Source organism: Ipomoea nil, unplaced genomic scaffold (assembly GCF_001879475.1).
Source record: "Ipomoea nil cultivar Tokyo-kokei standard unplaced genomic scaffold, Asagao_1.1 scaffold0317, whole genome shotgun sequence".
NCBI lineage: Eukaryota > Viridiplantae > Streptophyta > Magnoliopsida > Solanales > Convolvulaceae > Ipomoea > Ipomoea nil.
The window spans coordinates 3,726,925-3,786,063 of NW_017616745.1; the positions used below are offsets into that span (position 1 = coordinate 3,726,925).

The following is a 59,139-nucleotide window of genomic DNA, read 5'->3' on the forward strand; positions in this document are numbered from 1 at the left end:
GTATAAATTACCAAGCAAGAATTATAGAGTTAGAAATATTGGGTGCGCAATGGATGGAGTCAGAAATTCTGTTGAGGGGGCGAAGAAGTAGAGATAGATTCAGAAATTTTTTCCTATAAAGGCCAAACATTAAAACAAAAGAAATAAATTTTAAAAATTAAATAAATTACCTAAGAAATATAGTTGTAAATATTGTTGAATATGAGCAAAAAAAAACACATCAAAACTTTAGAAAAATATTCATAACAAAATATGAAACATAATTAAATTGATAAAACAATTTGAATAGAAAACACATTATAAATTACACATCTCATTATTAATATAAAAGAATGTTATATATATATATATATATATATATATATATATATATATATATATATATATATATATATATATATATATATATATATACAAATCTAATAAGAGCGAATAATGTTAGGCCCTTAACTGGAACAAAAAAAAAATGTCGGTACTAATTGTTTCTTAAAATGAATGGTTCATATTATTTTGATTTTAGTATCTTTTAATGATTTTCCTTATTTACTCTCTATATATTATTTTCTTTCCTTAAATAACCCTAAATTCCGTTAGTTTAAACTTTAGTAACGGAATATTCCGTTAACTATTTATTATTCTAATCTTAATATACTCTTAATTTATATAAGGTCTTAGGTTCGAATCTCATCCCAAGTATAGTTGGCATAATTGTTAAACATATATTATGAATATGTTAAAATGTATTAAAATATATATAATATAAAATTTAACATAAACTTTGGTCAAATAATTAACTCGACTAAATAAATAGCATTCAAAGTTGAGTATCAAATATTATAAATTAAGAACTACTTTAAAATCATTTGATTTTCTTAAATTTTTTATTAAAAAAAAAAACAAATTCAGTGACAAAGTTGCAAACATTTATTATCTTGCAATTATATACTTTAAATTACCGATTTAAATAAACAAATTCAACATTTATTTACCTATGCATGAACATCTCCTATATAATATTGCATTGATATATTAATATTTATTTAAAAATTAAAAATAATTATTGGGCATTATCCCATTCGCGCAAAGTGCGTAAAAAAACTAGTATATATATATATATATATATATATATATATATATATATATATATATATATATATATATATATATGTGTGTGTGTGTGTGTGTGTGTGTGTGTGTGTGTGTGTGTGTGTGTGTGTGTGTGTGTGTGTGTGTGTGTGTGTGTGTGTGTGTGTTAAATATTAAAAAAACTATTAAAACGTGATTGTGTTGAAGCCATAAGAAATGAGTAAAAAAATTGTAAAACTATATTGATGTCAAAGGATTCAAACCTCTGACCTTTATAATTTTGTTTGATTCACATTGCAATTATGTGCGGTGAATTTTTAGCGATAAAAAATTAAAATAATTCTTAAATTGTCATCACCTTAATCTTTTTGAATGTTACTGGCTCTATTACATTGTAGTATCTGTTCATATACTTTCTCAACCTACCGAAACACAAAGAATCAATAGGCTTGAACTCACAACCTTCCAAATGAAAATTCAACCCGGATACCATTAAACCACATAGTCCTGGTATTGTCATCACGTTAATCTATTATTTTAAAAATCGATGACTAATACGGAGTATTAGTATGCATTTTTCAGTGTTCTTATGTAATCATAAATTACTAGGGAGTATTATTTTTCTCTTGACTCAACCAACCCCTACCCCCCTTGGACACTCGTGTGCTTGTGAACAGTAATATTTTCTGATAAAATCTCTACTCTCTGGGCAATAAAAGATGTGGTCACAGCATTCAATGGAACTGGATCAACGCACACACTAAACTATTGCAAGGCATGAGACACCAATGCAAATATATCAATCCTGATTGGGAAATGGCTGTTAGCTGATTTGATAGTAGTTAGCTGTTAGATGATTGAGTAAATTAGATGGTATAACTAGTTGATAACATTACTTGATTGTAGAAAGGTATTTGATAAATTAGTTGTTAGCTGATAGCTATTTGGTATAATTTCTTTTCTAAAAAAGCTAATTGAAAAAAATTACTGTTGGTAGCTTTTTAAATTTTAACATTTTGGAATTACAAAAAGCTAATTAACCAAACATATATATTAATTTTTTAACCAAATCAAACAATTAATTATAGTCAAATAAATCAAAATTGACCGATAGGTAAAAATAATAATAACAAGCAATCATTACTCGATGGTGTATGTTAAATAAATTTTATTATTATGTAATGGTTCGTAAATTACATAGAAAAGTTAAATCACAGTATAAACATAGTGTTTTGAGTTGCTTGAACAAGGTTCTATGACTTCTATGCCCACATTCTTTTATAAAAATTTGACATTTAATTTTGGCTTATTTGACCACTACTAACCGTTTGATTTGATTAAATAATCAATATAAGTGTTTATCTAATTAGCTTTTTTAACAGTTTATTACTCTAAAATACTAAAATTCAAAAAGCTGTTCAACACAACTTTTTCGGTTAGCTATTTTTGAGAAAGTATTTTGCATGTAATCAACTAACAGTTAATTTACCAAAATACTTTTCTACAATCAGCTAATGCTATCAACTAATTAAATTCACTAATTCAATCAATTGACAACTATCAACTAAAAGCTATTTACCAAAACACTGCATAGCGATTATCTCCGACTCATTTACAATTCTATCATCACCTATATTTAAGTCTAAAATTTTGGAGTGGGGGAGGAGATTGATGAGAGCATTGGGAGGGAGGCCAAAGAGTGGGGGTGAAGAAGTGAAAGGGATATGAGGACGATACTTGTACTTGGTAGATGCAGTAGGGTAAATACTGCTTTTTTCCATCATATCCACATTAAATTTCTCACATATATATGTACCAACAATGTTGTTTTTATATGTATTCAATTTATTTATTTATTTTTAATAATGTTATTTCTTGCTCTTAATTTTACATATATATATGTACCAACAATGTTGTTTTTATATGTATTCAATTTATTTATTTATTTTTAATAATGTTATTTTTTGCTCTTAATTTTACCTCATCATGTTTACCTATAAAATATGTTTTATTCATTAGCTATCATGAATTGGACAATAACATCTAACATTAGGGCAGTAATTGGGAAAAGAAACTAAGGTTCGAACCTCAGCAGCGGCAGTATGATGATTATGTTCAAAGTAGACAGATCCCTTGTGCGCACCGACATTTGGCTCTGTCTGCTGAGCTATTAAGTCACCACTTACATCATCCCAAATGCTCTATCTGGCCGGAGTGTGGGGGGCCTTCGGGGGCAAATCCCTTGTGCGCACCGACATTTGACTCTGTTTGCTGAGTCATTAAGTCACCCTGACTTACATCCTCCCACATGCTCTGTCGGGTCGGAGTATGGGGGCCTTTGGGGTTGGGATTCAACCTTTTGGAAGAAGAAAAATAATCTATTGGGGTAACCCCAACCAGGTTATTCAGCCTATTAACTTGATAACCACAATGTTTCACGTTAGGTTCCCAGTTGGAGTAAACTATTGACCTTATTAGTTTAATTTGAACTGCAACTTAGACTGGTTTAGTTTATTGTTTTACCAGTTAGGATCACAATAAGGCAGGATTTACTCACTGTACGCCCTGGCTATGCTATAAATATGAGAGAGAAGAAACAGAAGCCATCCAACCTAACTAACCCATTGCACCTAATTAAGTTTGAATGAAGTTAGCCATTTTAAAGGAGTGTATACCCCAGCTTGATGTTGAATGGTGATAGGGAGATTTTTGTTTACAACATAAATAACAAAGTCAGTCGTGGGTTCCACGTTGTCCTCTCCCATTCTTCCTCAACCATCCAATATGCCCTTCATTCTGATCATTTTCTTGCAAAAAAAGTTGTGCTTTTCTACCTCCATCATTTATAAACCACGAGCTAGCCTAAAATTGTGGAACAATATATAGTGCAAGTTTCGAAGAATAATATATATGTTGTTTATGCATGGTTTTTGACCGTTCAATTATCACCTTAGAATTTTAGTAGATGCTGTCAGATTATTTGTTTAGACTTTTAGTCGAAGTAGATTATATCATTTTAATTTAGTATAATCAATCCTACGCAGAAAGTCATATGTCCAGATCTCTGCATCACCTGATAAAAAGAGACTAAAATTTACTTGTTGCTTGAAGTCCGTCCATGGGAGGAGGTGTTGAGCCATGCATATAATATATAAATAAGTACGCTTCAGGTATTAGTTGGAGCTCGCACATATGAGATGATGTTAAGAAATATAATTTAATAAATATAAATTTACAGTTTAACTATTAATTTAACTTTTTAATTGAGATTGAATAAATCTTTCATTATATCCCTTCCGAGATGTGTTCCCCATATCAAGAAATATCATTTAGTTATTACACTAGAAAATTTTCCCAAGTAATCAAATATATACTTAGTTGAGTTTGCAAGTTAAGTTCATATCATATTTAGTCCTCTTGATTTTGTTTTGTTTTGTTTGTTTTTTTTTTTTTTTTTTTTTTTTTTTTTTTTTTTTTTAAAATTTAGCCATCTATCATATAATTTGTTTCTCTATTGTAATTTTTTGTTTGAAACATTGTTTCTCTATTGTTAATTTTATGAAAAGTATGTAAATTTTGAATACCATGACCCTATTTGATAAATGGTTGTTAGCTGATAGTTGATAGCAGTTAGCTGATTAGGTTAATTATAGGGTATAACTAGTTGATAACATTAGCTGATTGTTGAAAAATATTTGGTAAATTAGTTGTTAGTTGATGGATGTTTGGTATAAGTTAGTTATTAGGAGCAGCTTTTTTGAATTTTTGAATTTTGAAATTAATTTTTTTAACCAAGTAAAACAATTAATAGTGGTTAAATAAGTCAAAATTGACGGATAAACTAATATTTACCAAACAGGGCTCATATCTTATAAGAGTTCTACTACATAGACTCTCAAATCATACTTCTTAAATTTTACTCCCTGAAATTACTGATAGACTACTTTTTTTTTATGTGCGTCTCAATACAAGTATCTACATCAAGATTTTGTGTGCGAGAGAAAATTAAAAGTACAAAATAGAGAACATGTATATTTTCCATATTATAACAATCAACAATTACTACTCTGGCGTGTAGATTCTGACATTTAATCTTCATTATTGATTGGGTTGGGGTTTGCAATTATTCTCAGTGAATTTACAAATATACCCATAGAGTTAACAATAAGGAGGCAATTTACGATGATTAATTTTACTAAAATCAAGAAACTCAATGCCTTAATGTAGCCAAGTTATCGCTAAAAAGTTAAGCACTGCAATTAAAAACTAAACTTGGGCTATATTTTACGGAGCTTATTTAGGAATTTATAACTTATTTTAAGTTACTAATAAACTATAAGTTTTATTTAATAATGTTCTTAAAATAAGCTAGTAGTTTAAAATAAGAGCTTATTTTAAAAAGCTATTACCTTAAATAGCGTTTAAAAAATAAGTCAGTAGTTTTCTAACTTTTTTTTTTTTTTTATCTGTATACTCATCATTTAAGATAGATGACATCATTAACCCTCTCAATTAAAACCCTTTTGGCATTTTCTCTTTTCCTATATTTTTATTTATCTTTCCACAACTCTTTAAAATTTTAACTCTAATCGTCCATTCAGAAATAAATGACATCAATTACAATTCAAAATTAAAATTTTTTTTTAATTTAATATATATCTCAAATATATTATAAAAATAATTTTTTTTATAAATTAAATATATCTCATATATTTAATAATATAAAAATAATATAATAATCACATAATTTAAATTTTATGAAAACATCTTTTTTAATATTTTTACATTTATCAATTTATCAAAAAGTTAATTTTACCAAACACTTTTAAGCATAATTAGCTAGTTAACAACTCTTTAATTTTCAACTTATAACTTATAGTTTTTCAGCTTTCAACTACCTTTTTCAGCTATGTTTACCAAATATAGCATTGGTATTAACTCTTTTCAAGATAATTAAATAATGAGAAACTGAAATAATAGTCTAATGAGTTAATTCTCAAAATGGTCCTCCGACTATGACATTATCTCAAATTGGTTCCTTGACTTTTAATTGCACCTAAGTGGTCCTCTGACTATTGAATTTTAAGCCAAAATGGTCTTCCGTTAATTTTAGTGTTAAGTGGGTGTTAAAATGATGGGTAAAGCGGGTAATTTAGGGTTTTCATTATAATCAAAGGACTACTTTGTGTGCAATTAAAAAGTCAAAGGACCAATATGAGAAAATGTCATAGTCGGATGATTATTTTAGAAATTTGTACTCATTTTGATTAAAAGAGGTTGATCTTGTACTTATTTTCATTTTCTAAATAAACTATCTTTTTACTTTAATTGTTAGCTAGAAAATTATTATTTTTTAAAAAATAACTTAGAATAATAATTTTGATTATTAGCCTAGTACTTATATATAGTTGTACAAACTGACATTAATTTTGGATTAACTCTTTATTATTCAGTAATGCTTGACATTATGTATTTGGATTTTGACTTTCCATGATCATAAATAGGCATACATGATACATATAATGACAAAACTATTGTAAAAAATTACAACCAAATGGACAACAGACATAAACCATTACTTATTAAAAAAAAAGGACAATTGTTAAATTCAAATGGATAAGAAAGATAATAATAAAAAAATCATTGTCTATTACAAAAATACAATATGGGTTAGAACAAAAAATGTTGGTCAGTGGAGGCGAGAAAAAAAAAACTTCAAAACGTGATAAAAGAATATTTATAATAAAATATGAAATTGTTAGAATAAATTGTATATCATCGCTATTAATATTATATTCATAAATACTTTTTAATTTAATTAGGTCAATTCTAAGTATTTTATATTAATTTAAATACGATAATACACAATTGAAATTTTTAGATTATATTAACTAGATAGTTCATAAAAATGAATTATATATATATATATATATATATATTAACTAGATAGTTCAAATTGGTCCTCTGACTTTTAATTGCACCCAAAGTAGTCCTCTGACTATAGTAAAACACTGAATTACCAATTTTATCTCTCATGTAATCACTCACTTAACAGTTAACACCAAAACTAACAGAGGTTCATTTTGACTTAAAATTCAATAGTTTGAGGACCACTTTGAGTGCAATTAAAAGTCAAGAAACCAATTTGAAAAAAGATCATAGTTGGATAACCATTTTAGGAATTAACTCTAGTCTAATCGTGTAAATATAGTGTCTGAAAGCTTTGAAAAATAAAACCACTACAATCTCGGTTGCCTTCGCACCGGAGAAGGCAATGGTTGCCTTCTCCGGTGGGAAGACAATTGAGTTGCCTCTTCGCTCCTCCGTTGATTCACTGGCGATCGTAGAATTTTCGCTGATTACTTTATTGTCAGAAATATCGTTGGTGTTGATCGGAACTCTAATGACCTGTGATAGCAGGTTATCGATTTTTATTGCACCAGAATGCAATATTGAAGAATTTAATTTTTATTTTTTTTTAAGTTTAAGAGTCTAATTGACTTTTTAGCATGGTTGCAAAAATCGCGCCCCGTCGCCGCCGCGAGGAAGGCCGGAATCGGCGTTGAATTTAATTTAATTTAATTTATTTATTTATTTATTTATTTTTTTTGCGTTGTAAAATGGGAAAAGTTCGGGAAGGCATAACTTTTGACTTGGTTGTCCGTTTTGGACAATTTTTTTTTTCAAATCGCGTATTTTTTTTTTTTTTTTAAAATGCTTCTTTTGCTCTTAATTTTAATTTTTTATGTATTTAGATAGTTTAAACAATCTTTTGAACACTTTTACAACCACTTACGTAAATAGTTTGTAAGAAATAACTATGGAAGCCTTATGTTTTATTACTAAATTTTAAAAATTTTGAATTTTGAATTTTATTTTTAATTAAAAAATAAAAATAAAAAATCGGCGCTAATCGACTCATAGGGGGCGCCTAACCTTTTTTGCAACATTACTTTTTAGGTAAATGGGAGTTTATTTGTCCATTTTTCCAAATAAATATAATTTCACTGCTTATTCCTACTCGTCTTCCATTCTTTAATCTCAACTACTGTAATGAAGTGAATGTATTGGCTTAAATGACATGACGAGAAAATGAATCCCAAATTGACATGAAATGCAAATGTAATTCCCTTGCATTCAATCATTTCTTCTTAGTATATATACATTTCCTCCCCCTCCAATCGAGCTCTACGTTTATAGCTACCATTTCCTGCCGGAGCTATAGAATACACAACATTCTAATTAAATTTCCTTATTTGGTCACCGGAAAATCAAGAACTCCGGTAGCACATACTGTTATGAATATATAATATACCTTCGTCGTTCTTCGCCGGAAAATAAAGATTTGTTAAACGCGACATGTATAGCGGTGAACGGTGACGAAAATGGCTAAGGGTAGAAAGCTGACTGCTAGTTGGAGCGAGAGGCTGTTAGGTAGTTACAGTTACAGTAACAGTGACAGCCATGGAAGGATCGCCGGCTGCGAATCGGAGCTCGGAGAAGACGACGTGTGGTCGACGGTTGATGGGATGGCGAACGATCGGCGGCGCGGGGTGGATAGTAGTGAAAGTGGAGAGTGGAGCCCACGCGCCGGTTCCGAGAGTGGCGGAAGCTTTGATAATTTCAGGAGCCGCCGCCACCGCCCGCGGGTCCCACGTACGGAGCATCACCGCCTCGATGACGGCTCATCTTTGACTTTTGAAGATTTAGGTGAAACGACGCCGTCTGGGGTCGTTCATCAGTTTCGCGGACAACATGACGGCGTAACGGCGGCGCCGACAAATGTACGACATCTTTCCACTTCAGTCCCGGTGAACATTCCCAATTGGTCAAACTTCAACCGAGTTGACTCGGTTGAGTCCTTTTATGATTCTGATTCTCATACCCATAATCGCGACTTTGAAATGGTCCCACCACACGAATATTTGGCACGTGAGTATGGAAGAACATCCGCAAATTCAATGTGCGAGGGCGCAGGTAGAACGCTTAAGGGCCGAGACATGAGTCGAGTACGAGATGCTGTTTGGAGCCAGACAGGATTTAATGGATAATATGGTGATTGATGATATTTGTTGGATGTTATTATAAGGAATGGAATTTGATTATATTGTTGCTAGTATATTATATTCTTTTTGTTGGGCAAATGGTACACTTACTCAATGAGTCAACCCGGTCGTAGTTCAGCACATACAAACATTATTATAATTATTAAAGCCTCCCATTGTTTAGGTATGCAGTTTGATTGCAAATTGTACTACGTTGGACTTTACAAAAAAAAAAAAAAAAGAAAAGAATAATCATTTATATGTTGAAGTAACATATATACTTTAGAGGCAAAAGAGCTATATATTGATATCAAGAGAAAAAAGTTGATTCTCAAAATGTCCTACGACGATGGTCTTTTTATAAATTGATTCATTGACTTTTAATTGTATTTAAAGTGGTCCTTTGACTATTGAACTTTAAGCCAAAATGGTCTTCTGTTAGATTTGGTGTTATGTAGGTGTTAAAATGAAGGGTAAAAAGGACATTTTATATTGTTTGTTGTTTAGAGCTTTGACCTGCTGATTACTTCTCCAAATTAGTGAAAAGATTTTTCCCAACGGAAAATCGCAATTAGCTAGGTTTATATTCTTTAATTTGGGGATAATCTTTTAACTAATTTGGGGAAGTAATCGGCAGGTCAAAGCTCTAAACAACAAACAATATAAAATGTCCTTTTTACCCTTCATTTAAACACACACTTAACACCAAATTTAACGGAGGACTATTTTGACTTAAAATTCAATAGTCGGAGGACCACTTTGGGTGCAATTAGAAGTCAAAGAACCAATTTGAGAATTATCTCCAAGTGAAATCAACCGCCACTACATGAGAATGTATTTGAGATAATTGTATAATAGTCAGCAAACCACACATGAGAGGTATTGCACTAAGAGACAATACCATTGATGTCCCTCATGCCCCGATCCGATAGAGTTGAATCATAGTAACTCAGCTGGACATAGAGGCTAATGCTGCACTAAGAGACTATACCACGGATGCCCCCATGCCACGGCCTGACAGAGCTGAATCATGGTACCCAGCTGGACACAGAGGCTACTGATGCACTAAGAGACTATACCATAGATGCCCCCATGCCCCGGCCCGACAGAGCTGAATCATGGTACCCAGCTGGACACAGAGGCTACTGATGCACTAAGAGATTATACCACGGATGCCCCCCATGCCCAGCCTGACAGAGCTGAATCATGGTAACCCATCTGGACATAGAGGCTACTGTGTACAATGAGCCCGACTTTACCACGGCCCGACAAAGCTGAATCATGGTAACAGATGGACACACCACGAATGCCCCCCATGCCTGGCCCGACAGAGCCCCCGTCACTTTGAGAGGTTGTTCATTTGCTTACTGCGCACAATGAGCCCCCCTCACTTTGAAAGATTGCTTTCACACTGCTGCTGGTGAGACTCAATCCCAGGTCATTGTTCTCAAACTTCACCACTGTGACCAACTGAGTTGTACATGCGGACTAACACCTAATCTTTAGGTACAAGAGTAATATTCCACCTACCCAACCATCACTTTTGGGTCATTTTATTATTTTGTTTTTGTTTTTGTTTTTTTTGTTTTTTTTTTTTTTTGTTTTTCATTTGAAATCTCTACTAGCATTGTATGCTTTAATTGATCTGGAACAAAAGTTGAGTCACGGTTTCCATAACTCTTTTTTTTTTCTTTTTTTTTTTGGTTAATTAGTTAAAATAACTTAGAAAAAGAAAAATAAAATTAATATTCTATGCCCGAATTCATACTTTGTGTATATCTACTCAAGTAAACATCCTAGTAAACCAAATATATTAATACAGCATCAATGTACTAATTCAAAGGTTAATAATAAAACGGATAACATTATATGAACTCTCATTTTATACTTCACACTCAATTTTGTGATGCAGACACTTCTTTTAAGACTTGCATGATAAAAATATTTTTTATCATTATTTTTCATATCATGAAGTAATATAAGTGTGAATGAAGGCTATAAGCCATTACCCTTTACTAATGTAAATTTTTTATGTTATTTTTTTATTTTATTTTATACATTAAACTATAAAAGTTGTATTATATAATATTTTAGTAAAAAATTACATCTACCATTATAACTTCCGGTATCTTTTTCAATTATTGTTACCATGCACAAGTATCCACCATATATATATATATATATATATATATATATATATATATATATATATATATATATATATATATATATATATATTATCTTTTTCAATGGTATAATATATAGACATTATATAAACGATACTACTATATAAGTCAGTTCTTAAAACATAAATATCAAATTTATAAAATAGTTTACATTATTATTATTATAAAATAATATAAGTATATATGTAAAATTTAAATAAATTTAAGATTTTAATATAAATTATTAATATTGAATATCTATTTTTACGTATCGCGTAAAAAAATAGTTACATGTAATAAAACTTAACTAATTATATATATATATATATATATATATATATATATATATATATATATATATATATATAATTTTTGGCTACCTTTACAGGGAAAAGGACCTAAGTCCATTGATTATTTGAATATGCTCACAGGTGTTTTTGAGCCACTTGTTCTTTGTACTCACTCCATCCACAAATGCTCTTTGGATATTTTAATGGGTCCACGGACCACGGTGTATTCTCTAGGACAAAATTTGCTTATATCTAACATCTTAATCAATAACGACTTTTATTGGGCGATTTTTTCCCTCAATTTTTGAATTACATTCGTTGATTTGGAAGAGAGAAATAAGAGGATAGAGAATTTGCAAGCTCTATTGCTTAAAAAGTCGGCATGACTATATATATATAGTATCATGTGCTATGAGTTTGACTGAAAAAATATTGACAATTTAATAATTAAATTTATAACCTTTAGAAATGAAATTATGCTATACTCAACCGATCATGAATTTATGGACAATTAAACTATATAAACTACCAGGACTATGTGGTCCAATGGTACCCGGGTTGGACTTCCATTTGGAAGGTTGTAAGTTCGAGCCTCAGTGGAGGCGTTATTAGCTCTTTGTGTTTCAGTAGGTTGAGAAAGTATATGAACAGATACTACAGTGTAATAGAGCTAGTAGCATTCAAAAAAAAACTATATAAACTTGTGAATATATTTCAGGGTTTTATTCTTGTGGTCATGGAGGAACCAATCAAATCCATCAATTTATTTGATTGAAATTGGGTGATGTAGTTAATAATGTCAGCGTTCAATTGTCTTTGTTGTTGGCCTGGGGGTTTGAGGCATTCAATGACCTCCTCTAGTCTCGCTTTCAATTTCATTTTCATGAGAAAGGAAAGGGTAATCTCGGAAAATAATATTTTATGAAGGATCCGATGAAGGTCATAATCTTTTCAACTTGTAGATATTCAAATGAAACTTAACTCATATGAACTAAAAAAAATTTTAAGTGATAATGAGTGGTGAATCAGGTTATGTTTTAAAAGTAAACCCGATGTAGATTTTATATATAAATGTTGCAGATGTGTATGGCATTTAATAATTAATAGTAAAATAAGTAGTAATTGTTGGAAAAATAGCTTAAAATGGCATATTGAGTGGCTATTTTGTGGTACAATATCAGTGGGGTTCACTTTCAATTTGGATCGGGTCAAGTGGATTCGGGTTCTTCATAGTGAGACGAAGAGATTCATATATTGTATGCTCAAAACGAATAATGGGTAAATGAGATATTGATTCTTAAATTAGACCCATTTGAGTTGGAAAATGAAGGGAAAAAATGCAGCTTTTGTCCCACATTAGTTTGGGAAGTGGATTTGCACCACTATTTATACAAGAGCTCTTTGAAAGTTTATTAAATTGTGTAGTACAAAGGCTTTCTTATGTGCATAGGGGGTGCAAATCAAATTCTAAAATAAAATAAGATTGAAAAGGTTGTTTTAATTCAGTTGTTATGGAATTAATTTTTTGAATTAAACTCAAGTTAATGGGTTGGTGTTACAAGAGTTAGACGGAGGCAGCAACTTTTACACAAGAAAGAAATCATAATGGGTTGCTGTTACAAGAGTTAGACGGAGGCAGCAACTTTTACACAAGAAAGAAATCATAGTTTCAACTCCAAAATCTCTGCTTGTACTCCTTTCTTTAGCCTACTATGTTATAAGTCTTGCTCTTGTTCGCCGGGTTCAAAGTTTGGGTGCTTAAATGTTGAACCTTAGCACGTTTTATCATGGGAAATCTAGGCTATAACGCTCCTAGCACTTGTGGGAGGAAGCAAATAAGGTTTTAAGGAAAGAATGATTCGCTTGACTCGTGCTAACAACCTACACCAAACACAAGCCATATCTCTTCACCCTTTCCTTCCCGATTTTTCCATAAAATAATAATCTTTTCGTAGGATTATTATTGGGTTTTTACTAACAAAATATCCAACTGTAATAAGTTTAGGAGAACTACAACTCACACTATGTTTTTTTTTAATTAGCTTTAAATAGATAAGTTGTTTGACAAACTTGAATAATATAGCCATTATATTTGATTTTTTTTTTTTTTTTTTGAAAGCAACCATCAAAGGCATATATTAGAGATAAGCAGAAATAGAGTCTGGATGACTAGTCTCCCAGTACAAAGCAGAGGACTGACTAAAAGTCGTAGAAGCTAAAGTATGAGGTAGTAAATTGAACAATCTAAGTATAAAACTAACTAAACAACAATCAAACAAATAATTAATAAAGCTATTATATTTGAATATTTTTATTTAAATATATATAATAATTATTAATTTTTTGAAATTATTTAATAAGATAAAAAATATTAATTGGTACCTACTTCTGGCAGGATGGGATGGGTCGAAAACATCCCATTTCACTAGGGATGGCAGTGTGCCCCGTTCCCGTCGGGGATCCTAGGATAAAAAATTTTGGGGATCGGGGACGGGGACGGGGATACCCCTCCCCGCCCCGCCCCGTCCCCAAAAATTTTTAAAATAAAATTACACAAACACACACACACACACACACATATATATATATATATATATATATATATATATATATATATATATATATATATTGTTGGTGTATGTTTGTGATACTGTAATTACTGTGTGTATTATTGTTGCTTTGAAAGTGAATCATATGACTTGTGGATTGAATGGATTCATATAATTGTTGATGTTTGTGATATATCATTACTGTGTCATACATGCATTACTATTGATCTGAAAAATTAATGATGAATCATATACTTATAGATTTCATTTTTTTTTTTTTAAATTGTACTAGTTTTTGATAGTTTGACTATGGAGTTGACCTGGGATGGAGATTCCCCGTCCCCGTCAAATTCTCCGTGGAGATGGGGATGAGAAATTTTTTCAACTCCCCGTCGGGGACGTGGACGGGGATGGGGTCGGGGTAGCGATGACAGGGAGTATACTCCCCGCCCCACCCCGTTGCCATCCCTACCTTTCACCCCACAATAAAAGGTCGGGAGTCAGAAGTGGGTGGGTATATTACGACCACAGATAGGTCTACAAATGATAAGAAACCTTTCAAGTGACAGCAAACTCCAAATTCACACTTCGAACGTGTGAGAACTCCAAGAAATAACTAAGAAGAATACAATATCAATATATTTCTCTGTGGTTTCGATAATTGACATACAATTGACCTATTTATAATATATTACTAACACCTATAATAATTAAGCTACTAAAATTGTACAAACTATACAATGTAATGATTTATTCTAATATACATAATTTTTTTCTACTAATATGTAATAAATTTTCTTCTAATTACACATCCTAATTAATTGTTTCCTTTTAGGTTCTCCACTAATTAAGACACCAATTATTATTATTTTTTTTTTATGTGTATCACTCTCCAACTAACCCTTCAAAAAACACATTGACCTCAAGGTGTAAAGAGTGACAAAAATAGAACAATGCTTGTACGTGGTGGAAGTTTATGCCACCCTAGCTGGTGGTTGATTTGTAGAAAAAAATGATTCAAAAGATTTTTGAGTGTGATCATGGCTTCTGGTTGGTCAACTCTCTTGACCTGTATTGTCTTGGAATACTTCCATGACATATATAATGACAGATGATCTTGTGAATGTGTTACATGCTCATCTAGTATGAGTCCCACGTCTAAACCATTCTTACTCTTATGTTGGAACGTTCAATGCGATGCTTTAGGTACCCAACTTCATGTTATTGACCTTTATTTAGAGTAAATGCGAGAAGTTTTTTATACAATGTCTGATACACTGATACACTAGAAACTTGATGCAACTTAGGAAATCAAACGGTACACTCCTCGAAATAAATTGGATCAAAAGAAAACTTGACTTGCTTAAGAAAATCCATCCATTGAACGCAACAACCATTACTTTTCATCCAATGGAACCATTTTGAGGCTTTGCCATGAACCATAAATGAAACACAAAAAAAGATGTTGTTCATGAGACACATTATGATATTCAAAAAATTCTTGTGACTAGAAAATCCAAGCACAGGGGTTCTTGCCATCTGTAAGTGTAAAATAATTTACACTATATTGGCTATTTTATTTATTGGCCTTACTAGAATTAATTAAATTAAATTAATGTTGTTAGGTTTATTTCTTTTATGAACCATGTGTGTATAAAATTAGTGGCTAGCATGCATTGGTTAATGATGAAGCATTCAAAGAATAAGATATGTGGTTGGGACTTATTCGAACAAATGAAAGCAAGAAAGATGGCTACGATTGTGGATCAAAAAAGGAACTCATGAAGGATTATAAAAAGCTGCTGTCCGAATGAAGAAGTTGCCAAGCTGATTATTACAAATTTGAGAGAGCTATCCTGATTTACTAAGATATTGATTTTTAATGTGATTTATTATTTAATTCCTAAGAGTATTTAATCTGTACTACATGATCAGTACGTGGTACTGCTGAAACAACTTGTGAAGATTGTTCGGGTATTCGTGTGTCAGTCTTGGATAGGTGTTAGAAAGAGTGGTAGTGGTAAAGGCTGGAGGCCGTATTCATTTACCTCTTGTAATACTCCTTTTGGTGAACATCTATAGTGGATTGGACAGACGTGGGTTGTCCCGCAGACGTAGGAGAAGGAGCTCCGAACTGCGTAACAATTACTTTGTGTTTTTAATTACTTTATGCTTTCTGCAGTTATTATTTATACTTGCTTAAACGAGTTTAAATTAATTAACTTAATTGGTGCATATCTTAATTAACAAGTAAAATCACATAGCTTTTATTTTACAAGTGTCACGGTGCAATTTCACCATCAAATTTTGGAAGATCAATCTTCAAAAAAGAATTGATGCCCAACAATAGGGGATTAGACTACTCAATTCCCATTGATGGTGAAGCATTATTATAGAGCGGAAAATGGACATGGGTATGTGATTTGTGTGGTGCTAAGACTTGTGACGTGTTTGAAGAGAATCAACGGTTTGTGTTAAAGTATGTATAGAATGCTGAAGAGCTTTCAAAGCTTGAAGGTGATGATGGTTCTGGTCATGAAGTTCTTGGCGGATTTTGGACAAGGATTCTATCCATAGTTGAGAAGTTAAAAGAACTAGTGGGGTGTTATAATGACCATGGAAAATGGAGATCAATGAAAGTTTTTTAAAAAAAAATTGTTTGTCGTTTTTTTTTTTTTTTTTACATACTTTTTTCTCTATTGATTTTTTTTTTCCTTTTTTTATATGCAAAGAAAATCAAAGGGATTAAACAATGAAAGAAACTTAAATGCTTTTGGGATTTTTGTTTGGTTTGTTTGTTCGATTTTTTTTTTTCTTTTTTCAAGGGATGTGACAAAAAATAAAAAGATATGGCATACTCTTATCATTGGAATCAACGAAAGCATTAGTTGTTATAGACCCATTAAGACTTTGGTTTAAAAATTGGGCCCAAATAATATTGTCTGACTTAAACCCATGATAGGCCCAATATTTGAAAAGATAACCTCAGTTTCAATTAATTACATGGCTGTTAGTAAATTTGAATTGTGGGCTTACTATTGGGCCAAATTATTCTGCAAATTATTGTGTGGACCATAACAAAAAGGCAAATTCTTGTGTGAACTATGATCCACATAGTTATGTGGATAATGTAATATACATTTTTAATATATTAAAAATATATTATTTGATAATATATAAAAAAAATTATGTACTTTCAAATAATGTACTTTACGTATACAAATAATATACTTTTAGTATATTACAAATATATATTTTATTTATGGTTCACACAAATATATGGACCATGGTCCATAGAATAATGATTGAGTTAATACCCAAAATCGTCCTCGACTATAGTGGTTTTTCTCAATTTCGTCCTAAACGACTTTGGTGACCTAATATCGTCCCAGACTTTTGTGTTTCGCTCAATTTAGTCCTCCATTTGTTATTCCGTCAAATTGGTGTTAAATAAAGGAACAATTAAGTAATGTCAATATTGATCTCTCTTTACTTTTAACTTGTGAAGTGCGAAACTCCTCTTTCTTGTACGAATTACACCCAGAATTACTCCCGGACCTGCAAATCAAATTTTATATTAGCAGTTTTAGGAGTAATTCTGGGAATAATTCGTAAAAAAAAAAAAGGGATTTCGCAGTTCACATGTCTATGAGTAAAGAGATGTCAATATTAAAATTACTGAATTGTCTATTTATTTAACACCAAATGGACAGAATAACAAATGAGGGACTAAATTGAGCAAAAACACAAAAGTCTGGGACTAAATTGAGTGAAACACAAAAGTCTGGGACGATATTAGGTCACCAAAGTCGTTTAGGACGAAATTGAGAAAAACCACTATATTTAGGACAATTTTGGGTATTAACTCAATAATGATTTGTTAATTTTATGCTATGGTTTCCATCGTCAGGGTCCTTTTCAATTTTAGTGAGATTGACAACAACCACAGCCACATGACCACATCGATACATGAACGTAAGAAGATAGCAGAAAAGGAATACAAAATGGTTGGATGAGAGTGGTCATGTTGGGGAATTAAAATATATATATATATATATATATATATAGATAGAAAAGTGCTCATATGTGGTCATGTCATTAGGTGTGGTCATGTGGTCGTATCTGTGTCGTTGAATCAGTTTAATCTAACGGCAGTGGTAATTTTAAGGATTTTCGCGCGTTTTGGTAAGTGGGGGTGTTATGGTAATTACAGTGACCATTTATAGCGGGCGGGTTCCAGAATACACCAACAGTGTTGACAACATACACCAATAGTGTAATAAAACACACCACAGTGAAACACACCAATGGTGTATTCTCGTGTTATGGTAATTACAATGGCCATTTATAGCGGTCGGGTTCCAGAATACACCAACAGTGTTGACAACATGCACCAATAGTGTAATAAAACACACAATAAAATCTTGATTAATATTTCGGTGTTTTATGACGAGTTTACCCTTACAGTTCGCTGGGTAGGAGAATGTGCGCGAAAATACTAAAAAAATCTTGATTAATATGATTCATTGGATCTATCTAATCTAATGGCCTATAATTGACCATATGACCACACCTAACAACATGGCTACATGTGATCACTCCTCTATATATATATATATATATATATATATATATATATATATATATATATATATATATATATATATATATATATATATATATATATATATATATATATATATATATATATATATATATATATTGTGCTCAACCAGAAAATCTATAGTCAATATTTAAGGGTGCATATTGATAAATTTTGTTTTTTTGTGTAAATAATTTGTAAATTATATAAGAGAGATAAATTGTACATAGAAAACAATGTGCGGGCAATGTGCTCGACCAAGAGGGTGTTGATAATTAATTTTATTTTAGATCACTCATTATGGAGCATAGGAATTTAAAATATAAAAGAGATTTTGCCATTCGGACTAGCTAGATTACTTTACCTAAAGTTACTACTTCAGCGGCATTAAAAAAAAAGGAGATTTTGCTAATTCCATCTCAGTCGAACTTATTGTACACGATTTTACTAGCATGGTTTGTTAGTTATTACACATAATCAAAATTTACACAGTACATACACTCGGATAGCGGTTATTGATTTTTCTTGTCACTCAAAAAAGGATAACACCTCATTCATATGAATATTTCGGAGAATAAAAAGACTTACCAAATAATGTAATGGGAATTTTTTTAAAAAATGCTATGTCATATGCAGTCTATTACTCTATTTCATGAACCAAACATTCTTAAGTGTGGACTCTAATTATATTTTCTAATGTGATATTAGACAGTTCATTATATAAGAAAGTGTAGTATCTTTTCTTAACATAACTCCGTATTAGACAACTTACCAAATCTAAAAACATAATAAGTGTGAATGAAAGTTATACCCCTGATTTATGTCCGTTTTCTCCGTTAAGTTTTTTTGTACATTATTCTATAAAGGTTGTACATTAAAATATTTTGGACAAACATACCCCTACCGTTATAACTTCCGTTATCATTTCCACTATTGTTACCATGCACATGCATCCACCATATATTTTCTTATCTTCTTCATTAATAATAATATATACACATTAAATATTTGAGTTATATGTTAATTATTACATAAATATAAATCTCAAATTTATAAAAATGATTTACATTATTATTATTATTGTTATTTAGAATAATTTAAATATCTAAAATCTAAATAAATTTAAATTCTAATATAATGTATTAATATTGGGCACTTATTTTATGCGCATCGCGCATAAAAAATACTAGTGTAAAATGATATTTTGTATGCACATAACTCTCACATTGAAAATAAATCATCATAATTCTTTTGCCTGTTGTATTTATTGTTGTTGTATTGTTATCATTTTATATTCATACAATTAGATATTTGTTCGCACAGGCTTAACTCATTGGTTCAGTAGGTAGTACTTGGGAGAATAGAGCAAAGTTTGAAACTCGACAGCGGTAGTGTGGAGATTATGCCCAAAGTCGACAGATCCATTGTGTGCACCGACATTTGACTATGTCCACTGAGTTACTGAGTTATCGTAATTTACATCATCCCAAATAATCTTAAGTCGGGGTTTGGGGGTATGTAGTTGGGTTAATTGGAAGTGATGGCTAGCAATGAAATTCTTTTTCTACTACTACTGGCATGGGATAAACAATTAGTGCAATGGTCATAACTTTTTAATTTTACCCCCAATGTTAATGATTCACATAGGGAAAAATTATTAATGGTAGATTACAATTAGAAATGGTTCAATACTTATGGGCTAAATTTGATAAATTTAAAAGTCAATGACTAAAATTTGAAATGAGTAATAGTCAGAGAACCTAATCCCAAATTAAATATAATATATATTACATGCAAGAAATAGTTACAAATAATTCAAAACTTATTTGATTTGTGTTTTGAGGGGAAGTTAATAAATTTCAAATTTTATCCTTCAATCACCGTTAATTTTAACATAAACTTAAGGTGAGAGGCTAAAACAACTACTAAACGAACAATTAAGGGACTAAATGAAGTAATAGATATAATTAAAGGTCTAAGTTTACTAGCTAGTTTATCATTTTAGCATAATTGATGGACTAAAACGACCAATTTGCATTATTATTATTATTGTTATTGTTGTTTTTATTTATTTATTTTTTGGATAAAGAGAAAACCTACTCCCGTATAATAGCGTGGAAACCACACAGAAGCTAAGAAGTAAGCCACACCAGGGCCCGTTCTTATAAATGAATGAGTCTTTACCAAAAGCAGATGGAATAAATTACAATTACCATAATTTTTCAGACATATTATGGAATAAATTACAATGGAAAAGCAACAAGCAAGATTCAAACCATGGATCTCTCTACATGAGACACTTTGGGAATGCATTTCTACTATCTCTGCAAGCAAAATCCTTTGTGATTAAGTGCAATTTTATTTATTTTTTAATTGGTAACTAGTAAATTAAATTAAATTTTGAGCCTCTAAAATTTGGGGCTCTGTGCTGTTGGGCTGCTTGCACAATCCAAAATCCGAGCCTGGCCACACTATAAAGATTGTGTGTGTTCTTACCAAAAAAGAAATATAAAATTAAAGATCGTGGGTGACAGATTAGATCATGAAAATGTTGATAAGAGTCAAACTTGTGACATTTTGATATGAAAATTATGATGTACCACTAATAAGGTTGCTACCAATTGGGGTAATGTTACATGTGTAATACTACATAGTACACATACTCTAAATTTTCTATATGCTTACTGGTTTTTTTTATTCATTAAAAATAAATTATCGTTTTTATTATTTCATTTTTCTCCTTTCAATAAAATTACGAAACTTTGACAAAATTTTACTCCATGAGAGTATATATCATTTTCCATGTTTACCTCGTTGTTGTTTTCATCATCAAAGGTTGCATTATTGCTAAGTTGATAACTGCTACCTTGTTGTTTTCTTGCTCAGTATCTATTCTGACATCACGCCTACAACATTCACTGTCAAATAACTAACTTACAATTTCCAATGTCTTGTTGATGATTATGATAGTTTTGTTGGAATCAGATCCACTATAAATCGGATATATAGGTACAAAACGGAGATAGTATATATAAAGCTTGATATATTAGCTCAAAACGGGGTAGTATGTATAAAGCCTGATATATTAGCCCAAAACGGTGGCCGAAAGAATACATAAATAATAAATACTCTGCTAAAAATCGAACCCTAGTGTGTCAGTAAAAAAGAAGAGACTTAGGCCAATAACCTATAAGAGGTTTGAGCGGTGAATCAAGGGATGCCTTTCAACTTTTTAAGGGAAGAGAAATGTGCATATTTATATCTTTTTTTGAAAACGGTGCGTATTTATATTGTTGAAGGACTCATAGATTATTCACAAATGGACGACATCGGACAACCTCCATTCTTGGTCACACACGTGTCCCCTACTACTTTGCATCCCGCGCAAGCTCATGGATAAGTGGAGCTTCTTGCCCTTTAATACATAAGATCTTGAGTTGCTTGGGTGGTTAATGCTTATGTTGGTTGCTAAGTGGGAGGTTGTGGGTTCAATACCCCTTAGTAGGCCAACACCATGGACACCCCGCTTGGTGATTGAGCCAATATTTTTCAATAAAATAAAATGACCCTGAGGTCCCATATTCTCATCAGATTCAAAATAATAATTTTTGTAAGGTAGTAGAATAATGTAAAATTAAATATTTAATAATTTAATTATTTTTGAAATATATTTTATCTAAGGATGTAAATAAATTAAAATTGATTTTTTCGAATATATAATGTTATATAGTCTTAATTAACAACTCCCGAATATTATTACTTTCTACCAACATGCCTCGGTTTAATTATGTGAAAGAAATTATAATCGCATCGTGCATATTGCGCTAGTATCTACATCTTGCAGAATGAGACTAATACAGTCAAACTTCAATTAGCCCTAGATATGATATAGACACATGAGTTTAAACTCTTGACCCCATCTTTAAGTGACTCCAAACCTTTCTAGGATTTGAATCACTATGATAGAACTATCCTCTAACGAGAGCTCAATTGCGTCTCGATTGGAAGAATGCAACAAAAAATACAAACTAAAAAAATCACTAATAGCATATATGGTTCATGTGAAAATAATTTATGCGAGAATTTTTTTTCTTCAAATTTGAAGAAAAATATATTTTACTTTTTCCCCCTGAGTTATATACCTATAGCATTTTTCCCCCTAAATTATTGAAGTGGTTGTTTTTTTCCCTGAAATGTTAAATGGACATATTTACCCTTAAACTAAATATTTAATTTATTTTTTTCTCCAATAAATTATGACCATAATTTGGTTCAAACTAAACAAACACTATAGCAACCAAACCGAAATATTCCAATTACAATTTAGAATCGAAATTCGATATTTAGAGTTTATTAAAATCGTGAACCGGAACGGACGGTTCATGTTCCGAACTGAAAAAATAAAATACATTTATTGTTGAATTTAGACTATTTTAAAATAAAGACGGTTCAAAACCGCGAATCAGATCCGGAACCGCCGGTTCACGGTTCAAGATTCAATTTTTTTGATACATAATTTTAATAAATTGACATTTAAATATTGGGTTCTAGATCTGAATTATAACCGTAAACTATTAATTGTCGATTGCTTTAGTATCCGGTTCAATTCAAATCGAACCGTGGTCATCCCTACGTATACGCAATAATTTGTTGGAGTAGTAAAATAAATAAAATGTTTACTTTAAGGGTATAAATGTCAATTTAATATATCAGGGGGGAAAAAGCACTACTTTTAGAATAATTGAGGAGGCTAATGTGCTTACCTAAATAATTGAGGGAGAAAAAGTGCTATAAGTATATAACTCATGGGTAAAAAGTGTCATTTTCCCTTTATTTTATTTTATACCTTTCGAGAGAAAAGTTATCAAACGAATTTCTAGATTACCCTCATATATCTTTATTATGTAAAGATATTTGTATCTTTATACTAATTATTTCCAACAAACCAAACAATAAAATCGACGTTCCAAGTATTTTTTTCATAAAATTTAATTCAGTTGATTTTTAATTATTTTCCACGAGCCAAACTGGTTGTAAGTGCTCAAAAATGTAATTTTAATTTATTTCTAATTTTCAATTTATGACGCAAATATTGCAACTTGCATACCAAATTAAACGTTACCTACCTCGTTTAATTTGTTAATGTCTTTATTTATCTGTTTTTTTATGTCCTTTTTTTGTGTGGTTGTGGCATCATCATAGAAAGTGGTTTAGTATTCTTTCTTGAATTCATGGAGGAGATGAACGCACATCGACGAGCTGCATGCATCTCACCAGAATTGCCAGCAACATAACAGATTAATTCTGTCATCATATCATGTCATTCAATATTCTATCCATGGATCAAAACTCGATATATTCCTTTTTAAAATTATTTAATGAGACTTCATTTAAAAAATTAAGAAAGAGTTAATTCTAAAAATAACTCACTAACCCGCATGGGCAGCTTAGTTAGTTGAAGTTTGGGAACAATGACATGGGATCTAGTTTCACTAGCGACAGTGTGGGATCAACCTCTCAAAATGAGGGGCTCCTTGTGCGGAGTAAGCAAAGATCTAGCCTCTTTGTTCAGCTGAGTTACCATGATTTACATCCTCACATATGCTCTGAAGGACCGGGCGTGGGACCCTTGGGGTTGAGGATTCAACCTTTTGGGAACAATAATTGACTGACTATAGACATTTATCAACTTTAATCATCGGTCTTCAATTGGACCATAAAAATTATATCTTAACTATTGACATTTCTCTATTTTTTTCATCATTAACTTTCAATTTGAACATAAATAGTCACTTAACGATTGATTTTGTTCTAAATTTAGTCATCCAGATAAATATTCATTTAGTAAATATTACATTTAAGGGTAATAAAGTAAAAAATTTAGTTCTTCGATCACATTCCCACTAATAATAACCCAATGTATTAACTTTATGAACTCAATTTGTCCATCCCAACAATTTTTACATTATTACGCTTAAATTTAATGTTTACTAAATAAATATTTAACTGGAAAACCAAATTTGAAACAAAATCGATAGTTAAAGGACTATTTATGATCAAATTAAAAGTCAATGATGAAAATTGATAAATATTAATAGTTAATGGACCATTTATGGTCTAATTAAAAATCGATAATAAAAATTATATTGATAAAATGTTAATAGTCAATGGACGATTCTTGGAATTAAGTCATTAAGAAACAATGATGTAATTTATGTGTGATTGATCCATATAAGGTTCTACTTGAATATGGAGTTTAAGAATTAAGGTTTTTTTTTTTTTTTTTTTTAAATGGGATAGATGAATACGGGGTGATGTGATAATATGATCTCGATCACACCCGTTTCATAAAACAATTGTGCATCGATGCTTAAGTTTGATGATTCTCTAATCTATTGGACTGTCTTTTGGAATGAGCTTTTTTTCGTTAGGGTTGAATACCTATCATTGGTGCTCTTGTAGGGAGAGTAGTGTGTGGCAAGAAAGGGTTACCTACATGACAGAAACTCAATACGGAGAGACGACGAGGTCATAAGTGAAAGTTGTAAGTGAGAGCCGTTTGCTTATATGATGTTGTTGTAGATTGGTAGCAGAGGGGGTGACCTAATAAAGAATTATCTGGTGCTTGATAATGTGATAATAAGGTAAAATAAGATTGTAGATCTGAGTATGAGATGTCTAAAGTGGGTCGTTGTGAACTTAAACTTTTCAACGGTCGATAGTAATACGATCCATATCAATTGATTTTGCAAGCTAGAAATGATAAAGTAATATTTAAACTTAAGAAGTTTCATACCATACAAATTTATAAGTGTAGATAATATTCTTTTGACATGAGATTCAAAATGGAGAATGAAGGTTGGAGCAATGTGCACATGTACTTTTGGTAAATGAATAATTTTCATTTCAATAGTCATTGGTTTGCAGTGGGTCATATAGCTAGGCTTATACTATACAATCATACCCAATTTGACAATTTGCTTTTTTTACACAATGGTTCAAGTGCTCCAACATAGCTTTTTAAAACTATTATTTATTCAAAAGCATCTCTATCACTCTAAATTTAGCTTTGGAAAATTAATGAAAGAAATAATATTTATTTACATGCATGTAGTATATATTTACTATTCATTGGTCTCAACTTGTTAAAGCAAGTAGAGTGAACAACACATCTAGGAGACTTGAACTCATGACCTCTCATATGAGAAAAGTCACTACATGTCATCTGAGCACAAGGTGCTTGGCTCTTATTTTTTTGAACATTTTAAATTTTAAAAAATATTTTAAATTTACACGTCCTTTTTGTATATTTAACAGTACTTTAGATGTAGTTTTTAAATATATCAATTTTATGCATTAACACTGAATTAAATATTACAAAAAATTAAATTCTAGATAACTTTAGTCAAACTTTATTAAGAACAACCCCATCAATGAATTTTAGGATGATTTTTTCCGAACAAAAAATTAGCATGTAATTTTTCAACAAATGAGAAGGGAGTTTCATAACTTTTTTTTTTTTTTTGCAATTACAAAATTTTTGTGAGCCCCATTAAAAAGAATTTAAAGTAAAAGAGACAATGTAGATGTGTGTCTGGTGCACTTGCTGCTCTCAGCTGCACACAACAGCTGAGAGTGTGAGAGAAGATTTTTTTATTTTTTTTTTCTTTTTGTCAGAATTTTTTTCTTTTTTTTTTCCTTAATTTTTCTCTTCTCTCTTTTCTCTCTTTCCTTCATGTCACTGCAAAAATCAAGCAAAAAAAAAACAAACCATTTAAGTTGCTCAGCCAAACTAAAAACATAATATGAGTTGAAGGGTAATACATTGAACAAACCTTAATCTTAATTATATTTTTTTTTTTGATAAAGGGATTAATTCAATAAATCAGAAACAAGAATCGGAACTACAAACGGGGGGATTGGCAAGCCTTACCCCCTGGACCCGACCCGACAATCTTAGTGCATTAAAAATAAAAAGTCGTAAAAGCATTCATGCATGCACGTACAATAAATAATGTTATTTGTCTCTTATTACACATTATTGGATGCAATACACTTTCTACTCTTTCAATGATGATTTGCAAATCAATATGACCTCTTAAAACCCACGTTATTTTAATTGACAATTATACTGTGGACGAGTGTCCACTTTGCATGACGAACCCGCGTATACAAAAATAAAATTGTAGGTATATATATAGAAAAAAATAAGTACATAAAAATGACATAAATAGTAGTGAATCTATTATTTACATTAGACACTAGTGAATTTATACGCATACAATAGTGAATTTATATATCCATAGTAGAAATTTATATATATACCTATAGTAATAACTTTTATGAATCAAATTTATATATCTAAAATTATGAGTTTATGTACATTGTGATTTATTTTTAAAATTTAAAAAAAAATCAATATAGTTATCATTTAAATTTAAAAAATTCATTTAGAACTTTTAGTAAATATTTAGGAGATATTTATCCAACTTATTTATTTATTGTTTGTAGCCCAAAAGCTACTTTCTCAATAGTTATTGCGTGAACTATAATCCTCATAGCTGTGGGCCACAGTCCAAAAATGGCGTCATTTAGCGTAAATTTTATTTTTCACGCGACTACTGTAATAGGCAAATTATGCCGTGCATCCGTGTGCACCATGCATGGTGCACACGGATGCAAAAACGACGTCGTTTTGACTAAAAACGCACATCCCACTTTTAAAAAAATCAGTTTTGATTCCCAAGTTCCACCCAGAGGCACAGAAGTTGGCCCAAAGGGAATCGTCACTTGTAAGAATTGAACCAGGTTATCCTAGAATTCTTCCTCATAAAGAGAACTCATTTGCCACTTGAGCTACCCTATTGGTTATTGCATTATTATTATTATTCGTTCATTACCCATTTTTTCCGAGTTACCCAATTTTATGCAGGCCTATGTAGTTTGCAAAAAAACCATCACTTTTGAAAGATTCAATTCAGGGTCAAATAACTTCTGTAAAAAGTAAAAACCCAAAATTTTATCTCAGCCTGAAAACATAAAGATATATATAGGAAGAGTGCGATACCCATTTCATTTAAGCTCCTAATAAAAACAAGAGAGAAAAAAAAATGAGTGGGGCTTCCATAGACGACGACACCATTAAGGAGCTTAATGAACCGCTATTGGAACCCAAACGACAACCTGCGGCGGGTGAACAGATAAGCTCGGAGCTAGAAGACACACTCTCCGACACCAGCTTGTCGAACCTACGGCGGCTGCAAAAGGCCACCGCCATTGAACTGAGGAATCTCTTCCGCCTTGCGGCGCCGGCCATCATCGTTTACTTGCTCAACAATGTTACCTCCATGTCCACGCAGATCTTCTGCGGCCATCTTGGAAATCTCCAGCTTGCTGCTGCTTCCCTTGGGAATGATGGTATTCAGCTCATGGCCTATGGAGTTATGGTAATCTTCTTCTTCTTTTCCATATACACTACATACCCTCCTAAAATGATAGCATACACAATATCAAGGCTAACTAACTAGTATATATGTTCAATAGGGCAACTACTTATTGTTATCTTCCCAGTGTGATAGTATTAGATACAATCATATACATATACAGAGTATATACGGACTATGATATTATTTGATTATATTGGATACTATTAAAGTACGTATTAGTGTTGATAGTATTAGATCTAATCATATATGATATTATTAGTATCAATTTTGCTAGTATTTAGTACAATAAAGTATATATATATATATATATATATATATATATATATATATATATATATATATATATACACGGAGTAACTTCAGTTATATTGGTCGTACAGTTGGCTTTGTAAAATCAATGTTCTAAGTTAGACTCCTTGTGGGAATTGTCTATTGGCCTTCTTGGTTTGAGCTGGTCACTATGATAACCTAAGTTGGTTTACCTCTTTGTTGTCTAGGGTTACAAGGCAGACAACCTAGGTTGGTTTAGGGTTAATAGCTGAAATGGACAAAAATTGAGAGGAGTGGAGAAAATAGGCATTTTTTAAAATTTGTACATGTTTAGGAAAAACTCCATTGGAACTTGGGTTTAAGGTCCAAAAAAAGCAAGTCCCAATGGTGTTTTTTAAATTAATGAAAAAAAATTCATAAAAGTATACAAGTTTTAAAAATTGTCTATTTTTGGTCGACTTCTCTTTTGTCCATTTCAGTCAGTAAGCCGGCTGGTTTCTAGGGTTACAAGGCAGATTTCAATACTATTATCGCCACCAGTATTGATCGACATTGTAGACTTTCCCGAACATTTGATTATCATTTAGGAGTAGATAGATGGGAGTGGGTAATTGAAAGAGATTTGTGGATGATTAACATATATGTGCATTTCATGAGCAGCTTGGAATGGGAAGTGCAGTGGAGACACTATGTGGGCAAGCCTATGGAGCACACAAGTATGAAATGCTAGGAATCTATCTCCAAAGATCCACCATCCTCCTCATGTTGACAGGGCTGCCCCTCATGGTGGTCTACCTCTTCTCCAAACAGATCCTCCTCTTACTAGGAGAATCCAAGAGTGTTGCCTCTGCATCTGCCCTCTTCGTCGACGGCCTAATCCCTCAAATCTTCGCCTACGCCGCCAACTTCCCCATCCAGAAATTCTTGCAGTCTCAGAGCATTGTGAACCCCAGTGCATACATCTCAGGGGCCACATTGATTCTTCACATTTTGCTCACATGGGTGGTTTTGTATGTGTTGCAGTGGGGGCTTCTGGGAGGGGCTCTGGTTCTGAGCCTGTCTTGGTGGGTCATTGTGGGGGCACAGTTTGTGTATATATTGTGCAGCGAGAAGTGCAGGAGGACTTGGAGGGGTTTCAGCTGGCTGGCGTTTTCTGGGCTCTGGGATTTCTTCAAGCTGTCCCTTGCATCTGCTGTGATGCTGTGTTTGGAGACCTGGTACTACCAGATTATGGTTCTGGTGGCTGGTTTGCTCCCTGATCCTGAAGTGGCATTGGATTCCCTGGCTGTTTGGTAAGTCCCCACAATAGATATCACCTGATAGCTTAGTTGGTCATTGAGTGGTAGATTGTAAGCACGCAGGATCGAGTCCTGGCAGCTGTAGTGTGAGAATTACATTCAATGTGGTAGATTCTTTATAGGTATAAGCAATGTTGCAGAAGTCGCTAGTCGGGCGCCCGAGGGGCGCCTCCTAGGCAGTCGAGTAAATGGGGTATATCGTCTTTACTTTCTCCATTCTGGGTTGGGAGTTGTTAGACTATTATAATCCCACAAACTATTCACCTACATATGTTATAGATGGTTATTAGTTGAATACATGGCTGGAGAAATATAGAAGAAGAGCAAACGAGCAGGCAAAAAATACCACTAGTCCGAGTTGGGCGCCAACTCAGTCTAATTAGGCGCTAACTAGGCAGAGTTAGGTACCCAACTCAGTGCCTAAGACGCTTAGTCAGCTTAGGCTGATTTTTACAACAGTGGGTATAAAGAATTGGTCCTTCCACCTAATGGGGTGCTCTTTTATATTAAATTAAATGATAATTTCTTGTTCACTACTAGAAAGTAGAAATTGATAACTGAACAACATATATATTTATGTAATTATGTTTTATATATTATATACTCAAATAATAGCAAACTAAATGTACATAACATCATCCATTTATGAATTGGCCCCAAAAAGTTGTCATATATACAATTAGTGAAGTAATTTTTGGTACATTTTGCAGTTCGACAATTCTTGGATGGGTGTTCATGATTTCTGTGGGTTTCAATGCGGCAGCAAGGTTAGTATTCTATATCGGAAAACTCAATCGTATATAGATAAAAAAGGGTCAAAAGAGATGAGTGAGTGTAACATAATTTTCGTATTAAAATGTTATAAAATCGAGTCTTGTCAATATCTTTGTTGTTAAGCTTGTCACTCAAGACTTAATCAATATACAATTTCAAATATTGATAGTAAATTTCTTTCATCATTAAAAATAAAAGGACATTAATTAACAATAGAATAAAATGAATAAATAATATTACAGTAGTTTTTGTCTTGATTGAATCATTGGTGACCAACATGTAGTCATACGTACGATAATTGTTAGTATACTCAGCAACGGGTAGTGTGTGGATTATGTCTGAAGTAAGCGAATTTCTTGTATCTATTGATATTTGACCCTATTTGTTAAGTTACTGTGTTACTGTGGGGTTTACATTTCACATGTTTTATCGAGTCAAAGTGTGTGACTCTTAAAGTTGAAAATTTAACTTTTCGGAGAAGATAATATTATTATATTAATAACAATATTTTAAAAATTCTCGTTCTTTGTGTATAAAGTGGTGGAGATTGATGAAATAGATTCCTATATTCTGAGTTTTTTTTTTTTTTTTTTTTATATACAAAAAGATAAAAATGCTTTTCACCCTAATTTCAAGATTAGCTCGTATTTTTTTACCATACAAAATGGTTAGAAATTGAAGGCTTTTAATTAATACGGAATACATAGTTTTTGACATTTGCAAATATGCTTAAAGCTAAGTGATCACTATCATCAATCTCTAAACTAGGTTGTTGAAAAAGTTAGCTTTAAACATATTTGGTAAGTTTAAGGTTAATGATAGATGAATCCCACACTATCTAAGGCTTATTCAAAATCCTTAAAGCAAATTAACAGTCAATCAGATACTCACATTTATTACAAGTAATTTCTATGTATACGTGTTTGTCTCTCAGTAAATATGTCGTGGAACATAACATTGCTACTTCTTACTTAAAAATTTAGGAATCTCACTAATAACATTTTAAGTTTTTGTAATTGTTTAACAGTGTGAGGGTGAGCAATGAGCTAGGGGCAGGGCATCCCAAGTCGGCTTCATTTTCAGTAATAGTGGTGACAATAAGTTCCTTCATTGTCGCGGTTGTGATCGGAATAGTCGTCATACTCCTCCGCCACCGGCTGAGCTATGCCTTCACCGGTGGCGAAACCATCGCCAATGCAGTCTCAGATCTTGCACCTCTCTTGACTGTCTCCATTCTTCTAAACGGCATTCAACCCGTCTTGTCAGGTAACAATATAATATAATAGTATAATATAATATTATATTATTATAATAATATAATATAATAATGCATTTAAGTACTATACACTCACATACATATACTCATATAGTACAATTTAATTAATTTATTATTATTATTTTTATTTTTATTTTTTTTAGTTACGGTCTTGCTGCCAAAAATCTAAAACATTAAATATAACGCTATGGCCTATTCCAATAGCTATATTGTGGACCATGTACGGTGAATCTTTCTTCGGTGGTGTCTTTTTTTTTTTTTTAATAATTACTTCTGGTCTCTTGGCTTAATACTCATCTTATTAAATTAAGTTTCTGATTTTAAAATTTTTTATTTGTAGTGCATCACAATTTAATTTATTCTACATTTGGTCTATTGTTCAATTTATCGATCAACCTAAGTCGGGAGAAAAAAAGACAAAACACAACTTTTGACGTTTTGTTACCTTGTTTTTTACATTTGGGCTTGACTAGCCTTTAAAAAAAAGTTTTTGATACCTACTTTTTGACTTAGGTTGACTGGCAATTTGAACAATGGATCAATTGCGAAAGAAATTGAATTGTCACGCGTATCAAAATTAGAAATTTTGATAGTTAGGGATCTAATTTGAGAGGGAGAGGAAGTAATATAGTTGTGAGAACAAAAGTGAAAATTTGATGTTTAGGTAATTTATGCCGGATTCTTGTGATTTGTACTATGATTAATTGATTAGAAAATGACAGGGGTCTACCATTTTGTTGTTGTTTAAGTTGTTATTGAAGTGATATTTTCAATTCTTTATTAGAATTTCAAAGAATGTCACTTTTTGTTCATAAATTATAAGAAAATAATATTTGTTTGTATATTAATTATACTATTATTACTTTTTGTCTATTAATTATTTGCGAAATAGCTTTTGTCATTTCTTATTTGTCTGCTAAGTGCCTTTTTAAATCCAACCTAATAGATATCAAGAAAATAAAAAAGGGTCACTTCACAGATAATAGAATGACAAAAAGTGGCCACAGATATAATTATGGGACAAAATTTACTATTTTTCTACAATTAAATGACATATAATTATGGGATGAAATTGACTATTTTCCTACAATTAAATGACGAAAAATGCCACCCTGGCTCCTTTTAAAAAAATGACGAAAAATGCCATTTTCTTTTTATGACAATGAAAAAAATAGTGAAATAAATGTTAGTAATTTGCATTATCAATCATTAAATTGTAGAGTTGGCTAATTAGAGTCTTTGAAAAATAATGCCAAATTTTAATAGACATGTTAATTGGGATTGGAAACGTCATTTCCATGAAATTTTAAAAAAATAATAAAAAATTATGATGACGCATATTAGTCACAAAAACGGTTAGCTAGCCACTTTGAAAGTGTGTCCTACCGTTTTATACATAGATCAGCGAATATGCTAGCCCATACATTTAGGCAACAGATTCACAACCTAATCCCTTTACTTTGTATTTTTCCATTCCTACTTGTATCCTATATGTGTTTCCTATTGCTTAATATAGTTTCAGTTTTTACCTTAAAAATAAAAACTTGAATTTCTTTTAATATTTATTATTTAAAATTATTTTATTTTATTGTGTGGCTGCTAAAATAACTAAGTAAATATCGTTGTCTAATTTCAATGCATAAAATAATTTATTTAGCCCTAAGACAAGTGTGACTCATTTACTTGAGTTTGTGGTTGTCTATAACCTTAAAATACAAAAGAAAAAAAAATGATGTTTTTAATGACATTGACATGTTATTTGGACTTCAGTTCTTATAAATTTAGGAATAATTCTAATATATATATATATATATATATATATATATATATATATATATATATATATATATATATATATATTACTTAAAATTATTACAAATTTTGCATGTGTAGCTCGAATCAAATCTATCAGATATCATATGTAAAAAAAAAAAAAAAAAAAAAAAAAAAAAACAAAACAAAACAAAACAAAAATTACAGTTTCAAAAAACTTTAAATAAAAATTTTGTAATTTTGTTATTTATGAGAATTGAGTGTATATGCTGATATATAATTAATTATTATATACGGAGTATATCTTTTTGAGATTTTTTTTTTAAAAGTGAATAATTATATTAGCCACACAAGGAATATAATTGATAAGGTTTTACGTTGATGGTGCATGGGATTTGAAGGGGTGGCGGTTGGGTGTGGATGGCAATCGTTTGTGGCGTACGTTAATGTTGGATGCTACTATGTTGTCGGCATTCCGGTCGGGGTTCTTCTTGGCTTCAAATTCCAACTTGAAGCTCAGGTAATTAAAAAAAAAAAAAAAAAACACACAAAATTAATACTTAATCTGTCTCATTTTATGTGTCTGATTCAGTTAACGAGGCTTGACTGAAATTACACCACACTCCTCCCAAAAGGTTGAATCCCTAACCAAATTACACAGCACTTAAAGTACTATTAAACAAAACATCAAATTTAAAAATAGTAAGAAATACTAAAGAAAATAAACAAATAAGAAAGAGTTAATTTCACCATTGAATAATAAGTATGACAGATAAAATTGGACAGAGAGAGTAATAATAAGGGAAGTTTCAATTTTTTGTTCATATACTCCGTATATAGATGGTGTGGGAAATCTACAGTCACTACATATAAGTGCACTCGATATCAACCGAAGGGGTGTTAGCAAAAATCAAGCTCATGATCTTTTGATACAAGAGTCATACTTTACCTACTCAGCTACTCTTTTCAAAACATAATAGTATATTTTTAATCCTTAAATTATACTCCGTAGTTGTTAATTAGGGGAGTGAAGTTTTTGGTCCATCCATTAACATGTCTGATCTATTAAAATTTATTGCTATTTTTCAGAAATTGTAGTTGAGTAGGGTTGCACTCAAACTCTATAACTTAGCAGAAAAAATGCATAACACTCCACCTCATTAGGAGACAAACCAAAAACACCAGTACACTGATAATTAATTTAATGACTAAAAGTGGTGATATTTATAATGCCTAAACTAAATTTACTATTATTTTATTAAGTAGAGACCAAAAGTGTAATTTTTTATAATAATAATAATTTTTCTATTATTTGTACATATGTATTTGTAGGGAATCTGGCTGGGATTGCTGGGAGGAACAGCCATGCAGACACTTATCTTAATATGGGTCACTTTTCGAACCAACTGGGATAAAGAGGTAGACTTATAATATAAATAAACTTATGAATTTAAAATTCAATTTATTATATATTTTATTTTTTGGATTTTTGTATTTACTTGTTTGTTTTTTGCATGTTCAGGTTGAAGTAGCACAAAACCGGTTGAAAAAGTGGCAAGCTAAAGAACTTTAAGTTTGTATTTGTCGTTTAATTAGAAAAATAAAGGGAGAAATACAATAATTCTAAACCCAAAAAAAATCCTATTTTTAGAATATGAAATTGAAAAAGAAAAGAAAAAAAAAACATAATTTCCATGCCTTGAGTTGACACTAGTGGTTGTATTTTTTTATTTTAATTTTAATTTTTTTGTTGCTTTTTTCATAATTTTCAAGTTAAATTTATAAAAATTGTATACTAACTTTGATAAATGCTAGCTAATGTTAGGAGGTTTTAAGGGGTATTTATCAATTTCATTCTTTACTTTTTGTTATATTGTATCAGTATCTGCATCTCACGAGATGAGACTAATAAAGTTCTTACCTGATCTATATATTCAAGAGCAACTCTCCTATACATTGCTATTTAGATGAGTTCAAATTCTTGACCTCATACAAATTTAATAAGTGTGATCTTATAATGTTAGTATTAAAAAAAAAAAAGCAAATTAAAATGAATATATAATGTATTATATGTTCTATTAGTCTCAACAATTAGGCAAGAGGCACTACATTTTCAGCAGGGGAAAGCCAATCGTTATGCGTTGGACCCGTGTCCAGCATGCTTGCTGGACACGGGTAACAGTGCCGTTAGGCACTGTTATCTCCTTTTTTTTTTTTTTTTTTTTAAAAAAAAATTTCAGACAGCTTCATTGTAAGAGTATATGTTCATAATTTTATTATTATATGTTAATAACTATACATTCATAACTCCATAACTGTACGTTCATAACTCTATAACTGTACATTCATAACTCCATAACTGTACATTCATAACTCCATAATTGTACATTCATAATTTTCGAAGCTCTATGTTCACAATTTTAGAGCTCTATGTTCATAATTTTATCACTATATGTTCATAATTGTAAGTTCATAATGTTAGAGCTCTTTGTTCATAATTTGATCAATAACTGTACATTCATAATTCCATATTGTAGATTCATAATCTCATAACTGTAGATTCATAACTCCATAATTGTAGATTCATAACTCTTTAACTGTACATTCATAACTCCATAACTGTACATTCAATCTTCGAAGCTCTATATTCACAATTTTAAAGCTCCATGGTCATAATTTTATCACTATATATGTTCATAATTGTAAGTTCATAATGTTAGAGCTCTGTGTTTATAATTTCATAATTGCATAACTGTATATTCATAACGGCATAACTGTACATTCATAACGGCATAACTGTACATTCATAATCCAAAAAAAAAAAAATAATGCCGTTAACGGCAAAACGCGCGCGAAATTTTTTTTTTAACTAAATGACGCGTCTTTTTTAAAAAAAAAAAAACGACGTCGTTTTGGGTCCGTGTCCACAATTCAATATGGACACGGGTCCAGGGCATAATTTGCCGGGGAAAGCATGTTGGGTCATATAGTGGGCTCATTACTTACTTGGGCCTAGTTTGGAAAATAGCCTTAAGGGCCTTTGGCTTATTGATTTTTTTTTATTATTATTATTCCGTTCTCTTTTTACGAGAAATGTTATTTCTTTTGTACTAAAGTTGCTACAATATTGTTAAAGTTATTATTCACATATACTATTATATTTGACCTTATAGAAACACTAGGGGATATTTGGTAAATAGTTGTTAGCTAATTATGTTAGTGAGTTTAACTAGTTGATAATATTGGTTAATTTGTATAAAGATGTTTGATAAATTAACTGTTATCTAATAGATGATTACATGCAAAATGACTTTTTCAAAAAGCTGATTGAAAATGCTGCTTTGAGCAGCCTTTTGAATTTTGCATTTTAGAGTAATAAGCTCTTACAAAAAACTAATTAATCAAACACTTATATTAACTGTTTAACTAAGTCAAACAACTAATAGTAATCAAATAAACTAAAATTAACTGATAAGCTAATTATGTTACCAGGCTTAACAATCATATTATCGTAATGTCTCTACCAAAAGTCTGAAGATAAGGCAAGGAAAAGTCAACCTTTTTCGAATATCACTTTTCAATAATAAGAAAAAGGTTTTTGTTATATATATATATAACAAAATAAACTTGTCATTATTATTTGAGGATATGTATTAAGATAAATTTTGTTCATGTGCAATCATGTAAATTGTACTACGGAGATTTTGTATGACTGCTTCAACTGAAAATATATTTGCAAAAATTAATTACTTAATTTTGTGTATAATAATGATGCTCCATGCACCCCTTTAATCACTATTTTTGGGATAATAATATCTTATTTTTTGTCAAAAACCTTGTGATTGAGCAGCATAGTTGTGACCCTTCAAATAAAAAATTTTAAATTCAAACTTCAGTGTTTATGTATAAATCAATTCTACATTGTAATAGAGTCAATAGCATTAAAATATATATCTATCTTACCTTTTCTGTTTTCAACGTTGAACAAATGTTATTCCTCTTTTTTTTAAAAAAATATTCCAAGTGGTGGGTTATATGTGGGCCTCGACGCCTCGTGAGACATGGACTTTGAAACAACTCCCATTGACCAAACAACTATACAAATGTACAACTTTATCTTTAACCTTTGGACTAATGTCCCTTCGGTAATTGACCCAACTTTAGCCCAAACACAAAACGTTGGACATATCAAACATTCAATGAGGAGACATTTGACCGTCAAATCTTTCGGCCACAACGTAATGATGTGTTGAACAAAAAAGGTGATGGAAACTTGTTCATATGCTCATCCCAATAGAGAAAAATTTTGTCATTTTCTTTTCGCATGTGAATCTATAGTTGTCCAATTATCATTGCTGGAAATTATGAAATTTCCGACCACTTGAAAGTGATATTAAATCATGTTAAAAGTAAAAAATGGTTAGAAAAAATAAAGTTTTTCCGGATATCAAAAGTGATCGGAACAAGACTTTCGACTTGATTTAATATCACTTTCAGGTAGAAAGTGGTCGAAAATTCCATAATTTCTAGCAGTGTATATCGATTTCAGAATAGAAATATGAAATTAATGGAATAAGTATTTTTATAAAAACCTAATATAAGCTGATTATGCAAACACTCAAGTTAAGATTCTAACTTTGATCTATTGCAAAATATTGCAGAATTAATGTGTAAATGTATCATTTGCATGCTCATCCCTTGAGAAGTCAATGTATACAACGACTTAATCTAGATGGCTCACACTTCATACCGTTCTCGATATCAGCCTATTAGGTAATCCTTTTTCCCATTTAAACATAATCTACATACTACCGTCGCTAAAGTTAAGTTCAAACTTTGATATATTCTCTTAAATACTGTTTATTGAACTATTGATCGAACTAATATTGTTAAGGCAATACTACTTAATTTTTTATCGAGCAAGTGGATAAATAGGGCTGTGGGAACACGTACTAATCATGAATTCATGCTAAGTGGGAACTCGATCGGATATAGTGTCAGTAAGATTGACTAGAAAGTGAAGCCAGAATGGCAGAAATCATGTGGCACATGATGATCAAAAATTGTTATTATGAAATTTATATTTGTTTTTTTACATAATATTGGATCCTAGGCCGTGGCACATGAACCGACAAGGGGATGAGATACGGCAAACATGTGAATGGTTAAGGTTAGGTAATACTAATTATTTTGTTCTCCAAACAATGAATATAACATATTACAATCTTTATAGTTTAGAAATTTCTATTATGTTAATATTGGGTGTAATTATATGTATATTAGCTTATTGGTTCAAATTACGTGACTTTGTATTTACAAATGTGAATCTCCTGTTATCTTGACTGGGGTTATTCCTTGTTCAGTTAACTCAATTGTTTACTTATTTGGCTTTCCTTCTATTAATACGATAGATCTCATAAATAGCAAACCACGTTTCATCATATACCAACTACCGCACGAACTAACCAAGGCTTTGATTGCAGGCATAGTGTATAAATAGATAGTAATCATAATATGATGAGTCTTTGTAATTAGCCATAACATGGTACATGATTCATGATTGTACTCGCTACAAAAAGAAATTTGTATTCTGGTATGATTGCAAGTTTCTCAAACATGCATGGTACACTACTGCTTTATATACCTAGACTAATTATGTCATGTCGGATAGGATTTTAAAAAATTACAAATTACTCATTCATAAATTTTAAGATAACTGCATTTATCAGTTTAAATTACAGATTTCTAATTAAACTGAAAAAAAGAGTAACGAGATATCTCATTTGCAATCCATGAATAATATTTGAATTAGTATTTAAAATTTTGGACTACTTCATAATATTAGTGCAAAATGGGTTGAGATTAAGTATAAAGTTGTACGGAATGCAGTGGGACAGCAAACGAAGATAGAGGGGACAATGTCGGGCCATGCTGCGTTGGAGGAGGCTGGAATTCGAGTGTTTTATTATGAATCTCATCTTGTGTAGTGTGAACTTTATGACCATCTCTCATCTCCATATTCTATCATCCACTCACCATATAGAATCAATTATACCCATCTTTATATCCTCCCAAATGCTTTGTCGGGTCGGGGCGTGGAGACCCTTAGGGTTGAGGTTCAACCTTTGGAAGAATTATACCTATCTTTGTTGATGCTATTAGAGCATCTCCAAGGTAGCGCTATCCCCGCAAAACTCAACTGCAAAACGGCAAAAATTAAAAATTTCTCACTCCAAGGTACGTTGCCATTCCGCCATAACGCCAAATTAATTGGCGTTAATGAACAGTGCCGCGCCATATTTGGCGCGGCACTGTTCATCCGCGGCAATTGAGAAATAGGAAATAATTTTACCCTTTTGCCCTTACATTTTTTTATAATTCCATATGTATCATTTATTTGTTTTATATGTAATTTTTTGTTTTGTTAAATACTTATATTTAAAGTTTGTATTATTAAATATAAATTATACCATTTGAAAGATCTCATTGAGACGATCGAAACAAGACTAATATTGAATATATATTAATTAAAATTTCAAATACATTAAACATAACTAGAACATAATAAAAGATAAAATACATACGACATACATCAAACATGACTAGAATATAATAAAAATTAAAATACATACGACATAATAATAATATTAGAAAATACAACACAATTTTGAAAAAGTTTGTTAAAATTAATAATTTCCTAATCCACTCCCACTTCCTCCTAAAATTTCAAAGTATTTATCAAATTCACGATTTGATTCAACTCCTCCTCCTTGCTCTTGATTTCTCTTTGCAACAATTTGTAGTTGTTGGCATCTAATCGACTCACGCACAGCTGGATCTTCTATCAAATTTAAATTCATTCTTAAGATTTTGTTATCTTCTTTTCGTTTTGCCAATGCTATTTTTTCTTTTCCCAATGTTATTTTGTTCGCTACATTTTGAGCTTTAAGCAAATCAATCTCATATTGTTTTTGGAGTAGCTCATGATTGTTTTCGAACATTCCTTTGAATTGTGCAGTTTGTTGTTCCATTGCGGCAATAAATTGATTGCGCTCATCCGAGAGTTTATGCTTCATCTTTTCCTTCTTCCTTCCCGTAGGACGTTCACCTACATTGTTCATTTCATTACAATGTTCATCAGTTTCAAAATCATCATTCAAATCAATAGCAAATGAGGAAGAGCCTATTGACTTCTCGGTTCCAAAAGATTGTGATTGTGATCCTTCAGAAGTTCTTTTTTCGACCCCCAGCATTTAGCAAGCTTCCAGTTCTGCAAAATTTCTGCATGTCTTTGACAATCGGCCATACATGATCAAACTTAAATCCGCCTTTGAATTTGGGATCTTACTTTACTAACTCCTTTGCTCTATTAAGCTGTTATAAATAAAAATATAATTCCAATTAAACAACACAATTAAAACAAAAATAAGAGAAAACTAAATAACACAAATTTACAAGATACTCACAATATCTTGCTCTGATGCACCACTTGGGTTCCTGTTCTCTATTTGTTGAATGCACCCTCTTAGTTTGCTAATCGCTGTTGATATATTTGCCCAACGACTATTCAACGATCTTGAAGTTCGATCGGTACAAATGTGTGCCGGTATCATTTGTTTATATTCTTGTGCAATGTGTTCCCATAAATCTAATGCAGAGCGATCATTGCCCTTTTCAGGATCTTGGGCAATATCCATAAATATAGTACAAAGGAGTTTATCTTCTTCATTTGAGTATGAAGAAGTTCGGATTGAACGTGAGGGTTTTGACATTTTCAATGACTATTAAACTAGAAAGAAATGTAAAGAGATATTGATATTCAAAAGATAGGTAGTATTACTTCTAAAATCAAATTGTAGTATTTATAGAGATACAAGCATACCAATGAACGGATGTGATCTTCGCGATCTAATCTAACAGTTCTAAACATTTCAGATAAAAGCTTATTCAAAGATGCATGTGATCTCTTTTATTGGAGTATGTGTAGAAAAGGACAAGCATACCAATGAACGGATGTGATCTTCGCGATCTAATCTAACGGTTCTAAACATTTCAAATAAAAGCTGATTCAAAGATGCCTGTGATCTCTTTTATTGGAGTATGTGTGGAAAAGGACAAGCATACCAATGAACGGATGTGATCTTCGCGATCTAATCTAACGGTTCTAAACATTTCAGATAAAAGCTGATTCAAAGATGCATGTGATCTCTTTTATTGGAGTATGTGTGGAAAAGGACAAGCATACCAATGAACGGATGTGATCTTCGCGATCTAATCTAACGGTTCTAAACATTTCAGATAAAAGCTGATTCAAAGATGCATGTGATCTCTTTTATTGGAGTATGTGTGGAAAAGGACAAGCATACCAATTAACGAATGTGATCTTCGCGATCTAATCTAACGGTTCTAAACATTTCAGATAAAAGCTGATTCAAAGATGCATGTGATCTCTTTTATTGGAGTATGTGTGGAAAAGGACAAGCATACCAATGAACGGATGTGATCATCGCGATCTAATCTATCGGTTCTAAACATTTCAGATAAAAGCTAATTCAAAGATGCATGTTATCTCTTTTATTGGAGTATGTGTGGAAAAGGACAAGCATACCAATTAACGGATGTGATCTTCGTGATCTAATCTAACGGTTCTAAGCATTTCAGATAAAAGCTGATTCAAAGATGCATGTGATCTCTTTTATTGGAGTATGTGTGGAAAAAGACAAGCATACCAATGAACGGATGTGATCTTCGCAATCTAATCTAACGGTTCTAAACATTTCAGATAAAAGCTGATTCAAAGATGCATGTGATCTCTTTTATTGGAGTATGTGTGGAAAAGGACAAGCATACCAATGAACGGATGTGATCTTCGCGATCTAATCTAACAGTTCTAAACATTTCAGATAAAAGTTGATTCAAAGATGCATGTGATCTCTTTTATTGGAGTATGTGTGGAAAAGGACAAGCATACCAATTAATGGATGTGATCTTCGCGATCTAATCTAATGGTTCTAAACAATTCTGATCATGCCTATAAAACCGTTTTTCATCACCAACAAATTGAGCATTCATCCCCTTATCATCTATCTCTAAATATACGAATTCAAATATGAATTTCAACACTGGAAAACGTCCTATGCCATCTTCATCATCATCCTCATCTTCCTCATCCTCATCATCATCATCACCAGATTCTGAGCACAATCTCGCAAGTGCAATACGAGCACAAACACAGTTATTAACCCATACATATACTAGCCACAACCTTACCATAGCTTCCTACATGGAAAATATGGATAATCAACCCCCAAGGCATGGAGGTTCGACTTTTGGTCATAGAGTGATTCATCATGATCGTGAAGAAGCAGATCGAAGATTATGGAATGATTATTTTTCAGAGTATCCATAATATTCTGAAACAATGTTTCGTAGACGATTTCGAATGAGCCGAAATTTGTTTCTACGAATTCCCAATGCTGTTAAAGGCCATGTCAACTATTTTGTGCAACAGAAGGATAGAATCGGTAGACTGGGCTTATCTACTTTACAAAAAGTTACAGCGGCGTTTCGAGTTTTGGCGTATGGAATACCAGCAGATGCAGCAGATGAATATATCCAGATTGGAGAATCAACTACAATTGAAAGTTTGAAGAGATTCTGACGAGCAGTTGTAGAGGTCTTTAGGGAGCGATATCTAAGAGCACCTGATGCTAATGATGTTGCACGGTTACTTCAAATTGGCGAAAAACGTGGTTTTCCAGGGATGCTTGGGAGTTTAGATTGCATGCACTGGACATGGAAAAATTGTCCAATTGCCTGGGCTGGACAATATGCTGGGAGGAGTAGAGAACCAACTATTATTCTTGAAGCTGTAGCCGATTATGATTTGCGAATTTGGCATGCACATTTTGGTATGCCGGGATCGAATAACGACATTAATGTGTTGGAGGCATCTTATTTGTTTTCAAATCTTGCAAACGATATATCACCTCCTTGTCATTATGTTATTCAAGGACAACAGTACAACACTGGATATTATTTAGTAGATGGTATATATCCAAAATGGTCCACATTGGTACAAACAATTCATGAACCTCGAGGGCCCAAAAAGAAGTTATTTGCGATGATGCAGGAAGCGTGTAGAAAAGACGTAAAACATGCATTTGGAGTTCTCCAATCATGATTTGCAATAGTCAAGTGACCGACACGTTTTTGGGATTGGTTGTAGCAAAAATAAGATGTGAGCTCGGGTGTGAAATATCGTCCTCAGGGGATTGGAGGATATGGCACGCAATATGCAATCACAATAAACTAGGCACTAGCATAAGGAAATCAACAAGAAGCTAAGCAAACTACAAGTTTAAGGAAATGATAAGACTAACACATATACACAAAGATAAACATAAAATAAAGAAATAGGACTCAAGCTAGGGAGCATTATCATCTAGATGCTTTAACAACCTAAGGGGTTAGAGAGAACAAGTAACCAAGGAATCAAGCGGGAATGCATATAGGTATCCTAGTCTACGAACCATTCTCATGATTAATAAACAAAGATTAGAACAAGGAATTGCCCCACTTTCGTGGTGAATCAATTCCAAGTCCATCAAGCACACAAAGCATCTAAAGCCCCCAATTTCCCCTATTTTCGTAGGAAGAAATCGGGTCTATGCAAGGGGTGGCTTGGATTCATCACCCAACTCTCGTTGAGGCAAGGAATCCTCCAAAAACAAGCTAATGAATGTGTACATCAAACATTAACAAGATATAAATACGAAACCTTCACAAACACATGAACTCTAGATTGGAGTTCTTCCCCCTTTTGCAATAATCACAAATCAAGCATCAAGATAGATAATACAACCCTAACTCAAGTCCATAAACTAACTACTCATGATTCAATAGCATAAAGAACACAAAAACATAAATGTAAAGTATAAACATTGCAAGATAAAGAGATAAAAGGGAGAAGAAAACTTCACTAAGAAATGGATGGTAAATCTTGGAATCCAACTGTTGAATCCTTGATTACAAGCTTGAAAAATGTTAAGAAACTTAAATCTAAACCTAATCTAACACTATAATATGAAAGGAAGTGAAAGAGAGAAGCTAGGGCTCAACCATGGGTGAAAACCAAGTTGAAATGACACAAAAACGCGCCTAAATAGGGCAGAGCACAGTGGGACGCCCTCAGGGATGGGCGTACGCCAGGCAGTACCATTTTGGGTGCATTTCTAGTGAACACTGGAATGGTCGTACTGGCATGCGTACGGGCGTACGGCAGGGCGTACGCCACCTGCTTCATTTTTCAGATCTTGGATGGGCTGATGGATGGGCGTACGGGAGGCAGTACGGTACTCTTGAAATTTCTAAATGCATTCCAAACTCTTTGATTGATCTCTTGGTCCAAGATTGTTAGGATCTTTCCAAAAATCATTGAATTTCTCACTTGTTGTGAATGATTGCACCTTGAAATAAAACCAACATAACTTAGTCACAATTCACACAAGTTTTTAAGCAATTCACAAATAAAATGGATTCAAGAAGGGGTAAAAATATAGACAAAAACTATCAACTCCCCCACACTTAAACTTTTGTTTGTCCTCAAGCAAAAACATGAAATAAATCACTATCCTAGCAAAGAAATTGATCACACTCCCACTTTGCACAACCTATCAAACCACAATCCAACTTGTTACAACACAACTTGTTTCAAGAATCATTTTAGCCTTCCACACAAGTTCAATTCTCAAGCCAATAACCAAGCACCAAAATTATTTAAGTGTGTGATGATCAAGTGTGCACAAATGCTAAGTTGAGATTATGCAAAACTTGGCTTTGAATGAGATTCCATAGGCTTGCCCTTCATACTCCCACTATTTCAACTCTAAGATTGCATGCTAAGATCAAGTAGGTCTTTATTAGGCTTGTAATGGGGCTAAGGGTGAAAGGTTAACAAAGAAGGGGTATAGGAATAAAACAAATGAGAGAACTTCACATTTATTCACAATTGGAGCTAGAAGAGATATAACTTCTATGGACAAAAGGAGCAATTTATAATTGACACAAAGCAACACTCTAAAGAGGTAGGGGTTGAGTACAACTTTCAACACAAACTATAATCAATCTTCAAACTTTTATTCTTCTTCCTTTTCTTTTCATTTTTCTCATTTCTTCTCTTTTTCAAGACTTTTTTCTCAATTTTCTCATCATTCTTTTTTTCTTTTCTTTTCTTTTCTTTAATTCAAAACAATAAACAAACTTATTCCATGAACCAATACCCCCACAGTTAAACAAAATTATCAAGAGGATTGCTAACAAAACAAGCTCCAATAAAGATCTCTTCAAAGAAAAAGAATAAATGCTCTATTCTCTCAAGGGTGGAGGGAAACGTTTTGGCTAGGGGTTAAGGGTTAAATGATGAGGGTTAACACAAGGAAAAATAATCACAATGAAGGGACAAGTGCTTAACACTTATTAAACAAACACAAAAGGCTAAACGGGGACAACTAGTGGTAAACACATGTGTAAAGGGTAGGCTTGAAAGGCTCGGGCTAAACAAAAATAGCCTAAATCATTTCTAAACATGCAAATCTTAGACTTCACTTGGAGAGTAAGGCAAGTTCTAGCAAAACAACCATGACCGGAATCTCACATAAGCCTTCACTAGCAAAGCATAACACACAAGATCAAGAATTAATTCAATTATTAAGTGGTTAACAAGGTTATTGGCAAGAGAATAGATCAATCATGTATTACCCCTTGGCTCATCAATCACAAGTTGAATTGCAACAAGTTCCACCAAAACAAACCACAAACCAACAAAGAGGGAGTAATCACAACTTCTAGCATAGAAAGACAATTTATTCACAAAATGTACAATGAGTCATCCAAGCAAAGTTTCAAAAATTTTCAAAAAATTCCCAATTTTTGTCTTCCCCCCACACTTAGAAAATACATCGTCCTCGATGTGAAAGACAACAAAGAACAAAGGGGGAAGGATAACACAATAAGCACAAAGAGCACAATCTCTACTATCTACACCAAGTAAAGCACTATACACAATTAAAGAAAGTAGAGAAGGTAGATGAGACTCCCCTAATGAATCTTCTTTTGTCAAAGAATCATCATGAAGCCTTCTTGGAATTGAGCGTACTCCTTCGTGTCATTCCTAGAGTCAAGAGCATATAGACATGAAAGCACAAATGAAAGCAAGATATATCAAAAATAAAAGTGTAAAGAAAAATAAAGAAGAAATTAAAGTGCAATAAAATTAAAGATAACATGGGGTGCCTCCCATGAAGCGCTAAATTTAACGTCGCTAGCTCGACTCAACCTCTCAAGTAAACCATCAAAGGATATGAGAATGAAAATCCCCTTCTTTACATCGACCTTTTCTTCCAAAAAGCACTTCAAGTGGTAGCCATCAATAAATTCTCTTCAGCTCATCTTCACCACTTCAAAGTTTAAGACATTATGCTCATCCAAATCAAACTTCAAACATATCTCTTCCTCAAAGACATTTTTAATCCATAAGTCAACCAAGGATTTCTTCCTAAACCTTGGATCAAGATAGTAGCTATGAACTTGATCCTTTTCTTGATCTCCATTTTTTCCTCTTCTTCATTTTCTTCATCTTTGGCAAGAAGGTAGAATCTTAGGTCATCTTCATGCACTAAAACAAAAGAAGAATCCTTGGATATGAAAATAGGCCAATGAGGGCCTCCACTTTCATAAACATTGACACCTCCCGGTTCCCAAGTTATTATAAAGTTCTCACCCAAGGGAGTGTCATCCATTGAAGGGCATTCCTTGTTTGTGCCACATATTTCATCAACTTCATCTTTCTTAAGCACTTCTTCAATTAGACCATCTTCAAGTTGTTCCTTATCACCATTCACTTGCAACTTTACACTTTCTTCCCAAATTGGTGTTTCCATCTCAATGCACTCATCATAAACCTCATCATCTTCATCTTTATCCTTGAGATCCTCACCTATCTTCTCATTTGCTTCAACCACATGACCTTCGTTTGGCAAGAGCAACTCTTGTAGAACATCTACATTGGAAGACAATTCTTGAACGGGTTCTTGAGTTGTCAAACCTTGTATTTGAGCCATCATGTTGTCTAGTAGAACTTGTTGTTCACTCATTTGCTTAAGCATGTTGGCCATCATAAACTTCATCTCCGGATCTTGATCAAATGATTTGAATTCTTGTTGAGGTTCTTGGTACTGGACTTCTTGAAATTGGTCTTGATATTGTTGTTGAGGTTCTTGATATAGTAGCTCTTGAAGTTCCCATTGATTATTGGCATATTCTTCCTCACTTGGTCTCATGGGATATCCTTCATCCCCAATGTCAACATCGGGTACAATAGTGACTCCCCAACGCCTAGCCAATGCCAAGGTCTCCTCATCTACTCCAAACCTCCCAACACTTGGTGAATGGATGTGATGATCATATGAGGGTTGAGTGTCTTGGGGGTTTGGTGTGTAATGAATGGGTGAAGGGTATGGATTTGGAGAGTAGTCTTGTGGTGGGAAAGGATGTTGAGGTGGATTGTAGTCTTGTGAACATTGAGGGTATTGATCATAAAAAGCATATTGGGGATCTTCGTATTGTTGAGGATATGGATTATGGTATGGAGGTTGGGAATGACAAGGTAAGTCTTGATAGGATTGTGGTGGGTAAGGATCTTAAAATTGAGCATCATGGTAGCTATTTGGAGGTGGGGCTTGAGGTGTACAAGGATTAACGGATGGAACATTATAGTATCCTTGTTGAGGCATGTAGTCTCCAAAGCCTCCATAAGATTGAGAGCTGTAATATCCTCCTTGATCCATCTTGAAAAATTTCTTTCAATCAAACCAAATAATATAAACTTGACAAGAAAAAATAAGCAAATAAAAAAAAAACTTAGTCTCCTAATATTCCCTAAAATCTAATGCTAGTAAAACAAACAATCACATAGAACCACCAAATTACCAATCCCCGGCAACGGCGCCAATTTTTGGTGTAGCAAAAATAAGATGTGAGCTCGGGTGTGAAATATCGTCCTCAGGGGATTGGAGGATATGACACGCAATATGCAATCACAATAAACTAGGCACTAGCATAAGGAAATCAACAAGAAGCTAAGCAAACTACAAGTTTAAGGAAATGATAAGACTAACACATATACACAAAGATAAACACAAAATAAAGAAATAGGACTCAAGCTTGGGAGCATTTGATCACAAGGATAAATGTGTATTTCATGATATAATGTCATCTTGCATTATAATGCACAATATGATCATTGAGGATGAACGTGATGAGCAAGCAGATATACAAGGTTGGAAGGAAGCACTGACTCCTGAAGTTGATATAGCTTGAGATGAGAATATTATATTTCAAGAATTTCTTTCTCGGCATAGACAAATTAAAGATAAAGAAGCTCATTATGCACTCCGTAATGCATTGATTGAGCATTTGTGGGAACGATATAGTAATTCCAATAATTAAATGTACTAGATGTTGTATGTTGTATTATTATTATGGAATAAATTAAATTTTCAAAAATATTATTAAATTCGATTTTTTAAAAATAATTAATGTTATAAAAAATTAGTTTTAATAAAAATTATTAATTACATTACAAATTATATTTTATATTAAACTAATTAAGTTCGAACTAAATTATATTAAACTAACTAAATTCGAACTAATAATTGCAAAATAAAATTATTTTAGTGTAAAAGTTTGGTGTTTTGGTGTTTTGATGTAAATGGGTTAGAGATGAATAAAATTTGGTGTGAGAATATTCCTTCTGATGTGACATTTGGAGGAGAAATTTGATGTTTTGGTGTTGTGTAGGTTGGAGATACTCTTAGAGATGTAATTCAACTAAATGTTTAATCATACATATCTAATACTCCGTACAAGAAAGAGCGCATATATATATATATATATATATATATATATATATATATATATATATATATATATATATATATATATATATAGAGAGAGAGAGAGAGAGAGGGGAAGGTTCAAGTGCAGCAGTGTCTTACGGTGCGGCGGTGCGGCATCACTAATAGTTCAACAAATATACATCATCAACGTTAAGAAAATACACCACAAAAATACACACAAATTAGGTACGCATCACCAAAAACACATCATTATGTGTGATTAAAAACACCATACTGTGTTCAGAAATACACCTTTGGGAGTGGTGAGTTATATGGTGTATTTTTTTGGATCTTTTGTGTATTTTTTTGGTGTTTTTTTTACATTTCATTGTGGTGCGTTTCCCTTATACTATTGGTGTATTCTGAAATTTCGCCACACCTAAAGCCCTCGCCACATTTCAACTTTTTTCTATATATATATATATATATATATATATATATATATATATATATATATATATATATATATATATATATATATATATATATATATATATATATATATATATATATATCAATGTTGTCGAAGGCCCCGCCTCAGGGCTGAAAGTTGTTAGATTATCATAATCTTCCAAACTAGTCAACTGCATATGTTAGATAGTTAATTGAGTACATAGTTGGAAGAACATAGAAGAGGAGTAGCCGAGCAGGCAAAAAAAATCAGTCGCCTGAGTTAGGCACAAACTCAACCAAGTTAGGCTCCCAACTCAATGCCTAGGACGCCCACTAGTTGCCCAGCCGACTAAAATCCGCCTAGAACTGAAATCGCCTCAGCTTAGGGGTGCCTAACGCACTCTCATGTAAATGGCCGTCCAGGAGAAAACTGAGAACCATCCAGCGCGCGCCACGTGTCCTTTGGTGCATGTATGTGTTATATGTGCAAGTAGTTGGTGCACCTTTGCAAGTAAAAAGCGCAGGTAAAATAACTTACAAGTGCACCTACTTTTACCTACAAGTGCATGTAATTTTGCCTTGTTAACATTCATTGATCTGAGTTCGTTCTGTTTACCATTGCTTTTGTTCTTGCGGGGGAGTTCAGTGAGTAGTTAGTACCCATGAAAACCACCCGCAAACATTCATGCACCTAGGTGCACCTAGATCTGGACATGTGGCGCGCGTTGGATGTTTTCAATTCTCTCCTGAGCAGGTAGTTCGCACCCAAACGCGATCCCCTATATATATATATATATATATATATATATATATATTATTTATATTTTCGAGTGATAGCTGAAATGTTACGGTGTAATTAACTTGAATACACTCTTAAACTTTGCCTAATGAATATTTCAAATTTGTAATATTTACAAAATTGTCACTACATTTTTTCTTATTTTAAAGTCATTATATAATTTTATTTAGTTTCGTTTGTTTATACACAAAAATAAATAAATAAATAACACATAATTGTTAGTAGTGGGGTGGATCTTATCATGCCTGCACGAACTGATTTGGGAGGGAATAGAAACATAAGGACATAAGAGAGATGCCCGTAGATAATCCAAGGACAAAATAGGACGGCAAAGATCACCCCACTTTTTAAATGTTCCGTATATTGTTTTGCTTTTAATTTAGTTTGGACAGAACACTTATGACGAAAAATAACATTAAAAATGAATCTCAACTAGATAACATTGATTGAACCAACAAAGAGCCGGACACTTGATCTAGCATAATTTTTAAAGTCATAAATTCAATTCTTGCCAAAACTCTTTTGATTGAACTTGTTGGTCACATCTTTCTAGTTTTTAGTGTGATTTACTTTTTATATATGATTTGTAGATTATTAAATCATCTACATTAAAGGAGAATTTGGAGTTATTTGCAGAGAAAGAACTTCTAAAAAACTAAAGCAACAGATGTGAAGTCAAAATTTTGAGGAAATAATTCTCCAACAAGTGCTATGTTCTTGCATGAGAATAATAATAATAATAATAATAATAATAATAATAATAATAATAATACCTGGGATTGCGCCCCAGCGAGCGCGTGAAACACACGTGCCCGCTAGAACACGTCAAAGTGGATTTTAATAAGCACTTATTTTTTTTTCAGAATATTTTTTTTTAACCTCTCTCCATATTCTCTTTCCTAATCACTCTTACAAAACCCCTCAAAAATCACACCGGAGTTAAACTATTATGGATGTTCTTACATAGAGTAGAGGGCAATTTATATCGTGCACCACGACGCATATATCAATGAGTGCCCAAGCACAAAACACGCGCGTTTCAATTGTTGACGTCACTCCGTCCGTCCAAACAGCCCAAATCCCATTATGTGTATTCAGTTAAAAGTTTCTGTGTATTGTGTTATAAGTTTCTGTGTATTCAATTAAAAGTTTCTATGTATTCAGTTAAGAGTTTATGTGTAATCAATTAAGAGTTTATGTGCAATCAGTTAAGAATTTTTGTGTATTCAGTTAAGAGTTTCTATGTATTCAGTTAAGAGTTTCTGTGTATTATGCATCATGTTAGATTATTTGTATTCAGTTATGAGTTTATGTGTATTCTATTATGAGTTTATGTGTATTCGAAACATGTGATTTTTTTTGGGACAATGTATTGTGCGCCCTGGTGCACGATATAACGACTGAGAGTAGAGTTTACCCAATGTGTCAGGGCTGGTTTTTGGCTCGTGCATAATGTCCAACAGCACATGACTTCAATTTTAGATGGCTCAGTATCTATTTTTGACCTAGCTGTTTAAGAAATTAAAAAAAAAAAAAAATCTGTAATTAAGTCTGCATTTTTTCACGTCTTTTTCTATCTTGCCTAAAACTCACCGGTTTTTTCTCCAAATCACGCACCACCATTGAAGAGGCAAGATTCTTCCTTCCTCCATTAATTTTACAACATGTCCTAAATTTCTTTGATTACCAAAATTGTAATTCAATTTTCACTTCTATATCGTAATTAATTGAGCTTGATTATGGAAAAATCGTTCAAAATCTTTGACATAATTCAATTTTCTTCTCAATTAAATCTTCAATTTTTATGTATCAAACGGCTAAATTAAAGTTTCAATTATTTACAAGAATATTGTCACAAAAGATCCAAAAGACAACCCTGCAACGTGCACCATAAAATAGTTGTTGATTACTCATCACCTTAAAAAAAAAAAAAAAACGTATGTAAACAATTTAGACATTCAATGCAAAGCATGCCAGTGCAGGACATGTTTCGCGTGTTGCCATGTAATATTTTTGCTTTCATTTTTAAGGTATAATTTTGTGGTCGGTTTGGCAAGGGAAGGATATGATGTAATGTTTGATTTGCACCATTTCAATTATTGCTTTGTTGATTGCGAAAGATGTTAGTGTGGATACAGATGGCAATGTGTCCCCTTTTTTTATAGGGATCTCCAATCTCCGTCTTAATAAAGATGGGGATGAAAATTTTTTTTAGAAATTAGGGACAAGAATGAGAACGGAGAATATGTGTGATTTCACGTCGGGAACGGGAACAGGAATGGAGATACGAAATATCCCTCTCCGTCTCGCCCGGTCCTCGAATATATATATATATATATATATATATATATATATATATATATATATAGAGAGAGAGAGAGAGAGAGAGAGAGGCTTGGTATTAAAATTTTTGAAATTAGGATTTAGATTTTAATTTTTTTAAATTAAAAATTATAATTATTTAACATTTTTACTAAGAGTTAACGGAGAATGGGGAATCCCCGTCTCCGCCTAATTCCCCGTGGAGACGGGGATGGGGAGTGTTTCTAATTTCCTGCCAGGGACGGGGAGTGTACTCCCCGCCCCGTTGTCATCCTTAAGTGTGGACACAAAATCATTGATTATTTAGGAGAATTGTTCGTAATGAGTTTTGATGGATTGACAACATGCGGTCTAGGCTCGGTCTAAGTGGTTGGCTTAGGTTCAGTATAGTATGAAATTTGGGGAATATGTTATCTCATTTATGGGAAGTGCGGTTGGAATCTCTTTGATCCAATTTCGGATATTATTTTGGAGATCACTTTCATTATCATTTAGAAGTTCAACTTGTAATTAATACCCTTGATTGGAGGGATTTACTTTCTATAATCAATCCAAGTCCTTAATTGATAGTTTGACTATATGAATACCTTGAAAAATGGCTTGCAAGGGGATACATTCTTCATTTCTTCTCGATTAATAGCAATAACAACACTCTTTTCAGAGTGCTTTAAAGTTTTTCACTCTGTTTTCTTGTCAAATATGTTAGCTAACCGTCAACTGCACAAGTCATAAAATAAGACTATATTATATTAGTCTCACTTCACGAGTTATGGATATTAATATGGTATGTAAAAAAAAAAATCAATTAATTAAGTCGTCTACTTCACCATCCAATCCTTATTTGTGTTACTCCTTAGTCCTCAAGTCCAATTCAATTTACCTATTTTATTTATTATTCATTGGTCAAATACTCTTAATTTCTTCTTTGATTTAAAAAAAAAAAAAAATTCTTATAAAATTTTGGAATAAGGTTCAAATTGGCAACTGAACGAAAAAAAAAAAAAAAAGAAGTGCAATTAGGCTACTAAACACTCCAAATGTATGCAATTTCACATGATAGCAGGTTACCATCAATTTTAGCAGGTCACCTGCTTACGTGGCAGCTGAGTTGGCAGCTGAGTTGGCATTTTTAATAAATTTTAATAATAATTTTTAAAAAAAACGACGGGATGGCCTGTCGTTATTTTTTTATTTTTTATTTTCTTATTTATTTATTTCAATTTTTAAAAAAATTTATTAAAAATTATTTTAAAATTATTTAAAATGCTAACTCAGCTGCCACATAAGCAGATAACCTACTAAAATTGATGGTAACCTGTTATCCAGTGAAATTGTATACATTTGGAGTGTTCAGTGGCCTAATTGCATGTTTTTAGAGTGTTCAGTGGCCTAATTGCACTTTTTTTTTTCGTTCAGTGGCCTAATTGCATTTTCAGGTTACGTTCAGTGACCAATTTGGACCTTATTCCTAAAATTTTTATAGTTGGTGTTTTGTGTTTAATAGTATTTTTAATGTAATTTTTAAAAATATAAAATTTATATATTGACACTAAATTTCAAATTATAAGAAATTAAAGTCTAAAAAAACTTTAAAGAAGCCTCATTAATTAAATCATACATATAAAATAGGACGAAGAGAATAGTAATTTATAAATTGAATCTTTTTTTTGAATGTTATTGGCCCTATTACAGTGTAGTATATTATTCATATACTTTCTCAACCTATTGAAACACAAAGAAGTCCAATCCGAGTACCATTAGACCACATAGTCTTGGTTATAAATTGAATCTTATTAACATATAATTATATGAAAACAAATTTAATAATACAAGATTTACATGCAAGTAAGTCTATACATTTATCGAAATTCTAAATCTAAGTACAAGTCAAATACTATGCACATAATTAATGTCTCATGTTCTTTTCCTTCTGCGTAGCAAACGATGTGGAAATTCACTTACGTGCTTGACACTTTGAGAGTAGTGTAATCAAAGGAAACTATCAAATACCACGTACCTACCCTCCTCCTAATTCCATGAAATTAAACAATGAAACATATATACAATTCATTATTAGTTAACCATCACTCTGAAAATTATGAAATTTCCGACTACCTGAATGTGACATTAAATCATGTTGAAAGCAAAAAGTGGTTGAAAATAATAACAAAAGTTTTTCTGAATACCAAAAGTGGTCAAAATAAGACTTTCAGATGGTCAGAAATTTCATAATTTTCAACCGTGCATGATATTATAATTGATATCTAAGCCTAACAGAAATTAAAAAGACAAAATCTTATAATATGAAGTTTCTCAACTCTAATAACGTGTTATTTTTGTTTCTCAACTTCTACAAATGACAAAATTTATTCTATAATATCTAAAACACTTCCAATTTCATCAAATTTCCGTTACATTCTAGATTGTATCTTGTTAATTAAAAATTGTTAAACGATTAATAACAATATGTTGGATTCATAAAATAAGTTTGGAATGGAATGGAATTGGAATAACTATTTTGTAACTCCTTAATATTATGGTATTTCCTCAAAATGCATTCTGAACCAAATATATTGTAAAAAGTGATTGAATTATAAATGATTCAATAGTTGTTATAACATGTACCAGGATTTATCTTGCAAGATGGATCCTCGTCCTAAATTGAATATTTTACCATTAGAATTGTAAATTTTTAAAATTATAAATTGTATTTATAAGTTTTGAGAATTTGTAAATACAATACAGGTCATCAGAAATTATGAATATTTAGTATCTAAATTGTGTATCATTGGATTTGAATCCATATCGGGTCCATAGAATAATTTAGGCTTATATTTTAATACTTTTCCAAATATTTTTAATCCAGAAATCTAAACCATCTCTACCACCTGGGTTTGAACCTATATCATTCATTTAAAATGATAACAAGGATATGATCATACTATATGGTAGTATGATAACAAGGATGTCTATCAATGGTAATTAAGAATTTACTAAATACTTGTTTAAATACATATGGTTTAAAAAAAAAAAAAAAATTACCCACCAAATTTTATCTTAATTGTATCTTTCAACCAAAATAAGGATTGACAAAGGATGAACACTGCTGTATATTTGTATGTATATCTTCCTCAGACTCGACAGTATTTCATCTTGTGAACTCATATAAAACGAGAATGAAAGAACCCAAAAAAAAAAAAAAAAATTATTTTTATTTCTAGCATTATATATATAACACCTCTCCCATTCTCGTTTTTCTTTCTTTTTCTTCAAATATGAAACAACAATTTCAAGCTTTTCTCACTTCAACAATGGCGGAGCGACGACGCCCACCACGGCCTCCCTTCCCCGGAGAAACCGCCTCCAAGATTTCAACTGAAGAGAAACCTGCCTGCAGACGCCGCCCTTGGCGGCGGCGGAGAGCGTGAGGGAGATGGTCTTCCTCAGCCGCTTCAACCGCCGGCCGATCCTGATCTTCAGGCGGAAAACCCTGAGCTTCAGGCACGTCGACGGCGGAGATCGGCGGCGCTGGGTCAGCGAGTCGGCCTTCTGCAGCGACTTGTAAATCAAGAACTGCGCCCTTCGGTGGGTCGTCTCCTCTGGGTCCTCCGCTTCCATCTTGGTGTAGCCGCCGCCATGGGTTCTTCTGCTCAGACACAGAGCACTCATGTTCCTTTGGTTAAGGAAAGAGTGGTGATCTTGAGAGATGGAAATGGAGATGAGAGAGAGAGAAGGTTAGGTGGAAGTGATGAGGCTAAATTGAAGAAAAGTGGAGAGATTTATAGGGGGGAGGAAAATGGAGACAAAAGGTGTGGGGGTGATAGAAAGAGGAGTGGGTAATGAGGTGAATGGTGATGATTGATGATGAAAGGGTGCATGTGCACTGTACTATAATTTTGGTACAAAATTATTTTTGTCAACAATATATATTTTTGGAAGAATGATCGGGGATCGAGTCTCATCAGCGACAATGTAGGACCAATCTCTCAAAGTGAGGGGTTCCTTGTGCACAGTGAGCACAAGTCTAGCCTCTGTGATTTATGTTCAGTTGAGTTACTATGATTTACATCCTCTCAAATGCTCTGTCGGGTCGAGGTGTGAGAAACCCTTAGGGTTGGGTTCAGCCTTTTGGAAGAACAATATATATTTATATATGATGTATAGTTGTGTTGATTGAGTAATGCTATAGGTTCATCTTAAAATTTACCTCTTGATGATATGAAATTATTTGATTGAATTTTTTTATGGAATCATAACAATTATTCACTCATATTAGTCACTCTCTTGGTGTTCACCAACCATATTTGTAAATAAATAGTTTTCATGTTTTAATTTATGTAATGGTACTATAATTATTTTTCTTTAATGTTATAACCTAAACATATACATAATCATGCAACATTATTTAATATAGTATATATAGGATGATATACTAGCTAATAGCTACTAAAATAATACAAAGTATATAATTAGAAACTATGGAACAATATATTTATTTTTTGTCTACAATATTGGTATATTCACAAGATTCAATATAATTAAACTTTTGCTTTCAATCTAGACTTAGTACGGAGTAATAATTTACATAGGGATGATAATTTACATTTGTTTTCTACCACTCATATATTTGACTTATGCCATGGCTAGGTTAGATATGAATTTAAAAACATCAATAGATGGATGATAAGTCAAATTTATTTTTAAAGTTATGTTATTATTGTCAGTTCACTTGATAATCCCAGCCTTTTTGTTCTATATTTCTCAGATACTATTTATAATCGATCAATATTTTTGTGTGTAGGTATACTCATTGTGAATACTTACTCTACCGTGGATTAAGAGCGAATTTTTAAAAATTTCATTTGAATGTGATGAATCCGTCAAAAATTGGATATAGAATCCTCTAATATGAACCCCTCTCATTATTATCCTTAAATTTTTTCAACTTTGTATCTGTTCTTTTAATTATCTATTATAAAAATATGTAGACTTGCAGATATTTTGCCCATAAAAGGCGAAATATACCTTCGCTTTCAAGGCATCTATATCCCGACCCAACAAAAGAGTGAGGGTTAAATCACTTTGTCTCAATTGACTTATTAGGTGGGAGGATCATTGCCTAATATTCACAAGGAGTCCACTTCAAGATCCCCAAATACCCACCCAACAGGCCGGATAGAAAGGGTAAATCATTGTGACTCAAGCAGCCCATTAAGTGGAAGGACCAGTACGTGTCTAATGCCTACAAGGAGTCCAATCATTATTAATTGTGTGGACCATGGTCCACACAAATTGTGTGGACCATATTTTATATACGGTAAAATAATGTACATTCAGTACAAAAATAATGTACATTTAGTATCTTAAAAATGTACTTTGTGTTATGATCCACACAATAATTTGCCCAAAGAGTTGACTGCATTAGGTGCAACTCCCATATTACAACCCTCAATGCTTGATCTTGTATTTTTACTATACATATAATCTACTACTCAAAAAATAACTAGGATGTCCTTGCGAGCTACTTACCGATACCTCATATATATTTCTACTGGCTTCCATATGCAACCTATATATATATATATATATATATATATATATATATATATATATATATATATATATATATAACAGTACATCTTCTTGCAGGCTCATAATGACACCATTAAATGGTGTAACAAAGATGGAGAATAGGCACAGCAGAGCTGGCATTGCCCAAAATTATTAGATTGTTTAATTTGGAGGTGCATCAGATACATACTAACATAGCAAACAGGTAGTAGCTACATTATGTCATGTCAACCCCATTTTTATATATACATATAAACAGATCAGATTAAAATAACTCAATAATGAGCAGCTGACTACTTTGATTCTTTTCTCTATGCTGAATGCACAAAATGTTATAATAGCAGAGGTTGTTCTTGGTTGATGATAGACATGAATGCTTCATCATTATCCCCATTTAGCTAATAATAGTATACATGAATGATACATATACAAACTCCTAGTGTTTGTATACAATAGTTATCGCGTGGACTGTGGTTCACACAGCTGTCAAAAAATAACGTCGTTTCATGTAAAAAAAAAAAAA

General features: G+C 32.2%; 3 protein-coding genes and 1 long non-coding RNA gene across 5 annotated transcripts; 3 read left to right on the forward strand and 1 right to left on the reverse strand.

The window, feature by feature from the left end:
- Positions 1-8,196: 8,196 nt before the first annotated feature.
- On the forward strand, positions 8,197-9,299 carry LOC109165063. Its single transcript, XM_019313675.1, has one exon. The coding sequence runs from the start codon at positions 8,472-8,474 to the stop codon at positions 9,135-9,137; it is 666 nt and encodes a 221-aa protein (XP_019169220.1). The 5' UTR covers positions 8,197-8,471; the 3' UTR covers positions 9,138-9,299.
- Positions 9,300-14,225: 4,926 nt separating this feature from the next.
- LOC109165049 lies at positions 14,226-36,996 on the reverse strand. Its single transcript, XR_002051479.1, has 3 exons — positions 36,887-36,996; positions 24,481-24,486; positions 14,226-14,236 (listed from the first exon to the last, which is right to left on the reverse strand). It is a non-coding gene; the product is annotated as an uncharacterized LOC109165049 (long non-coding RNA).
- Positions 27,811-35,416, forward strand: LOC109165035 (protein DETOXIFICATION 40-like). 2 transcript variants are annotated; one of them, XM_019313639.1, is made up of 7 exons: positions 27,811-28,184; positions 29,115-29,746; positions 30,463-30,519; positions 31,554-31,792; positions 33,977-34,095; positions 34,908-34,994; positions 35,098-35,416. In XM_019313639.1, exons 1-7 carry the CDS (start codon positions 27,849-27,851, stop codon positions 35,146-35,148), a joined length of 1,521 nt encoding a protein of 506 aa, XP_019169184.1. In that variant the 5' UTR covers positions 27,811-27,848; the 3' UTR covers positions 35,149-35,416. The 2 variants fall into 2 exon arrangements, with proteins under 2 accessions (XP_019169184.1, XP_019169191.1); XM_019313646.1 differs by lacking the exon at positions 33,977-34,095.
- Positions 36,997-42,996: 6,000 nt separating the features above from the next.
- LOC109166024 lies at positions 42,997-43,758 on the forward strand. The gene is made up of 2 exons (XM_019314909.1): positions 42,997-43,219; positions 43,337-43,758. Exons 1-2 carry the CDS (start codon positions 42,997-42,999, stop codon positions 43,756-43,758), a joined length of 645 nt encoding a protein of 214 aa, XP_019170454.1.
- Positions 43,759-59,139: the final 15,381 nt, after the last annotated feature.

What these genes read in the sequence shown, in the direction of transcription:
- LOC109165063 (XM_019313675.1), top strand. Translation starts at nt 8,472, where the DNA reads ATGGCTAAGGGTAGAAAGCTGACTGCTAGTTGGAGCGAGAGGCTGTTA.
- LOC109165035 (XM_019313639.1), top strand. Translation starts at nt 27,849, where the DNA reads ATGAGTGGGGCTTCCATAGACGACGACACCATTAAGGAGCTTAATGAA. An exon ending in TTGGATTCCCTGGCTGTTTG is followed by an intron (nt 29,747 to 30,462) that starts GTAAGTCCCCAC and finishes TACATTTTGCAG; the next exon opens with TTCGACAATTCTTGGATGGG. An exon ending in CATTCAACCCGTCTTGTCAG is followed by an intron (nt 31,793 to 33,976) that starts GTAACAATATAA and finishes TGGGATTTGAAG; the next exon opens with GGGTGGCGGTTGGGTGTGGA.
- LOC109166024 (XM_019314909.1), top strand. Translation starts at nt 42,997, where the DNA reads ATGTTTCGTAGACGATTTCGAATGAGCCGAAATTTGTTTCTACGAATT. An exon ending in AGAATCAACTACAATTGAAA is followed by an intron (nt 43,220 to 43,336) that starts GTTTGAAGAGAT and finishes GTGGTTTTCCAG; the next exon opens with GGATGCTTGGGAGTTTAGAT.